The sequence below is a fragment of the Porites lutea genome, chromosome 9 (assembly GCF_958299795.1).
Source record: "Porites lutea chromosome 9, jaPorLute2.1, whole genome shotgun sequence".
NCBI classification, from domain to species: Eukaryota; Metazoa; Cnidaria; class Anthozoa; order Scleractinia; family Poritidae; genus Porites; species Porites lutea.
Window position 1 is genome coordinate 28,270,945 of NC_133209.1, and position 62,500 is coordinate 28,333,444.

Here is a 62,500-nt window from a genome sequence, read left to right on the forward strand (position 1 = left end):
TGCACAGATCGCCCAACACAAATTAGGGGTTGCGTTCTCGTACCTCGAACGCAATTAATGCATTATTTCACGACAAAGAGAGCTGAATGACCTGAATTTTAATGATGAAGGTATAACACAACACAATAGACAGAGAAATGATTTCTTGAAAAATTATATTGAAAAAAAAATCCATTAGTTAATCCTTAAAAGCAATTCGAGGAACACTTGCTAGATCGTGGATCCATTTACGCAAGTAAAAATCGGCTGAGCACGCTGCAAAATTCAACAAAAAATCACGTCATCCCCAATCGGGGAACATGTCGCACATGTTGTTCTTTAAAAACCTATACCAAAATAAATTAAACGTCTATGAAACATTTATAAATGCATAAATTTCGTTTTAAAAACGTTATTTCCTTGACCATAAAGTAAAAAATGTACCTCAAAATTCTCCAAAACGTCGCTGCCTTGCTTGTATTTCAAAACAGATAGGCCAAGCGCTCCGCCGTGAAGAAAATAAGGTTGAATTCCTCGAAGAATAATTAGAACTAAAGTATCCTTCTTTAGTTCTAACCGCCGAGGTGAAATACCCATCTCGCAAAATAGCGCTCAAAACGGCATGGGACGGCGAAAAAAACATGACACATGACTCAGTTAACATTTTCTTCAAACTTTTATTGAAAAATTTGCTTTAAATGCTGCATTTTGGACCAAATTATAGCCACCGTTTTGTTCATATTAATTTCTTCTATAAATAATAAAAGATCGTTGCTCAGATTTCAATCAACAACGCCCCCCCCCCCCCCCCCACTAACAGAGGGTGGTCTGCCTGTGGTTAAAAAAAGGCTACCCCAAAATTTCGGAAAATAAGCGGGGCTTATATTTTTCAAAGGCCCTTTTTGAGTGGTTTATTTTTGGAGGGGCTTATCTACGGGGGGAAATTTGCGTTTCAAAATCGATTGGGCTAGCCTTATAGTTGGAATAGAATTTACCGTTTTTGCTTTGCTTTACTTTGTATTTGAGGACAATTTCCAGGTACAAGCCCCCGGGGAGGCTTATATTTGGAGGGGCGATTTAACGGAGGGTTTTTTACGTTACGAGTTTGGGGGGCTTATATTTGGAGGGGCTTATTTTCGGAATTTTACGGTATCTTTAAAGTATGGAACGGAGAATCGAGGAATGGGAATGGGGAACGGGGAATCTTTAAAAGCGGGAATCTTTAAATATTTAGAACAAAAGGACGCTGTTTGTTATTAAAGTTGGACAAATGTCAACTTTTTTAATCATTCGAAGCGAAATATTCCAGCCATTCACTTTTAGCGCGTTTTCTTGAATTCGAGAAAACCCATTTTATGAAGGATTTTTACCCCGGGGAATTTTAAAACCACGACAACATGAAGATAAGTGAATTACAAATTTGAAACGACGACGACATAACTATAATTTCAAATATCATCTATGGCATGTAGAAAATAATATAATAATGACGTACCGTAAGATATGTTTCGGATGACCTTCAATAACAGCAACGGTAACGGTAACAACAGCAATATATGTTTTCTTTTTTCTACATATTTTACATATAATTGTCCCAAAGATGAATCCAGTTTTAGGTTTTTAACCACTACTATCGAAAACCATATTAACACACATTGTGCTAACGGTCATCCAGAACAAGAACAAGAGGAACGCAACTGTAAAACAAAAAATGACTCTAAACTATGTACTTTGCGTGTGTTCCTGTCTAGGTTAATGTAAATATCCTTTCTTTGCTTATTCAACGAAATCTAAATAGTAAGAGATCGATTGGTGTACAGTTATTTTCAAGGAGTTATAATAACTCCTCTAGTGGGGTTAATTTAACTCCTTACAGTGGAGTTATTTTTGGTGGAGTTAATTTAACTTCAAAAAGGAGTTTAAAGAACTCTTTTTCAGGAGTAAAAATCACCCCAGGTATTGAGGAGTTAAAATAATCCCAAAAAAGGAGTTATCCTGTACCTAAAATTTGTACTCCACTTTCAGAGTTAAAGTAACTCCAAAAGAGTAAAAACAATCCATGTAAGGAGTAAAATTGACCCCATTTTCGGAGTTAAGAGAACTCTTTTTCAGGAGTAAAAATTACCCGAAATTTGGAGTTAAAATAGGAGTTGAAGTAACTCCATAAAAGGGGTTATCCTGTATCTAAAATTTTTACTCCATGCATTTTTGGAGTTATAACAACTCCCTAAAAGTTGCTGTGTGCTGACTACCTTCGATGACTAACAAAAGTCCTCTTTGTTTTCCTTTGCTATAATCGCGCATTATGTACTTAATCTTCTAGATTTATGATATGCTATATTTTGAAACAGGGGAAATAAAGTTTCTATGAATGAACCTTGGTTGCTGACATGCGTACCCAGTGTTGTAGCTTACAGTTCCCACATGGCTTGGTATACCACTGCTTTGATGTGAAAATGGGGACAGGTACTGACTCGGACCTGGTAGAAACCCATTGTCTTGCAAACCGGCGGCTGGACTCAAAACATTGTTCAAACCAATGACATGCTGGCTTGGTAATGCACTGTCTGGGGAACCGGAAGGCCTACACCAAATTTTGGCCTACACCAAATTTTGGTGTAGGCCTTGCTGATTAAGGCACTGATTATTATGATTATTATTATCAGACCTTCAGTGATTATTACTGGCCGGGATGTCAAGTGCTTTTTTAAAAAAATAATTGCATTTTAATTTGTATAGGTAATAATATACACGAAAAACATGACTACAACAACAAATTTTGACAACGCGCGCGTTTTTAGTTCGTTCAACTGATTGGCCGAAACAGACTACTACCTTTATCAAAGTCAAACTTTTTCAAGACCAACGCTCTTAAAATCATTCAGCTAAGAACTTGGAAATGTGCAAGGATTGATTTCGCTCTAACCTGTTAAAGATAATTCGGTTTACAGTAATCAGCAAAAGTAAGGGTTTTTAGAATCATCCTAGATTATGAAAGCGTTTACAAACTGATGATTCCCGCTTTTAAAGATTCGCCATTTTAAAGGTTCCCCGTTTTAAAGATTCCCCATTTTAAAGATTCCCGCTTTTTAATATTCCCCGTTTTAAAGATTCCCCGTTCCCTGTTCCCATTCCCCGATTCTTCGTTCCTGTACATTGGTCGAACTTGGTATTCAAATCGCAAGAGTGCAAATAAAGCACGACTATATCTTCCCCAAAGAAGGGAGGTTGATGGAGTTGTTTACTCAATGCATTCATCTTTAAAGGGGCTGTGTTACTGCAGTCCAGTTCATTTTGTTTAATTTTGCCAATTACTCGCCCTCAATCGCTATGGAACTTAAAGTAAGCAAAGAAATTACATGTAAATGACAAAATCAGAGATCCGTGACAAACAAATATGTCTCCTGATCATTATTTTTGAAGTTGCAAGCAGCAGGGATCAACTTTGAAAACTGTTAGGCTGAACCGAGTTTTCAAAAACCCTAACTTCAATCCGTTTCAATCTTCTTCAGTTTTGCCCATCCGTGGCATCTGTTGTTTCTGTTATGTTATTTCAACCTTCCTTTAAAGTTTTAAGCGGTTATTTTTAGGTTTCTCTTAATTTAACGGGCATTTTGTAATTTCCTAATTTGGCTGAATTTCGCCGTGACACAGCTCCTTTAAAGAGGCCCTGCCAGTGGGGGAAGGGAATTTTAAAACGTCTCGTGTCGGTGTTTATAAATGCTTCACGTCGCTGTCGGAAATTGAACGAAAGTTCTTTGTCTTTGTCGGAATTTTAGAAAAGGGGGATAGCGTTGTAAAGGAACCATAACAGTTGTGCAATTTCTCAGTTAACATTTCGCGTATCTCACACCTATACATCGCCTTTCACAGTTAAGGGTGTGTTCCGTTCGGTGAATCCAAAAACAGATTTTAGATCTTAAAACGGATTTCGCGTTCCTTTCGGCAAATCCAAATTTGGACTTTTAATCTGGTGAATCCTTCTTGAAAAAGGATTCATTGGATTTTAAATCCGAAGAATCCGAATCCAGATTAACGGATTAGTGATCTACGCTGTTTCATTCACAGTGGATTCGAAATTATGTCAGATGATGTCACAGAGGTATTTCCAGTTGAAGTATTCCCGAAGTATTCCTGGTTGCTGACATTTGCCGTAGAACATCTGAAAACACTGGAAGATTGTTCCTGATACAGTAAAATATCTATGTGCTGACCATTTGTCGCTAAAGATTGCTTAAAAACACAAATAGGTATATAAAAGGGACAAATAACTGCTATCTTTCTACAAACTCGCTTGTAGACGCGATAGGCACTCGATCGTGTTACATAAAAAAAAGAGCTACGAAACTGGATCAAACTGAGCCGACAACCTTTAGATAATTTTCAACTGGAACACGCTTCTTTCTTGATCTGTTTATGTTGCATCGTCGTTATTCGAAATGCCGACCACAAAATTTTGCACGGTATAATCGCAGAATTTGTCAAACAGTAGAAAACATGCCATTTCTTGAGAGGTTGTCATGCATATTGCATGCGTTTGCGAAAGGTTACCAAAGTCACAAATCCAATTTCGGATTTCACGTTTCTTTTGACCGCGAAATCCGGTAAACTCGGATCACAAATCCGTTTTTGGATTCGCTTAAAGGAACACTATCAACACACCCTAAGTGATCCACGTTCAACATTTTAAGACTAACTGACCTGATTATTCGTGAAGGCCGGTTAACGGGGGTCTACTCTGCGAGAGCGGTTGGAAGGTCGGTGGTTACGTTACCTAGTCCCTGGTCTCTCCTCCGTCGTCACCGTCCGACAGAGGTCGACAAGGATGTCAGAAGTTCAGGAACAAGCAAAGTATTCACCATTTTCACGTAGACCATAATGCACCTTGTTTACCCCCCCCCCCCCCCCCCTCCCTCCTCAAAAAAACTTTGCATAACCATTGTTTTCGATTTCTCTTGAGACGACTGTAATGCCCTGGAGAATTTGGAAGCATTGGTTATGCAAAATTGCGAGGGGGAAAACAAGGTGCATTATGGTCTATGTGAAAGTAGTGATTACAAGAGATGTAAAGCGTGCGTAAAATTAAGCTATCTGACGGACAACCTTGTTCCCATGTCTTCCAAGAGTTGTGCGGGGTTGCGTAAATAGGCTGATTTAACAACAAAACGGGAACGTTAGTTGACGACGGCGCGCGCAAATCAAACAACTGGCTTCACCAATAGCAGAGTGGCAAATTGGGCACCGGAAGTCGAGTTTAGTCCTTTCCGCGCGCTTTCCCGTCATCAAATGACGTTCCCATCAGCCTATGAAGACTACGTGACGGGTCAACGCAAGGCGCGCTCAGGAGGGTCCACTGAAACTCCGCGTTACCATTGAAAGCGACACGGCCTGAGACTCAAATTACTCACACTCGGGGTGGGAGACAGTCTCTTGCTCCCGTTGACATCAATAGGAACCCCTAGTGTGAGTAATTTGAGTCTCAGGCCGTGTCGCTATCTTTCAACGGTAACGCGGATTTCAAGCCGAGCCTCAGTCGATGGCTTCAGAAGGGAACGGTTGCAGAGATTTGCGACCTTTGATTTGCTCTCGGTGCAAAGGAGTCTTGAAGAAAGAATAACTATCGTGTGTTACCTAGGCGGAATTTGGAGGTGATTGAAGCAGTTGGAGCGAATTTCCGGCCGTTTCCTTCGGTGGATCAGTCGGCCCGCTTCGCTGGAGTGCCCAACCTTGGTAAACCTTTATATGGAGAGAAAACCGTTTACATAAAAACCCATAAAACTGACATGAAACGGCCATAAATCGGCCCGTGGACCACACTGGAGAGGTGTAACACACATTTTAAGTTTGTTGAGCTGTTTTTTGTTGAAATCCTTTCATTTTCGTAGGTTACAGAAAAGATAGGTTTTTTTCCCATACAAACCTTTTGAATGTTACGCAACAATGCCGTATAAGTATTCTCCGACAGTCCTCGGACGAGTTGGCCTTGATCATGAATGCGAGGCTCATGCGGGGACCTTCTCGCCAAGAGGACAAACAAATTAAATATGAGAGCACTGCGGCTGAGTTTGCTGAATTTAAGGAAAATTTTTAACATTGTTAATTTCCGAAGGGCTTACATACTTGAGAGGTCATTATTTCAAACAAGAAAAGGAAGATGTGCTCATTATTACTAAGAAAAACAGCGATCCTAACCATAATTATATTGATGAGACGAGTGCTTGGTGAGCGAGTTTATAATTTAATTTAGGATATTACACGGTGGCGAGAAGATATGCTCTTGCCACGAGAACATAAAATTCATATCTTCGAGCCAACGTGTAATGTTCTTTTTATTATATGGAGAAACCAATTCAACAAAAGCAAAAGGCGGGAATCGTGACGTCATTGAACGATACGACACTCCCAAAGGTGACATAAGCCACTCGGGTCCCGGATGAAGTGGCGTATGGAATCTACGAGTGGTTTAGTTCCCAGTAAAACACTATCAATGTAAACCCCGTGGGGGGGGGGGGGGGGGAGTGCGGGCAAGGGGTGGGGATTTGACAAACTTTAAAATTTTTTGATCAAATTCCCTAAGGTGGGAAACGAAGAGTCAATCAAAAGTGTCAAAAAAGCCCCCATCCCAGGGGAAAAAATCTGAACAAACAATACTATACTACACTAGCATCTTATGTGCATTTTAAAGAAGTTAAACCAGTTTGTACAAAGATGACTAGGTAAAGTTTATTTTTCAATTTTAGTACATTATCTGCGATAACAACCGTGCAAGAGTACAAAAACGTGCACACAGCGTTTGGTACAGACGATAATACTGAGCAGTTTAAACTCCACACTACAGATACACACGAGAGAAAAAGAATAATAATAAGAAGAAAATTATATAAAAAGGATTCGAGTATTGACATTTTGACGACCATTTTCTTGTTACTGGGCTGCCTGTGCGCCCAGTCATAAAATGGGCTTTCGGTCGTCTGCGGCGAAAAACGGCCTCCCGGGGGAGGGAAGACACGAGGGTCTGGTACCGAGAAACGATGTTCTCACAAATGGTTTCATATGAGTTTCTCTTGCACGGAGCCTTGCACGGATACTTTTTGTACCTCGTCTGCGCTCCCCCTGAAAAACCCACAAAGCGTTGCGAACCTGAAGAAGGCTATTTGCCATGTTCGAAGCGATTCGATCATGGAAGTCACTCTATAATTTTTTTATTGTTCGAGTTTAAGTCAGTTAGATGATGTTGGCGCTGGAAAACTAAGAGAAATGCTCGCGTTGCATTCAAACCGACACGCTGTTCACGGTAGGTTCACACTAAAAGATGACTGTGAGCGTCAGGTTTGGAACGCCGTGGCCGCTTCGTGAACTCAAAGAGAGAATTATCGATCGATGTAGTACATGAGCAATTAAGAAGCACAATTTATGAGCAAGGTATTTCACCAGTTGACGACACTATGGCTGAAGACTTGATTGTAAGCCTTCGTAGTCAGTGAAGCGAACAACTTAGTTGCCGATGAATGGCACTACGCACGTCCATGAGCGAGGGACGTGACAACTTTGCCATGTCAGAAGACTGCTTTTCCTTTAAATATTTCCTTCTATTTAATGCAACACACGCCACTTTGGACGTCTAAATTTCGGGTACTGAGGATAAAGAAGACACGGACAAAAATAGGGACTCTAAGAATTTCGCACACAAGTTTAAAGCTTCACCGGGACATCCCATCCGGGAGCTTCACAGAGAGCGACTTGAAGAAAATAGGAGCTATTACTGACAAGGTTTGGTGACTGAGTGGAGCATACAAGTGTAGCCCACGTCGAGCTTTCAGGGGGTTTGCTTTTGTTTGTATTTGTATCTTGCTAAGCTTTTATCATTAAATTTGTACATGATCTTGTGATCACAATTCTGTGTTTTCGCCCATTCAGCAAGCACGCTATATTGTCAGCATTAGCGAGTTTCAGAAACATGCCTTTGAAAGTTTTCAGCTCTCGTGATGTTTCTTGACATTTCTTTTACCATTTTATGAAGATGTTAACTGAAGTCACCGCAAAATGGAAACTTAAAAAAGCGTATAATCCATTTATCTCGAAACATAACACACATGACTGATACGACCTTTATTTTCGTAAAGGTGTTTTGAATACGAACGAACACAGTCAATGTGAGGGGCAAAAACAGCATTAACATAAATGAACCATAGGGTTTTAACTAATATAAGGGTCAATTATTGTGCATTGAGATGAATCGCTCGAAAAGAGAGACTTCGCTTGAAGATGTGATCAGAAGTAAACAAAGGCATAATAGTGCGTCGCGTTCAGTCTTTTTAATATCCAAAGAGTCACTGTGAATAGTGTTTCCATATTGTTTAGCTGGCACAAAAACTTCGGACGAGTTATAAAGCGGCATAGTTATCTTCCATGAAGAAAAGTTCGTCTTGGGTGAGACAAACAGAACTGGAGCGAATTTTTAACTCGCATCGGTATCAGGCCAGGTAAAAAATATGTTATCGATCGTTTCATCAATTTACATTGTTTGAAGTGCGTGCTGGTGAACGCAACATGCGGGCGAGAAATCTTTAAACTTTTTTAGGTCTCAAAATGCAAAGGATTTTATTCCTTTAAGTTAGAGAAAAATACCGTGAGGAAAATCTTAAAACTGAATAGTTTTCTTCTTGTGGAAAAAATAGTGCGTTTTCTTGTAGACTGTGGACCGCAAATTAGGATGGCACTTTTCACAAACATGCGAATTCTGAAGTTCAGAAGCCAACCGACGATTGCGTTTTCGCTGCTGTCAATCATCGTAACGGACCTCTTAGGAAACAAAACTTTACTTCACGGGTTCAAAAGGTCATGGTTTGTGATTTGTGGATTTCGATCCGTTTTGTGTGTTTCTCTGTTTCAAGGTTCGTTGCTTGTGATCGTAAATATGATTGACGGCAGCGATAAACACAGTTGTGAAGGTGGCTTTTGAACTTTAGAGTTCGCATGTTTGTGAAAAGCGCAGTAAAGTCTCCGTGCAGTCAGTGAGGCTCCTGGATCAGGCGGGATCAACGGGCAGTTAACTGTCTGTTTTAGTATACTTCTGGTTTTCATACAATACAATATTTCTGTCTAGTGTAAATCAGCTCATTATACTCGTAGAACGACAACCATTTTTGGAATTTCTAGTTACGTCAAATTAGTTCACGTTATACTGTCACGCTATATTTTGGGGCACAGAGGGATTAGGGGAGGGGTACGTGGAAATAATGCAAATTGTTTCCTGCTTAGAATTAATGGCTAACTTGTCTATTTTTATTCATAATGGTGGAATTTAAAAGTTATTATACAGCCCCCACTTAAAAATGGTACTCTTTTTTTTTGGTTACGAAAGTCTTTCAGAAGGGTACAATGTTCTGAATGAGTTTATGTTTCAGTTTCACATGAGGTTCTGTCGCATGCAATGGTTGGCGACAAGGTTTTATGGTAGCCTGAATGTGTATAGCCGCCCCCTTCCCTCAGAAAAAATAGCCCCTTGGCAGCCCAGTTAAAAATCGCCTTTCGGCGATTCTTGTTTACTTCTTGTTTCTTCTTTTGGCTTTGTGGCTTTTTAACTTTTACTGTTAGTACGACCAGCTCTTCCCACAGTTTTGTTTTTTGAAACTGATATCCTTTTAGCTTACCCGAAAGGTTTCAGCTTCTAAATCTTGCAGTTTTTTGCTGATTTCTATCTTTTTGCAGCGATTCAGCCGCGACTCAGTAACCAATGTTTGTTTGTGTTTTTGCCAAAAAGTTCCTCGCTTTAGCCTCGCAATCATGCTGTGAAGTCTCTCGTCCCAGGGCCGTCGGGGACGTCCGATATAAATGTAATGTATAACGGCGCAATGCATCATGGGAAGATTGCAGAGCCTCATGTCTGAATCACCCTTTGTTACTACCGTCGGGAATCTTTACAGAACGCAATGGCTACAGCGATCGGACAAAGGCAAACGCACGTGATCATCTTTAGTAGAAAATGTCTATTTCTTGACAATCCAATAGCTCAAGGGATCTTGAATCTAGAAGTTGCTACACTTGCATCAAATCCAGATTTTGAAACGTACTTCACATCACATCTGTGGCCAACACCACCAATGATAGCAGCAATTCCAGATGCGTAAGTACTTATGACTGTTAAAAGACATTCCGTTCAAATTAGTAATTTTTAGGACTTTTGTTAGATCATCTTATAAATTTGCCTATCGGGGGTTATCAGGGTCAAAATTCAGTTTTGCTGCCAACTTTTCGCATGCCTTTTATTTTCGCTGTGGCTATATGTGACCTTTCACGCGAAAATGTGCTATAACGGCTTTCCGTTTTCGAACGGAATTCCGTTTAGAACCCGTTTGAAATTTGCATTCGTTCGAACGACCTGGGTCATCCGTTCAAAAAAATTTGCATCCGTTCGAACGGCTTGATCACCCGTTCGATAGAAACGTCCAGCCGTTCGAATGACTTGCTCACCCGTTTGGTAAAAGCATCCATCCGTTCGAACGACTTGCTCACCCGTTCGATAAAAACGTCCAACCTTTCGAACGACTTACTCACCCGTTTGTTAAAAACATCCAACCGTTTAAACGACTTGCTCACCCGTTCCCTGGAACATCCATCCGTTTAAACGACTTAAGTATCAGACAGTCATACGAGCAGTTGCCTTTTCCTGTTCGCGTTCTCGCGTGTTCTTGATGATGTCACTTACGGAAAAAAAGCCCTCCGATCACTTGAACAGTCTGAACCGCTGCGTGAGTAAACTACAAATGAAAACTAGAAGTTCTCATTGAGAAGGGAAGTGCTACCGTGAGTTGCGATGCGAATAGGACAAAGACAGTATGTAGAACAGTTAAACATATGAATTTTTTTCTTAAAGTCAATAACATAGAATTATGATGCACTCAGAGTAAAAATAATACAAAAAATGAACCGATCACAATGACAAATATGTTTACATTCAGATACTGACTCGCCAGAGTTTCAACATGATTTTGTAATTCATTTTAACAACAGCAGTGCTGATAGACTGTTTCTTCATCGAACAATCATCGTGTACATGATGAGAAGAGTTGCGAACAAATAACGTGAAGACTAAAGGCCAAAACTTGTTTATTCACAGGTCAGGTAGACGTACAGTACACGCCGATCACAACTTCAGTGTTCAGTCACAGTCTCAACAGTTGCGGAATGTCTCTAAGACAGTTGTGCAAGCAGACAAGTAAATGTGTTTCAAAAGCACTGTTTCTTTTCCCTGAAGAATGAAAATGTATCGGGAACTGTTAGAAACAAAAAGTTGGGTATTTCTGTTTTGTAAGAAAGCTAGGAAAAACATCACCGCAAATACTTAGCAAGTTTGCATTCGCCGTTGATTTTCTTTCGAGTTCCGCTTCAGCAAACTCAGTTACGAATGTTCTCTGTGTTTCAAGTTTACTTTCTTTGGCTTTCAGTGGTGAAATAAACAGGAGCAGTTTCAACGATTGAAAGCCATCCATTCGAAATTAGTTTTAAGTGAGATGTGTAGTGGCACGGCACCATTCAAAATAAACAAAACAAATTACAATCATCAAGTTTGTAAGCCGTTCGTGACTGCTTGTTCGAAGATTTCATGAGCCATTCGAACGTTTAGATCGCCTGTTCGAAATTCTTTTCTGAGCTGTTCGAACGGTTTAGATATCCATTCGGAATTTTTTTATGAGCCGTTCGAACGGTTTGGTTACCCATTCGGAATGTTCTACGACCCTTTCGAACGGTTAGGCTACCCGTTCGCAATTTTCCCCGAGCCTTTCAAACGGCTAAGCTACCGGCTTGTTCGGAATAATTAATTGCCCGTTCGAACACTCATTGAAACCCGTTTAAAACGGCTTGGTGACCCGTTTGTAACCCGTTCGATGGCCGTTCGTTTCACCTGTGTAACGGAAAGTCTTTATAGCACGTTTTCGCGTGAAAGGTCACATATGGCCGGTAACCGGTCAAGGTTTTCAAAACACTAAATGACCGGCAGTCCTATATTCTCAATAAATTTGACAAATCGAAAAAATCCATATAATCTAAGCTATCCTATGTCGATTAAGAAAAGTCAAGCGATCCTGAAACACTTTATAGATCTCAAGTTTAGCGTTTGGTTTACGCTGTGCTCAGAAAACGAAACCATGTTTCGTGACACTTGGAACTTTTTTCAGCTTCCTCTTCCCCTTTTCCATTCAGCATTTCAGGATCGCTTGACTTTTCTTAATCGACATATGATAGTTTGGATAGGTTGGGATTCTTAGCCGATAAGTCAAATTTATTGAAAATACCGGACTGCCGGTCATTTAGTGTTTTGAAAACCGTGACCGGTTAATTACCGGCCATATAGCCACAGCGTTTTACTTTCACGTGTGCCCCACTATCTATCTGAGAACCTTGAATATTTACATTTACATTTACACGTATTAGGTCGGTAAAAACCGTTAGGTTATCACACCAACTGTAAAATAAAAAAAAAACAAATAAATAAATGAATAAAAATAAGTAAATGAATAAAACACAGATACCGTAAAATTCCGAAAATAAGCCCCTCCATGTATAAGCTCCCCAAACCAGTAACGCAAAAAACCCTCCGTTAAATCGCCCCTCCAAATATAAGCCCCCCGGGGGCTTGTACTTGGAAAATTGCCCTCAAGTACAAAGTAAAACAAAACAAAAACAGTAAATTTACTTCCAGCTATAAGGCTAGCTCAGTCGATTTTGAAACGCAAATTTCCCTCCGTAGATAAGCCCATCGAAATATAAGCCCCTCCGAAAATAAGCCTCTCAAAAAGGGCCTTTGAAAAATATAAGCCCTGGGGCTTATTTTTGGAATTTTACGTTATAGAGCGGTTTTCACTTGACTGTCGAAAGTAATTGAGGAATTGGTTTGGTTTTGGTTTTACTACGCCCTTTGGTTGGCTAGTGTATTTACTTTGGTTTTGGTTTGACGACAGTCAAGTGAAAACCGCTCTATCAATATATAAAATAATGATATAAAAGTTAAATAAAGAAAACTATGTAATCTATATACAACTATTATTTAAGAAAAGCTGTTAACCTATATTTAAAAGTTTCTAAGGAGGATGATGAAACAATGGCCTCAGGGAGGCAGTTCCAGTCTGCTATATATAGTTTTTGGAAAAAATGAGAATTTAAACGTCTTTATTTGCATATGGCACGCGAAATTTAAATTGATGTCTTCCCCTCGTGCGACTCTAGGAGTGTTAAATTAAATATTTTCGGGTATCTATATCAATAAGACTATGAGTTAGTTTATACATAAGCGTTAATCTAGACTTCCTTCTTCTTGTTTCCAGCATGGCCCACCCTAAGTCTTTAATCATGTCTGTAACACTAGCATATCTATCATAATTCTGTGAGCAGAACCGTGCTGCTTTACGTTGAACCCTTTCCAGAGTACTGATATCTTTCTTTAAAAACGGGTCCCAAGCCGCACTTGCATATTCCAGCTTCGGTCGTACTAGGGATGCATATGCAATTTCTTTTACGTTCTTTGGACAATTCCAAAGGTTGCGTTGTATTGTACCCAGCAACCTGTTTGCTTTAGCTGCTGTCATGGAAACATGGACTGACCACTTGAGCTTGTTACTGATGGTAACCCCAAGGTATGGGAAGCTATCAACCTGCAGTTCAATGTACGTTTACATGGTTGTGACGTCCAGATTTTTTGCTGTGCGTGAAAAAGGTTTTGTGTTGAAAACTCGACAAGTTCGGGGCTGTCATTAATTAAGGGCCGGACCAGACGGCCAAAACTGCCGGCTACATAGCCAACCTTAGCCAGCTACTTTCATCTCCTTCTACCATAACTGCTAACAAAAAATAAGCACCTTTGAATGAAATAGTGAAGCATCCGTTTCCCAGCTTCGAATGACATTGTACGCATATTTAAACAGGTTTAGATCTGTGAAACGTTTAAGCCGTATGATGTCGTGGATACTCCTGGGATATTTTGATGGCATTGTTGCCAGTCTTGCACGTATTCTGACGAAATAACATGGTGTCCGTGGTGGAAAATACCTCTTGAAAACGTAGAGAACGTTCGAGAAAGTCGCGCAATGCATGAAAGCAATTTTACTACATAACACTCAACAAATCAAGACAAATAAAGAAGGGCTCACTCATGAAATGTTTTTCAACACTCAAAGAAAAATTTCGTGTGTCTGTATGCACAGCCATGTAGTATCGTCTATTTATTCCTTGAGTAAAGTAAAGACTAAACTTGAAGTGATCTCAAGATATCACGAAGTAGTCCGGTCTCATTTTGTGAAATAGCCGAAACAAGCTGAAAAGTCACGAACTTGCACGCCCAATCTTGTCCCAAAAGTAGTGCATCATTTCATAACTATTTTTCATATCTTGAACTACCTTGGGTCACAGTAGTGTAATCGGCTAATCCCTCAACTTAGAGTCTCCTCTGATCTGACGGGTCACATAGGTGAGTCGGTTCAAATCCTGGGAAAGCCAAAATAATAATTCTTTCTTCCTCGAAAAAGTTAAAGAATAAATCAAAGAAATCAAAGTGATCTCGAGATATCTCGAAATAATTAGGCTCTCACTTCGTCAAATAGCCAAATAAAACCAAAAACCTACAGACTTTGGGTGCCCAATCTTGTCCAAAAAAGTTCAACTTGATACATTCCCGAGCATCGCAAATCCTTTACTTCGCGCTCTGCCGAAGTAATAATTATTACATTCCAATGAAGGAAGAGAATTGGGCAAGTGAGAAATTGGCCTGGGAAAGTAAAACTGAAGAATTGTTTGCCCTTCACAGCAATCTGGAATTTTGTCTTCTTTTCTAGCTAATGGACGCATGCAGATGCAGTCATGCCATTGGGCTTTTGGAGGCACTTGAATCTCATTAATTTATTCATCTAAGTCAACTAAACGCTTTACTCTTACCTCCCTTAATAACTTAGTATTGCTTTTGTTCCAAGTGCCTTTTACGCATATGTTTGGCATATTCTAGAGGGTACTAGTAAGGTGTACATTTTTTCCCGACACAAAAGAGTAGCCAGCCGAATGTGGGTTTTGTATAAATGGAAATATTCTAAAGAACACTGACAATATCATCTGCAAGAAGTGGACTTGGAATTGTTAAAAGGATGTTGAAATAATTGAGCTAGGTTGGATCATTGTTGTATATTTGGGTGAATTGTGCACATTTGTTCCTGATATTACTTGATATGGAAAAGATGCGATCGACGGGAGTGTGAAAGAGCTATCGAAGCCTGACAATGGGATTTCGTTCAGCAAAAAGCGAATAAGTAAAAGAACCTTAGCTGAAAAAAACGGTCCTCGAATAATTCGAGGACCGTTTTGAACGTTAACATTCACACAGGAAAGCAAATTATTTGGATCATGTTTACTGTAGGTAGTGTCGACCGATCTGTTGGTTGATATAGTGGTTGATAGTCGCTTGATACTCGGTCGATATAGCGGTTGACAGTCGGTCAATAGTCAGTCGATAGTCAGTCAAGACTCGGTCGATAGTCAGTCGAGCGTTGGATTGACTATTATTGGCTGAGTACCGGTCAATATTTCGGTGACGCACTTCGACCGACTGTTGGTCATATGTCGGTGATATATCAGTCAATTGTTGGTGGTATATCGGTCAACTGTCGCTGGTATATCGATCGGTCAACTGTCGGTCGAATATCAGTTGTGTGTTAATTTATTTAGCAGGTGAGTCCAATGGCTTTCTTTTTGAGCAATGACATCATTAATTACTGTTATCATGCGATGAGGGAACATGTTGCAGAGCGAGGCGCGATTACTCTATGAAGCGAACCAAAGAGCACTGGGAACTCATAACTGACCGAAAAATGTCTAAAAATGCGAATTTTTCAAGAATTTCCATGTGTCAGTGGGTTAAATAACTGAGACAGCTAAAATCGGTTCATATTTCAGTAATTTTACTCCAATTTCTTCTTATCCAGGGCTATCGGTAACGACTAAAAACTATACAGACGGAGAAAAATCTTGACCGATATATCGATCGACTATCAGCCGACTCTTGACCGACCTATTGAACGGCTATCTTCTGACTATCGACCAAGTGTTGACCAATTACTGACCGATACATCAGTCAAGTATCGACCAACTATCAGCAAAGTGTTGGCGAAAAGTTGGTGAAGTGTCAGTGAAGTATGGGTGAACAAAAAGCTATATCAGCCGAGATACATCTGGAACGACCGAGTGTCAACTGACTATTGTCCGAGTCTAGACGGACTATCAACCAACTATTGACCGCTATATTGACCAAGTGTTGACCGATTATTGACCGATAGATCAGTCGCACTACCTACAGTAAACATGATCCCGCTGATAACAAGTTTCTAGAATATTCAGGTGCACATGCAATCGGATACTTTGACTGTATTGGGTTTGAATTCCTAAGGTCAGAACACGTACAGCTTCGGGCAAGGATGTAGCTCCCTTAAAAGTGTGAGTGCTATAGAGATGCCAAAATGTTACTATAGAAATGCTGATGAAATGCTTTTTAAAACCAAAACTGTATGCCAAAAGCAGATGCCAAAAACCAAATGCTAAATACCGTATGCCAAGAAACACATGCCAGAAATCAAATGCTAAAGAAATGTAAACATGATCTATCAAGTAACCATCACAGAAAGTCATGAAATATAAAAAAAAAACAAGGAGAAAACTGCTCGTATGGGTGAATATGTTACAGTGCCCAAGCAGTTTAAAATAAATGAATTTCAAAGTGGAATGTTTCTGAAGCCATGCAATTCTAGTTTACTATAAATACAGAGGTGATAATCTTCAACATTTAGTTGTCCATAATAAGGAAACTCAATGAAACATTCAAGAGCAGTGGCACTTAGCACCCATGCTTGTTTACGATTCAATTCATCCATGAGCTGACTCCTATGCGCCTTTGATTCATTTTCCCAGCTGTGCCACTGCACAAAGAACACCTTTAACCATCCAATTATTGTTATAAATTATTATATAAGGAATAATAATAATTTATTGTTCGAGCACCCGATCATATCTTTATTGTTGAATTTCTGAAAGACTGAATGCATGTACAGGTGGTTGAATCATATCTGTTTCATATTTGACATAGAAAACTGTAAAGAACAATAGTTTAAAGATACATAAAAACTTTGCAACTAGAATACAGGATGGTGAAGATCGAAGCAAGGTATATGTTGATGTCAGTGTTACATTTTATCCCTTAAATGTGGGGTACCTAGGCCTCAGGGAACAATTCTTGGTCCCCTTTTATTTCTTATTTACATCAATGATTTACCAAATTGCCTAACTCCATGCCAGCCTAGGATGTATATATGCTGATGACACACACATCACTTATGCAGATGTTGATGTGAATTCAATACAGTTAAATTTGAATAAGGATCTAGGTAACCTAAACAAATGGCTTATTTCCAACAAATTAAACTTACTTTAAACACTGCTAAAACTGAATTTATGCTAATTAGATCAAGGCAATGAGTACTTTGTTGAGCAAACCCCAAGCTCTCAATTGATAATGTGCCAATAGAAAAAGTTACCTCAGTAAAATTGCTTGGAATATTTATTGATGAAAATCTATGGTTGCAAACGCACATTAATAAATTATCTATTTGTTCAGCAGGGTGAGTGTTGGGTCAAATTAAAATTGTTCAAACCATGCACTCCACAATTAAACTGAGCTGATGGATTACTTTTTAAATTTCCCCAAACTTGCCCAGAACATCAACCCACAGGATGAAATACGATCTTTCTAATTTTTTATTAAGCTACTAAGTAGTTAATTTAATTTGATGATGGATAATAAATTATTACATTTGTGTTAATATTTTTTGCAGAATTAAATGTAACTACATAGCCCGAGGTAATCTTAGGCAGTTCATTCTTCAAAAGTGGTCTGAAAGAAAGACGGTGATTATTTGTGGTGCTGTGGATCAAGACCTCTATGTGGCAGCATCAACAAAGTCATTTTTGATTGCTGCTGGTTGGGTTGCTCCTGAGGAGAACGTGAGGAATTATGGCATACCTGCACCTACACCAAGAAAGATGAGAGCAATCATTGAGATATTTGCTAATCAGACCAGTTGGTATTATTCCTGCACATTTAATTCACCTGTACCCACAAAAGTGGTTTCCCTGTGTTTATCAAACACGTATACCACCACGGGAGATGAGAAATTCATGGCTGCAGCGTTTCAGGGTATCTTGAAGGATGGGAACAACAATCCAGTCATTAAACAAGCACTAATTTGCTACCTCATGGCAGGTGAGAAGGTTTATTTGCAGGGAGTTAAATTGTCACTATGTGAGAGTTAGTCTGCATATGTGCTTGGACACTTCATATTTGCAAGGCCAGCTTTGAGGATGCACATATGAGTTTCACGAAACTTCTTTTGCATATAAAAATTTGTTAGCAGTTTAACTCATTCGCTCCTGGAGATTTTGCCAAAAAACGTGTTTTGAAGGTAGTCGAGTGGTTTTCTGGTCACTGTCGTGCTGTAAAGAGCTAAAACTTACCACAAACCGGTTTACAGGTCGTACACTTCACGGCCTTCTGATCCAGATGCAAAATATCAGCTTGCAAAGTTCGGGCATGTGCAGAAAGCAAAATTGACTTTTACTTTTCGCTTTCTGTCCTCCCCTCTTTTTTCCCTTTTCTTGCCTCATTTTTTTTGCTCTTGCTGGGAATTTAGAAGGCTTCATTTTAAATTTGGTGGGAATAGTTTTCAGGAAAGCTTTTAGGATCTTAGGATTAGGTGAAAGGAAAGGTAGGTGAGCAATTTTGGAACAAGATTTTCAGAGAGATTTTCAGGTCAATTTTCCATGGTTTTTTGCTTCTTTCTATGGTGTCCTTGACGGAATTGTACTTACTCTGGTATGGTTTGAAAGATCTCTTCACTCTGCACAAGTTAGCGAACAAAGTTGTCCTTGACAGTTAAATCTGATGACGTCACAAAGGGTAGAAAGGACATGGATCTGCACGGGCGGTTATGGGCGGTTCAGGGGTGAATGGGTTAATTAATAATAATATTTACAAATGAAAAATTCAGCTTGAAGTTCTATGTCTGAAAATAGCTAATGATTATTACTTTCTCCACCAGAAATAAGAGTTTTATGTTGCAAAAGAAATATGAAGTTTTGGAAATTATAGTTTATAAGCAAGTTCTGGTCAAGAATTTTTGCATACCATTTATGTTGAAGCTTTGCTTCCAAGCTTGCAATAATTGCAATAATTGCAAGCTTGATTGGGTATGATTAGAAGTTGCTTGTAATAACACCCGTATCTCTGCTCTTGCTGATGGGTAAGATCATTACCATAGTCTGCCTTTAGAGCTTTCCAAATATTAACCAGCTCAAATGACTCTAGACAAGGGAAACCTCTTGCAATTAATCCCAGACAATGGTTGATGCCTCTCTTGGTTTGTCTGTATTGACTCTGGACCTCATTTAGGCTTCCACTAGGAAATACAACTGTCCTACGGGGTTCGAATCTGTAGCTATTTTCTGAAGGTGAATCTGTGTCATAAATACCATCGTCAATGCCTTGACAACTTCATCTCTTAGCCCTTCGAATGGTCTGCGAGTCAGCGTCAAAGAGGTTCTGCAGTTGTTGCAGAAATTTGGAATTGGAATGAATCATGAGCAAAAACTGAGGTCAGTCCCAATGAGCTTCAGTGGGAGCTTCAGTTTCTCAGAGAGTACTAACCCTCTGTTCAGTCGGCCTCAAACCATGTTTGTTTACAAGTAGCCTGCTCATGAATACATTCTGGCCATAAATTCCAAGCTTGTTGTGGGTGAAGTTTCTCTTTTGCCCTCCTATGTCTTGCCATGTGCAATGACATCAACGGCAATATTAGTAGCTCCAGGGATGCTCAACAATAATTTTATGGCCTATCAAATATTGGTAAAATCCAACTTGTCCAGTCAATTATCAATGCTGCATTTTCATTTGGTTGAGCAACTACTAGGCTATATGTTATAGCCCATGCCACTAGAAGTGAAAAGCGTCGGCTTTGAAAACCAAAACAATGGCGGCTGTATTGCGTTTTGCTAGCTAAAGTTGTTTTGTCTCGATATTTTTGACCAACCCGTTGGATTTTACTAAAAAAATTCCTCTCGCCCTTGTGGCCTATGAGTCAATAGCCCATCCAGGCTTGAGCAACAATTGTTAACTAATATTCGGGTACTGTTCTGGGCCACTTTTGATGCCAAAACACAGTCTCATATAACCAAATGGTGGGTCACGTGATGAAAATGCTGTGATGTCCCTGTCTGCCTTGTCTAGTGCTATTTGATGGAAGAACATATCCATGCCAAGTTTGAAAACACTGTACTCCCAGTCAGCTCCTATGGCACTTCATCCATAGTAACTGGTAGCTACTCCCTTGGTATTGCCTCACTTGCGCGTCTTATGGTCCACACATACTTTCAAGACCTCTTTGCTCAGCTTGGGGGCAATATGTCTGGGCTGAGCTATGTTGAAGGGCCTGTTCCCCTCTCAATGATATCCGTTCAAGGAGCTTGTTAATCTTCTTAGGAATTTTACCTTTCAGAGGTAAAGTTGCCAAGAAGACAAAATGTGATACAAATGGTTTCTACTCTATTCAATTGGTGTAGATATTCACTCACAGCTAGTAAATAACTGTCCCCATACACAAGCAGGTTCCTTTGTTCAAGCTGCAACTTCACACTAATGCCACTCCTCACAAGATCTTAAAAACTGTTCGTCACCAAGCACAGTGGACTGGGCAGTCCTGAATTTACTAGCATATCTGTGGTTGTTCATTGAACTTTGTCCTTCACAACGTTGTCACCACAAGCTCTTTCTCCAATAAAAATTATGGGAAATGCAGAATGCTCATCTAGTCGTTATCATATTCTTATCTACTTGATTAACATGCTAATAAATTACTCTCCAACCGAGGTTTTCATTTTGCCCTCCTGTCACAGTTCCACGGGTGTTTAGCCACAATAACTCTCATAGTTTGACCGTGAGACTTAAGGTTTGGGCTGTCAACTTATGGTCTCTACACTGTTTAGCATCCATAACTCACATTTGAAACTGTCGACCAGTTTCAGTAATTATAGTTTGTACTCTTTTCTGTATATGACACTCCATAGTCGCCCCAAATTTTCCCACAATTGGCTAACAACCATTCCATACACAAACAGGCTCCTTTGTAATAATATCAAAAATGTTGAAACTCCCAAACAGTTTCGGTAATAGTAGTTGCTCCTTTTTTCTGTATATGACATTCAATGGTCGCCTCAAATTTGCCAACAACTGGCAAACAACCATCCCCATACACAAACAGGCTCCATTGTTTATTTAAAAAAAAATCAGTGTTCATAATGGCCGAATTGTGTCAAATTCTTTTCTTTGAGTGAAACCTGCGTACAGTTCCAGCCTCACTGCCGTGATAAACATAGTTGCACTAGTGCTAAAGCCAGTGGGAAAGCTTAATTTGTGGACGGCAAACGCGATATGTCTATTTGTTGGTGTCACCTCTCCAAAAAGCAGCAAAAGAATGGACATAGAGAACCAACAAGGTAGAGAATACCTTGGGACGAATAATTTGCCTTGTTGGTACTTGGATTCCTGCATTGTGGCCAGACCGTAATCTTTTTGCCACTTTATGCCATAGCACCTCAACAGAGAACACTGATAAATTTCTTTCTTAAGAGTGCTTCAATCTGAAGCTTAAAATGTCTCGTATTTTTTTTGTGGCTTTTGAAATTGTAGTGATCCGTTTTATTCAGCAGTTTCCCCAGTTCATTTAAGTAGTGGCACAAATCTTTCACTCTGGCGTGAGAATTTCTAGAATAAGCACCGAATGAAAAATAAAATATAAAAGAGTCAACAAAAAGTTTAGTAACCATTTAAGTTTAAGGATAACATCTCAAGCTATATACTTTGACTTATTACTGTCAAAGGTCTAATACACACCTTTAAGTGGAGAGCACTACTTAACACCCGATTTGGCACAAACCTTTTTGAACTGGTATATAAACTTTGTATTTACATGTTATGTGAAACATCAGCCTTTTGATTAATTTTTGTTTCCAGGCTCTTGTAAGTGGATACTGCAGAGGAACATGTATTGATGTTCTTTTAACTGAAATTTTTGTTTTCTCTTCATCTATATTACAATGCATTCATGTGTTTTTCTATATCACAAAGGACAATTGAAACAATGATTTAGTGTGCTGGTATTTTTCCCCATTAGCATTTCTAGCCAGTGTCTGGTGTAAGCAGTGCAAGCTCCCTAAGTCTCTACAGTCCACCCACCATTTTTACTGCTCGTGGCTGCTTAGAAGGATCATTTTACCCATAAGCAGCCAGCTCCATAATTAAGGACACTAAGCAAAGGAAAATAAAAAAATATTTTTCATCACCCCGTCTTTTGCAACAAAATTATTTAATTACTTTTTTTGTTAACAGCTATTGCGCATGATCCGGACTTCAGGGAAGTGCAAGACTGGGCAGTGGCACCTTCATCATCGACCGAGCCAAATGAGGTGATGGAAGGTCTAAAAGAATATGTTCGTTGCATGATGAATGGAAGAAAGCCTCAGCCGATATTCATCCGGCATACAGCAACAACAAAATCACGATTTGATGGGCCAGTAAGGCAACAAATGAACTATTGCCAAAAACATTTTCAAACAATATGTGTAAATGACGATATGACATACAAGGGCAAGCTTAGGGGGAGGGTGGTATGTGTACTTGATGACTTCCTTACAAATGGCAACACGTTTGAGGCTTTGAGAAATTTATTGGTTGCCTGTGGAGTGGGGAAAATTATATTTCTTTCTATTGGTAAGTTTCAGAGTTCTGGTGAAAACTGTTATACCCAAAAATTATTCAATATCCAAGGTGATGTGCACACCACAAACTACACTGCAACTTATGCAGGAGCCTTACAACATCCTGTGTTTTTTAATGACAATGCTAGAAGGGAACTAATAGATCTCATGGGACTGGCCAATTGTTTGCAATAGACTCGGTTAGGTGAATTTACCAATTTATCGCTAGTTTTCACTGTCATGCTATCAAAAAAGTAAATCAAGTCATTCAAACAAAAGTCAAAACTCTAAGAGATAAAAGTTTCGTCCAAATATTCTTGCCAAGATTCTGGTCAGCTTGAATTTTCATGCATGAGATATTTACAGAAATGTTTTTCCCAAATTCATAGAGCTTTGGTATCCAGAAACTAATAGAAACAGTTGTCATTGAATTTGGCTCTGAAAGCCATGAATTATTCTAATATAATGGCATTTCAAATACAAAAATCTCAAAAGGCAATTATTCTAGATAGATTTCTCGGCCGCAATTTTCAATGTTGCATGTCCCAAAAAGTTGAAATTCAAAGGCGATCTGGAAGAACCGTTTCATCTTAAAAATTTGTGTTCAGCTGTGCTAATATTTCATGATATTAAAACTTCAAATTAGGATTGATTATTTTCTTTATTTTGAATTTTTTATTACATCATTTACAAGCTAGATTAAGATCTTCAAGGTTGCTTTTTGTAGTTAAAAGGTTGACATAAATTTATTGTCAACTATGTTAATTTTAATAATTTGTAATGGTAACAGGACTGAGTGGAGTCCAGTTCGGTCTGTAATCATATGAGTGATTAACAAAATCGGATGACCGCGTAGCGGCAGTCCGATTTGTTTTATCACGAGTATGATTACAGACCGAATTGGACGACACGAAGTTCTGTTACCAATTAATCATAACTTTAACAAAATTTGTGATATATAAGGCTCTTTTTTAAAATCAAAAAAGAAGAAATTCCAATTTGTTTTTGCTAACACCGAAAAAAACTGAGCCATTTAAGCGCGCGCGTGATGGCGCGTACTGTCCAATTACTATGGCATGACGCGTACTTTCCTATTTTAAAAACTGTACTATTAATAATGGTAATTGAACTGAGTGGAGTGCAATTTGGTCTGAAATCATACGAGTGATTTCAAAATGCGCGCGAGTTCGATTTGAAATCACAAGTATGATTTCAGACCAAAATTGCACGACACGAAGTTCAATTACCACTTTATTACATCCATTTTGAAATCGCAGAATTTAGTCAGTACTAATATTTTATTGATCGAGTAGCCGGTTAAAAAGCCGAAACAAAAGGGCTTTTACATCTCATTTTGTATTTGAAACAGAAATGATGCGATATAGAACAAAAATGGTGCGATTTAAAATAGAAATGATGCGATTTAGAACATGAATGACGCGATTTGGAACAGATGCGATTTAGAGCAAAAAATGGTGCGATTTAGGAAAAAATCACACTGCTGAGAGCCAATCAGATTGCACGGATAGCCAGTGATTTCAAAGTGGATGTAATAAAGGCTGAAATCAGGGCAGTTGATAGCCAATAAGATTTGACAATTTTGTTATAGTTATGATTATAAAGAAAATAGGAAGTCTAGAAAAATTACTCTATCAACTCCTAAATTTTTAGTACAAAACTACCATTTGAAGGTTCTATAAACGGCGGATCTCAGACTGCTGTTTTAACAATTTTTACCCAAACTGTCCTGCTAACCTTTGTCTGCTTATTTCTAGATATCTAAGTTTGTCTTTTCCTTATTGATACTATTACATTTAACTACCGGTAATTAATGTTTTTTATATGCATTTTTATCATCGATAGTTCTAAAGACTAGGAAACCACTGATGTAGTTTACTGATATTCTAGGGCGACTAACTAAAGAACTGTTATTGATGTTAGGTATCATAAGTAGCTGTAATAGTTCACGTAAAGTTTCCGCTGCCTTGTTGGATATTGAAAGAAAGACATGTAATGGGAGTTGTATGGACTGTTACTGACCAGTTCGATCAGTAATTTTTTATAGGTAGGTTGTAAAAGTAATCTTGTTTATTAAACACCTGTGGGATACTTCACAATTAGTTGATATTAAAGAGGTAGAAGTCCTGAAGTCCTAATTTGATGGCTCCGTTATTAAAAATGGCGCATTTAACCTTTGACGAACTGCATGTCAACTTTTTCGGCTTTCAGGCGATGGCTGCGAAACTTTAAGAAAAACTACGGCTATCATTCAACAATAATATGAAATGATTCGATTTGATTGGTGGTAAACATTGTTCACGAAATTAGCGTTAAGTGGACCTTACTTTTCAAAGAAGATCGCGTGTAGTGAAAAATTTGCGGACATTTTGGGCTGAAATTGCTGGTATTAGCTTTTGTAGTTATAATACGTATACCAAGAGAGAAAAGAAGCTTAAAAACAATAAAAAAAATTCTAAGATAACATTCGAGTGCAGGGTTTTCCTTTTTTTTTTCGATGCTCGTGTCGCGGTACAGTAAAAACCCGCAACTAAGAACGTAAAAATTAAGAACCTGTTAGCCTAAAATTAGTCATTTATACCCCCTATAAACAAGAACCTATTTAGCCTAAGAAATTTAAAACAGGTTCTTATTTTCTAAAATCATACTAGTACATTACAGCTGCATTGCAAGAATCATATTTGAAGCAAAAAAAGCAGATTGCCATTGTTGTAAAAATGTTTTTTAAAGAAAAATGAGTGCAACATATGTTTTTTGGAGGGTGAGGTGGGGCTGAAGAAAAATTATAAAAGTATAAGCTAATGACCAACTTGTTAGCAGCTGTGTTTTAATTGTTTTTTTCTCCAGGATTAAGAACCCATTTTAAGAACCTAAATAGCCTAAAATTCTGTTAACTACCATTTATATAAGAACCTGTTTAGGCTAACTCCTAAAAATGTAGGTTCTTAGTTGCGGGTTTTTACTGTATCATAGAATTTTATCTATGATAGAGATATTTAAGCTTCTTCGCCAATTCCCTTCCCAACACAAGTTGAAGGCGCCAACGTTGTTAAGTGGAAATTCCTCGGAGAACTGCCACCGTCTTGCTCATTCTGCAATCATATAAACAAAGGTGCTTGACATTTCTATCTGCCTGAAAGCCAAACAAGTGATTTCTAGAGTTTATTCCATTTCTTCTCATTCCGCAGTCCGGTCAATCGAACTAACACCCATAACAAGGATCGAGTTCTTAAAAAAACGATCAACTTTTATTATTGTAAGTATTGTTTAACGGCGGTACATAAATATTATTTGATATTTACCGCACTACAGTTGAACGCGGAAGACGATTTGACTGATGGTCGTTTGAGAGTCCCCATGAGCAAATTTTCCCTGCACGTATCCTTAACGCTTAAGCCAATACAATCCTGCTTTGCCCCTGTCGTGAAAGACTAGTTGTGTTAGTTGAAAAATTGGCCATATAATATATATTTTTTGAATCTGGCTGTACTTCTTTGCAGTACTTGCTGATATACACGTTTGTGTTATTGACCAAGCGTGAGGTCACGATATGGCTGAATATTGGTGAACATCGTTTTCAGATGTTCTTGCAGACCTTGACTTCGTCTTGGTCCATAAAAACGCAAAAAAAGGAATCCAACATTCAGCCATCTCGACTTAACAGGCTTGGCAGAATGATTAATAACGTAGCCAAAAAATGTCATTTTTTTTCAGGACGTATTACCGGCAGTTCTTGAACATATCTTTTTTTCGCTGAGGCGCCGTTTGAACGTTTAGATCAGAAACTACCCATCTACCCCTCCCTTAAACCAACATTTTGCCTCAAGTGAGAAGTTTGTGTTATAAGCACAGGGTTAAGGGAGGCGTAAGTGAGCAGTTTTCTCCAATATACGATTGTGGACTTTTATTTACGTTTTACATAGTATATCGTCGTCGTATTTTTCGTTTGAGATACTTGTCGTTGATCTCATATTGCGTATAAACTGTTGTAATCGGCGGGTGGCTCTTATTATTCTTTGCTGCCGTGGAACATTCCTTTTCCAGTTCTTGAAACCGATTAAACTTGTTGAAAATGATTGGCAGAAAAGGTGTAATTAGCAAGACCCCTGAGACCGAACACATGCCTCCTGTAATCTTGCCTCCTGAAAAACAACAACAAGAAAACAACAACTAACTAAAGGCTTTGTCTACACTGTAACGGAAGCTCATGCGCCGGCGCGAAAGCCACATCGGATAGGGGGCAAGTACTTCATGGCTGAATGCCATATACACGACAAGCCCACAATGCCTTGTTCACAGATAAGAACGGTGATTTCGGAACGATCTTGACAGTAGATCGTCACTTATCAGATAGTTTTCCATGCGGCTGTGCCCAAGTACCCTAAGCACCCTTCTGCTCGAAGGCGATAAACCCTCATTCGGATTGAGAGGTGGCGGGTGGAGGAGCGGAGAGGGCTGAGAACCGGACAAGGAATGTCATGGGTTTGCGCTTTTTCCGTCGTAGCCTCCATAAGGAGAGGTTGGGGCTGACCGGAAAGAAAGACCAGCCCTGGGAATTGGAATAGTTCCAAGGCCAGCTCCCTCTCAGGATGTTCTCAAACAGGAAATAGCTAGCTAGACGATCAAAGGACGATTTAGGTGAAATCGAGGGAAAATTACCATAGCGGGTAAATGCTGACTAGTATAAGGCTAGGCCAATGATATTACTAACAAGGGCGGCGGACTTCGAACAATTTAGGGGGCAGTTACACTTACAAACGAGCTCGAAAGTTGCGTTTTTGACTACTTACCGAGTGTTGTTGGCACTAGATCACCGTAACCGAGGGTTGTTATAGTGATTAAAGCCCACCAGCAGGCTGTAGGAATACTGTTAAAACTGGTGTCCGCGTCCCACTGCTCGCAGTAATAAGTTGTACTACCAAATAAAACAGTGCCAATTAAGATTAAAAAGCCCATTGTCCATAAATCTTTAACACTCGCCTTGACAGTTAATCCAAGCACTTTCATTACTGAAACGTACCGAGAGATTTTTAAAACACTAAAAACCCTTGAAAGTCGTAGGATCCGCATGATGTACAGCTGGGCAGCAGACATACGCATGTCAATAATCAAAGAGATGTAAAACGGAACGATAGCTATCAGATCGATGAGGTTTAGAGCTTGGAGAAAAAATTTCATTTTTTCTGGTGATACAAAGAATCTCGTAAGAAGTTCCAAAGTAAACCATGCAATGCAAAATGACTCCATGGCTGATATGATCTGCGGTAACTGTTCGTAGTTTGGATTTGTGGCAGAGGTACTCGCATTGCTAGAATTTTTGGTTGGCGTCGGTGAGTTGAATGTCGAAGATTCTGATCTTCGCGCGTCTGGTAGAGTGTCAATGAAAAGAATGATGGCTGAAAATATGATAACAAGTAAAGAAAACAAGTTTATCAGACGGGCGAGGACACTCGAGTCAGGATTTTCGCTGATTTTCCAAACTTCTCTTTGACACCTTCTTTTGGGGGCGATTTGTCTCTTTTTCAACGCGCTCGGAGTGATTAAGCTTTTTTTGTCATTATCACTTACGTATTCGTATAGTCCAAAAAAGTAGAACTCATCCATTAAAAGCTGTTCCGGGAAGCTTTCATCCGGAACCACGAGGGTTCCCCGAGAAACATAAAAATTGAAAATACTTTCGAAAGCTGTTCGGTTCCGGTCAAAAAAGTATTCGTCCCGTATGCAGTCGTAAAAATATTTCCGTTTGTGTTTATGACCCAGAAGACTCTGTGGATATTTGGCTAGTAATCTGGTGGTGAAAAAGAACTTTTTCCCGCTGACGTTTGCTGTAATTCCGTTTGTACGATCGCTTCGCCGTCGGCTGCGACCAGATTGAACATACGGTGTTCTAGTTCTTGAATAGTCTCCGTAGCGGTAGTACAAGCAGTTAGGGTCAGTAAGACGCCTTTGTCTTCTCTCTGGCCTCAATCGTTGTCCGTGCAACTGAAGCATGTCTTTTCCTCAGGGAAAGCAACCTAGAAAAGAACATCCTTTAGGAAGGGTTAAAGAGATTCTGCTCCCCACAAGTTGCATCTTAAACTTAGCTTTCTCGATTATTCCTCCTCGGCAATTGATAATTAGTCACACGCCATCGCCTGTAGTCCTTTTTTTAAATATAAATATAGCCTAATTTTATTATGTTGTAAGTACATATCAACGATCAAGTTGTTTTACTGATTCATAGATAACGATAAAAACCGCTTTCGCTTCCGTTCGGCGTTTCATTTCGTCCGTCTTTTTAGAAACACAGCAAAAGAAAGGACAATATACATGAATAAGTCGTATTTCCGAAAACATATTCACGAGTTATGTTTCGCTGTGTGTGTGTTTTTAGCACTGCCACACTTATGTTGCTATTATTTTCATTATATAATTTATTGTTATTCTAATTATTATTAGCATCCAAAACAAAGCATGTTGAAAACATGGGTTTGCTAAAAAGACATCGAATGCCATGTCTTAGCAGAGAGTTGCATTAAAATAAGTTAAGATAATTGCTCTCAAGTTAAGGAAAGTAAATCTTACAAGAATTTTCGCGAGATTAAGACCAGAAGTTTCACTTTAAGGCTGAATGGGAACTTGTTTTCAATTCAACAAACCCAAAGTGAACTTTGATATAAAAGGTTATCAATCATCCGCTTGCAGTGAAGGGAACGACTTTTATCGCAGTCCTAAATCTGTCGCCAGGTAAAACACAAATCTGACGAAAATAAGTCTTTTTATTTTTCTCTTGGTGACATATTTCGCTTAGTTAATGTGATCAGCTGCGAATTAACCAACTATTCGAGAAATCTACTGAGTTTCAAAAGTAGCATCAGACGGGCAAAAGATAGATAAACTATTATTTAATAAAAGCTAGATGTCTTGGGGCGATAAAGATGCGGTAATTAACCTCACAGTGGTTTGACTGAATACTTCCTTAATCTATCAACTCAAATGACGAACATTTATTACTTTTCTAAACAAAGAAAAAGGAAAAGCGCTTTCCTCACCGTTGTGTTTTGAAACCCTTGGCTATATATATATGACACTAAGTTAGTGGCTCAGTTAAAAAACTGCGGAGACTCTGGGAAGTCTGAGTTTGCGGTCATTCCTGCTTGCCTTGTAATGTTCAATGAGAACGAGAAGTACTTTTCAACGGTACGATGTAATGTTCACTCTAGCTGTTTCTTTACATCAACCAAAGAATATAAAGTTCTACAGATCGATAGTCTCTTTTCATCAGGGAAACCGCGTTTCATGATCATGATGGCCAGAGTTTGTACTGACACATCATGGATTTCATTTTGTAACTGTTTTAAGTTCTATCTGTTTGGTGTCCAGCATTTCAGGTTGCGTCTCGCTATACGAGGTCGGACTTCAGAGTAAGGCTAGTATTTAACTAACAGCTGCGAACAACATATAGGGCCCAAGTGCCGGATTTGCCTTATTTAAAGGCGAGGATTCGGGATTTTAAAGCCATAGAAGCGAGGTCCGGGATTGAACGTATGCACAGGATGCTGTATACCTAATCGGGATTACGGGATTGAGCGAAAATTTGGGCAGGGATTATGGGATTAAAAAACTCTCAGCCCTCTCGGATGTGCCTTGATGAAATCACTCAGTGACATCGTCCGACGACGCGCGTACGTTTTTCTGTAACCTTTGTTTTTAACACTGAAACGAAAATTGCAGAGTACGTTTCAAGAACAGTTACATATCTGCACTGGGTACCAGAATTTTCTTGCGGCTGCTGGTTGCTTCAAGGCTAGCCAGAGGTCAACACCGTCTTTGGCTAAACAAAGAAGAAGCGAGCGGTCATAGAAATGGAACTCATGATATTTCCTAACTACCCCGATTGGGAATAACTCCGCTTTGGGACTTGAGCTGGAAGTCCCTTTTTATATACGTCAATAAATTATTCATCTCATAATTAATTTTGTATAATTCAGACTCCTCCAAGATGTTTTTATAAGAAATTGCTCACAAATTATTTATTCGGGTTTTGTTCTTGTCCGGAAAAGTTAAAAGGATCTAAAACGGCCTGAGACGAAATTCTAAACAACGATAAAAAGAGCTACATTCTCAAGCATTTTTTCTAGTCTAAATATTCTGAATCTGTCTAGAGCAAATTGAACTACGGGAAAACATAACCCACGTTCTGATTGGTTCCTTGAACATATGGATTATAAGGCGTTCTCTTACTGGTTCGCTATTTTAGACTGACTCGGCTTACCATCATTGCAATGATATCTTTTAGCTCGAGATCAAAGTTTGATATTCTTGAAATTGTTCTAAGTATCTAAAATCTGCAATTTTTATTATGTTTATTTGTTGGTTTGCAGTAGATAAACAATTTAGACATGACTGAAAATAGTCATATCTAACCGATGCTAATTTTTGCTCTTGCTTAGGATTGATAACGTTTTCTTTCCTAAAAATTGCCTCAATATACCACCTGTTAAGACGTCACAAATTAAAGTAAATACAAACAGTTCTTTTAAGAAACTAAAAGGCTTTTAGTGGACCTTCCGTGAGGTTAACAACATTTTAGCCACTGAGTGAAGCATTCAACATGCACATAAATCTATTTTGTCTCGGTGGTATTATTTTTGCAGTATTGCTGGCAGTATCTGGAGATCAAGGTCAGTGTTTTAAAGTATCGGTGAGCCGGGGTTAGGCATGAAATATCTGGAGCCCATACAGACCTAACTTTCCCAGGTGCTACTGATTCATACTCGCTTTTTCCGCGTCAACAAGGTTCGAGCAAACATCAAGAGATGATTCTTGATGTCCTATTATCATCTTTTGCCTGCGCGTATCTTATTATTCCTGAATCGACCAGTTTAAAAGCAATCATACTTTCAGGAAGTGAAAATGTCGAACTCCTTGTTAAAAATACCCGAAGCAAACGGTACCATATGAAATATTGCCTTAAGTGATGATAATTCAAAGTTGCTTTGTTTCTTTGAAACACAGCGTGTGGAGCTCGAAAATTAGAACCGAATTCGGTCTTTAGCACAAGAAACAGAATGAAACCGCAGGAACCGCTGTTCAACAATGATTGTTAACATGATCATTCGAATTGCTATATGGTTTTCACACACCTACACAGATATGAAAACCATCGAGTACACTGAGAGCAATAAAAATAAAACCACCATGAGAGTAACAGTAGCCCTGAGCACTGAGCAACCTCTCACCAGAATTAATATTAAACTCATCCTGATCTCACACACTTACTGAACTTTAGAGTCGTGTAATCTAGAATTAGGGACTAAAAAGAAAGTTCCTAACTGCATGAGTGGAATTAAATTCTGGTGCATTTTTAGAGGTATTTCCTTCGTTCACGATAGATTAAAAGAATCTTTTTTTCTTTCTCGCCCCGCTAAAAACACCTGCCGGAGTTGTTGTATCCTGTTTTTTAGCAGGCCGTTCCTTCGAAGAAGAAAAATCTATAGTTTGTTAGAATACTTGGTTAAGAATGCCAGCGTTCAAGTTACAGACGAACACATTGTGTCCTTGCACATATCTTGGTTTTGTGCGACCGCCCAGTAAAGATACAGGTGACGTTAATTTTTGCAGCTTAAAAGCTGTAACGCTGGTATATAACTTAAAGATAACATGAGCAAATGAAGTTATGTTATGGTTGAATAATAAGCTACGATGGGGAAAAAAAGTGGGAAAGGTTTATTTTACGGAATAGTATCATACTGCGACCCTAACTTACAGCAAAAGAAAGGGCGGAAAACCAAGACGGTCAGGTAATTACGGGAAGGTGCGAGGGTCGGGAGGGTGGGGCCAAAATACGACCTTCAAGGGTGTCTTGGGTCATGTGAACGATGATAAAAGAACAATGACAATAGTGACTTGAATTTTCTAAGGGTCACCTTATGGTGCATAATTATCATCAAGCTTGCTGCACTGAAATTTCTCGTGATGTGATAAGAGGTTCAGTTTATAAGTGTGCATGAATCGGCACAGTAAATAGTCTATAAGGTCATTCGATGACCAAATGTTTTGTCAAAACGGAAGCAAAATGCTCAGTGGCAGGTGGTTTAAGGGATAATTTTCTATCGTTCTCTAGAAATGAACGGATCTGACGAATGGAAACTGATGCAAAAGCTTTTCTCAAGCTACAACAAGGATCTGCGGCCTTCAACACCAGTAAAGATTTCTCTTGACATAGCCTTTGTTAATCTTGTTAGTGTGGTGAGTGAATATTATCCACAATTCAACATAATCCTTCAGATCCAACAATCAAATATATTGATCACTCCATTCCCGCTCACTCAGAATAAACACCTTCGAGAAATGTCTGTGTTATATTTTTTTAAAGAAGAAATTTGGGCTTTGAAGATTTGTGCGAGCCGCATGCTAAACCATGCTAAGTCGCCTTATTTCATGTTTCCATGAACTACATTTTTGTTTCCTTTTTTCAATGAAAGAATTCGCGGTTATTTTTCATAAACAATATGATGATACAGTGCTCAGTGCGACTTCCGCAGTGAACAAACACCACTGTTGACTCGCCGTCAAGTGGAATTTCGAAAGACTTGTGGTGAGTGAAGGAGTGAAGCACGAAAGATCAGGGCAAAACGCGTAAATGTAAAAGAATGCAGGGACCATCAGCGACTTTAGGAAAGTGTGTCAGAAGAGGATGAGTGCATCATATCTCTTGCTACCTGAATTCGAGATCCTTACTGTAAGTTACGATCCTCGTTTTTTTCAAGCAGGACTGGGGAGACGACCATCCACCTCTTCCCCTCTCCCCCTGCTATGAGTTTGCACGCAGGTTATTAGATGGCGCTTAAAGATACAGCATAGACCTAAAACTAGCTTAGTAATAGAGCGGTTTTCATTTGAGTGTCGAAAAGTAATTGGTTTTGCACTTTCTACACGATGCGATTGGCTTAAAAGATTCGCGCCACCTTTTCATCCAATCAGAAGTAAAACCAAAGCCAATTGTGACGCGCTCGCATGCATTTTCCCGCGCTTTGCGTCAGCCACATGAAATTACTTCGAGTTTTGATTGGTTCAGTGTATTGTCTGTGTCCTATGTGATTGGCCAGAGTAATTACTTTGGTTTTGGTTTTACGACACTCAAACGAAAACCACTCTATTTGTGATATCTTTGAGGTTAATCGGATGTTCCCGATATGAAACTTTAAAATTTAGCGGGCCTTAGAATACGGCCTTTAGAACTGTTCAATCACAACTTGCATATATACTAACTGAGAGGTAATATAAATGTTGTATTGTTTGAATGCAGGATCCAAAGAAGGAAAAAATCGGCTTAAACATCTGGTTTCGAATGGTAAGTAAGGTAAAGTAAGGTATTGAGTTTTAATAAATGATCATAGAAGTTCAAATAAATGGTCAAAACGTCAGTGGTGTGTACTCCTCAAAGGATCTTAGCTGGGCAGTGCGCGCACATTACTGTGATTGTCATCAAAGGATGTGTGCCTTGAGGCAGAGCTGAGGAGATGTGAATTGCTTTTGTTGATGTACAGTGTAGTAGCTATCCCTCACTCCCCCACGGCTAGAGCTGCTAAGGGCTTGCTCTCATCGGATCATTTTCGCTCTAGGGGAAAGAAGAAAAGTAGTTTTTTTAAATAATTTATTTATTACACATCATTTAACATAACATTACAATAAACTTTACAACTAGGAGTAATCGGAGCTTAGGAGAGTGGGCTCGATATGTTTGCTAGACGTACAGGTAGCAGTTGAGGGGAAAGGTGGATGGTTTTTGCGATAGATTACTATGATTATACAGGGCGGCAAATAAATAGGAGGCAAAACAATAAAAAACAAACAAACAAACAAACAGACAAGCAGAAAAAGCAAAATACGAAAGTTCAACAGATTAACAACAACTAGAAGAACAAATAGCATTTTCGCGCTAGTGGAACGAATACAAAATAAGAAATAAACTGGAAAATAGTTTGCTCTTTCTTTTAAAACTAAAACTAACTTAGACTGCTTGCCGTCCACCTTTTCACTTAAAATCGTTCAAGTTTTCACCGTGTAATCCTAGCGTGCACGTTCGTAAAACAATCAAAAAGGGAGAAATACTTACGTCCCTGTTTCTTGCGGCTCGCGGATTTGCAGCTGGCCCGCGCGCTCGCCGCTCGTGTGTTTTTGCTACCAGGGCTCCCCCTGTAACGTTGGAAAGAAAAATAAGAGATTGCTCACAGTCCAAGACTAAATAGCGTCATGATTACTTTGCAATAAGGTCTGGATAGACGACAGACTGCAATGGAACTTGTCCCAGTACAGCGTAACGTCATTGACGGTGAAGTTTAAGAATATATGGACTCCAGATATGGTACTTTATTCCTCGTAAGTGCATTTAATTTGTAGCCTTTCAAATGTTTTACTGGCCTGTACAGGCGTTCAGATAATGTGAATGACGTAAAGAGAAGTACTCAGGAAAAACGTAAACAGCAAGGAGGTCTAAACGCCCGGAACCGAGGCTAATGTTTTACCTTCTTAACAATTAAGAGGTGGGACGTAAACCAGAACAGGAGTTTTCAAGAGGTACCCATACTGAGTTTTTCTGATCAACACTGCCCTTTCGCCCAAGTCTTTCTCAAGGGGGTGACTTGGTTGAATTTTTTATAAATGTGGTGAGTAAATCTTCTCCCTTGGTCTTAGGACCATGTACTTCAGGTAGTAGTTGAGACTTAACAGTCAGGGGTAAATACAGGTGGAAACACCCTCCGTTGTTTGAAGAAAATTGAAGGTACATTCGGCAGTTCCAGCGTTTTCTCAGCTATCCTTAGCTTTTTTTAATTATGTTTTTGTTTTTAATTGTCTTTCACATTTTCCAGGTACGCCGGTACGTATTGGCGCACAGGTAGCCACGCCCCTGCCTAAACACATTTCAGGCCATTTTCAATGTTTGAGTGGCTGCGAGCTGCGAAACAACAAACTAATTAATGGTGCCAGGGCTCCTGGTGGTGCGGATCTCTTATAAATCTGAATCAGTTTTAGGTTGAAATAAAAGTCAAGTCGACGACAAACTGATTCCAAATGTAAAGGGTTTTCTTGCAAACCGCCGAAATATCGGACAAATACACCATACTGTACCGTACCATATCATACCACCCCACACTGTACAAAATCATTTTATACAGCATTATACGTTGTGTCATTGGTACGATACTCACAGCTTTAAAAGGCTTTGGCAATCCATCTGTTCAAGCAGAACCTATTAACTAGTAAGATGTAAATGAAAAAACTTTGAAACTGCCTTTGAACAATGAGTTTTAGTGTCACTTTTCCTCAATGTTCATTATATAAAACAAATAGATTGCAGTCGCAAACGGCTCTTTTGCCACTTCTTTGTTTTTACCACGTCTTGATAACACAGGGTACAATTTTTTTTCCTTAGAGTGGGTACCTTAAGAGACTTTGGAGTTTCTTCTCCAGATGATTTAGAGTTGGGCGTCGTTGTTAACAACAATGGGAGTATCTTCTTCTCTCAACCCGTTCGTATCGACAGCGCATGCGCAATGAATATCGCTGACTTTCCTTTCGATGACCAGGAATGCAAAATAACCTTTGGCTCGTGGGCTATGGACAATACTTTGATGCAACTTAATCTGACCAAGGGCGACGGCATCGACTTGTCACCATTAACCAAGAACAACATGTGGGATGTTCTTCACATCTATGGAGAGGTTTTAGATCAGAGTTATTCTTGGCGAGATAATCCTTTTTCCACTGCAGTCTACAGCATCAAAGTGCGGCGGAAATCGCTGTTCTATGTTGTGAACTATATTTTGCCGCCGGTCGCCATCACTTTACTGTCCTTGCTTCTTTTTCTTATTCCTCCAGAAGTAGGAAAGCGAATGGGTAGGTTGGCCTACAGTAGGGAGCTTAAGCAACAATGACGGCGACAGGCTACGAAAACGTCACGTATTTAGTGACTTCGCGTCGTCTCAAATCTTATCGCGCTTATTCCATCTTGTTTAATTCATCAAATGTTGGCAAATTTTTTTGTGGTTGAATTCTCAAAGACTGTATCAAAGCGCAAGAAAAGAAAAAGAAAGTTCTTCTCTTGTGTTCACATCCTCGACAAAACGTGAAATTAGGCACTTTAAAGTTGTAGTCGTGCAGCGACGGCAAAGAAATTTACAAAAAAAAAGGATGATTCACGCGCAAAGTTGTTTTGCCAATCTAAACCTATTGCTTTTTCCCCGGCCTTGTTGCCGTCGCCGTCGTCGTTGCTTGAGCTCCCTAATCTTGGCCGTCAAGTACCTGTTATTGTAGTATGGTGGGTAGATTTTATAAAAGTCCTTTATTTTTTTCCTGCATAGTTATGCCATTTTTAAGGACTTTTTATATCTGTTTGGCGCGAAATTCACAAGTCGAAAATTCCACTGGTGGAATCATAACAAGTAACCAATAGAGCGATTCAGACCCTGTTTACATGGAGTGGGGGACCCCGGTCTAGTGGGGTAGGTTTCTTTTGTTTTGTTTCCCCCAGAGCGTGAAAACAAAAGAAACCAACCCCACCAGACCGGGGTCCCCCACTCTATGTAAACAGGCCCTCACTCACGTGGCCAGCATCTTTGCAAATATATGGGAACAAAAGAATTTTTTTACATAAGAAAAGAGTCCAACTCGCACAGGATTTGTTTGGAACACAAACATGGCCGCCGTTTCATTGTTTTGGCACACTAATATGGCCGCCGTGACGTCATGTGAATACGCTTTATGGGAGAGTAAGTGATATTTCGGCATATGTCAAACATTTTTCCCCCGCTTGAAGTTACGCTATGATTCAAATCCATTTAGGCGAAACAAGTCGTCCGCGCGACTTCGTCGCTCGCTTCGCTCGCGTTTAAAAACTTACAAGGGTTCGACTAGTAGCAAGTTTGATTACATAAGCATGCAATCACGGAAAATTATCAGATATCATACGGTCGAATCACAGGCATCCCAAACTCACTTTGTAAGCACTTAGCCATCTAGGCATCTAGTATAAAATGCGCAGCGTCTCAACGATTTATAGAGTTTCCTTGGGGAAGTTGAGCCTTATCCCAGCATGTTGTGGAGAAAAGAAATATCTATTAAAATGCAGAGAAGATCATCACAGTTAAAGACGCACCTTATGCAGTTGCGGAAAGAGAGCCTGAAAAGATTCAAGGCCTGTTTACATGGAGGTGGGGGACCCCAGGTAGGTGAGGTAACCCGCTTAGGTGGCTTAACCCACTTGTCCATATAATCTCTCATTTTAATTTGATAATGTTTACATGATAGGTGGGTGAACTTACCTGGGGTCCCCCAACTCCATGTGAACGGGCCCTCAGGCTTGCCTGGATTCGAACCCTGATAATATCTGCGATACCGGTGCAGCACTCTAACAAATTGAGCTAGGAAGCCAGCTGGGACCTGGTCATTCAATTAGTTGGTAATATGCCCGCGAAAGATGACGATGAAATGATGAAAATATAAATTTCATATATTTGAACTTCGTAATTAAGAAATATTATGAACTTACTTTTAGTACACTGTGGTGGGAGAATGAGTTTATTTGGCCGAAAGACGCAATCCCTCTTACTAGCAAAAGGTGCTAATACGCTGTGGTGTTTACTTTTCGTTTTGGTTTTTTTCCCCAGAGGCTGGCATTAACTTACTTCTCTGCCTTTCTGTTTATTTGCTGCTCGTGAATTCTAAAATGCCAAGCACCTCAACAGCGTTTCCCCTTTTGACAAAGTTCTACGCCTGCGCGATAATCATTCTTGTACTGGCCATGTGCTGCACTTGTCTGGTGTACGCACTGTACTTTATGAACTCATCAGGACTGGAAATACATGACGCGGCCATAGCAATAAGGCTTAAGGTAAGCACAGGGAGACCACACAAAGGTGTGTAGCCGTTCGTATGTTTAAATTTAGAGAGATTGTATGGGAATTTCGTAAAATGTTGCTCATAGGTTCCTCTAAGCCCTCACAGTTATAGGCCCATAAACAAAAAATATAGGCGATGATAAGCCTCCCGGATTTTAGCTCCCTTCTTTCTTTTTCTTTCTTGAATTCGACTTATTATGACGTTTCCAAGCTTAATCAAACACAAAATGCATAACGTATTTTGTTCAGCGCTGCCTCAGCTTGTTTCGAAGCGCATTTTCTATTCCATCTATAAGCCTCCTCGGATGTAGCTTCCTACGTTCATAAGACGTCTTAAAACCCCAGGGCTTATAAACAGCTGTTTACAGTACCGCTGGGCAGGATATACGTCCACCCTGGTAAACAGATCATCATCCGTAAGGATCAGAGGTTACCTTCATCAACTCTCATAGCGGAAAATACACGTGAATTAAAGTGAGCAAGTTTCCTTAAAGTAGCAAAGATCAACTACTTAAAATATCTTTTGATTTTGTATTTGCAGAATTTTATTCTTCGCTGGTTAAAGCCACTGCTCTGTTGTACTCCTTGTAGACGGTCAAGCCTGAATCTACGAAAAACTCCATCAAAAGTTAATCCCACAGAAACAGGTGCATACTATCATTAGTGAATCATAAATAACTAGTCTACTTTCAGCAGCAGCCAATGTTGCTTTGTAGGAATACATTCTAATCTCCTTTAATTTCGGTCTATTCATTAATGACCCTGGCTATTAAGGGTAGCTTCCCAAGGAAGCTTTTATTTTCCCGAAGGACAAAAATTGAAATTTGAAAAGTAACATGAGATACGTGGCTTGCATGCGTCACTTGCACAGTCATGATTTGCAATTTCTAATTATTAAGTCTGTTAGACTGTGTGGAAGACTTTGAATCTGATAAAATGACTACTACGCAGGGAAGTTGGTTTTGTATGCCACCAACATGAGAGAACCAGGCAAAACAGAATCGCAGCCGTGTAAAGCATTTTTCTAGCCCCAGTCGTGGGCGCTTTCTTTCTTTTCTCTGTCCAGTCCCATGTGGCATAAAATGGCCTCTGTGGGAGAGACAGCGTCCAAGGCACAAGGACGTGGTATCTTAGGGCGCTTTTCATTTGTCAGAACTGACCGGCCAGATCATTCCCGTTGTAATGAGAATTTCACTTTTAATCAAAACTATCCAGCCAGTTTAGTCAAATCCTAAATAGTATGCATGAAGGACATGGTTTTTCAGCAAAAACTCTTAGTAAAAGCTAATTGCATGGTTAAAATGACTGGTCCGGTCATAGGCTATTTCTGACCTTTGGAAAGCAGCCATAGATTAGGGCTCATCAGCATTTCGTATTCAGAGGTAGTTGGCTGCTGATCAGGCTCGTACAAAGCACTAATTTAAGCGCCAGCCAAACAACACATGTGGAAGCTGTGATCTGGGAACCGCACGACAGTTCTCCCACGGCGTTCGCGGGGAAGGCGAATCAGGACTTCTGCCGATCTGTGTGTCAAGTGCAGTGTGTTGGTCTGGAACGCTCGTATAAAAGTATCATAAGCCTGTCATAGGAATACGAGTTGCTCCCGGTCCAAAAGGTAATCCTGCTATTAAGATAGTTATGGGAATGGTTACGGGATGGGAACAGACCAGTGCGGTCTCTTCCTGGTCAGGTAAAGCTTACGAAATTATAATTTAAGGGTCCATTATGTGCTCTTTCTCAAAGGCTTCCATCTAAATGAAATTGAAGATCAGGAACAAGAAAAAATAACCGAAACGAAACAAGAAGAAGACAAACGAGATGCCACTTCAGGTAGAGATCCAGCTGTGACTATAACCAGTAATTCCTCGAGTAATATCCTCCCTCAGACATCTGGAGCAAGCGCTAAAGACCTGGAAGGGAAACTCACATTGGCTGAAAAGAGGTCGGTTCTAGAATATGGCAGTAGCATATCCAGCATTGACATGAATGACGAGGACAATAACATTTTGACCACTGTCTATTTTTCTCTCCCGGATGAGCATGAAAATAACGCTAATGTGAATGGAGACGAAGAACCCAGAAAAGTGGCTTTTACTACTCAGAAAGAGGGAAAGATAAATTTAAAGCGACGATTGAATTCTAGAAAATGCAGCAACACAGAGCATGCGCAGGACCAGACGGATGAAACCTTGGTGTGTTCTGCCGGATCGTCATGGTTTTCTTACTCGCCTTGCGAGGACTTGCAAGAAACTGGGTTCGGACAAAGTGCTAACACAATGCGCAACGACGTTTCAGGTTGCTTAGTTGAGGAAATAAAACCGTCCAAGGGGCTGGTCGTTGCCTCGAATGAAAAGGAATCAAATACAGGTATTAAATGTTTTTGCTCCGACCCTGTGAGTCTGTGAGTCCTTCCATCGATCAATCGACCCATCCATCCACCGAACCAGCCAGCCAACGATCCATCCATCCATCCATCCACCCATCCACCCACTTACCCAACTATCCAATTATCCATCCATCCATCCATCCATCCATCCACCCAACTATCCATCCATTCATTTCCATCCATCCATTTATCGCCCCATCAATCTATCTATGGATCGATCCATCCATCGATACATTTAGCCATCCATCCATCCACCCACCCATCTTGCCAACTAGCCATCCATCCATTCATCCACCCAACCATCCATCCATCCATCTATTCGTCCACCCACCCATCCATCCATCCATCCATCCATCCAATTATCGGTGCATCAATCTATCCATGGATCTATTCGTCTACCCATCCATCCATCCATCCATCCATCCATCCATCCATCCATCCATCCGTCCGTTCATTTATTCATTCATCCTTCCATCCATCCATCCATCCATCCATCCATCAATCCATAAACCCACCCACCCACGCAACCAACCATCCACCCATCCATCCATCCATCCATCCATCCATCCATCCATCCATCCATCCATCCATCCATCCATCCATCCATCCATTCATCCAGGTAGCAAGCCATCCAGCCATCTATCCACCAGTTTGCCGTCCTTCTACAAGTCGTTTATTCCTCCATCGTTTATTCCTCCCACCTCCCCTCCCCATCCATTCTTCGTTCGTCCAGTCTTCCATTTATCCGTTCCTTCATTTATTCATTTAAAATCCCTTGTTTTTGTCAATTTCGTTGTTTTGCAGATGGCCGTGCCTTGGGCCTTCTTGACCATCTGGCACTCTCTGTTGAGGCTGAAAAGACCAAGAATGCAAACACTCAGCAGTGGCAAAAGGCTGCCATGGTGTTAGATAGAATGTTTATTATTGTGCTTTTCACCAGTATCACGGTATCATTCATTGCCTCGTTATTACTCGCGCCTCGAGTCAGAGACGTCTTTATTTTTTCTTAAATCGAAGTTATTATATGGCCGCGAGGAGATACGAAATGTCTCTTCTCGTGTTGAAATATTTTATAACACGAAAAGAGAAATTCTTTATCTCCAAGCGGCCATCTAATGTTCTATTTACTAAATCAACACCAATGTAATAACAAACCATTTCACTTTATTTTTTCTTTGCTGCAGAAGGCGCGATTTATTATGTACCGTAACAACATACGGAGATCTTTGCACTTGTGAAGATGTGAGTTAAGGTACCATGTCGTCGCGCAAAAGCCCACTTGGAATTTCATTGGTGTTTATATAATAAAATATTATGATGTAACCAGCTTTAAGTTAGTTTTTCTTTGGCACCAGACAAAACTGTTTAATTTCCCCATTTACTTAAAACTCCATTTAAAGTTTAATTGACATTATTGGATTCCTGGCGAAAAAAAAAATGACTGTACCAAAACAATGTAAATGTGTAAAGTTTGTTCACAAATGATGATGAAAGTATCAAGTCCCACAAAAATATGTATAAGGACAATTTTGTTGAATTTCCTGATAAGAACTTATAAGAACTAATAACGATTTCTGATCAGTAGACTAATCGTTAAGCTGGACTGGCTCCGAGTATCGGGACCGACCTACTATTCAATCTTGTGTTAATATAGCTGTTAGCGCTCTAACACACACATCCGGATATTTTTGAATCCGCAACTTTTTCTTTTAAGACTCAAAAATTTCCGCGTCCACACGTATCAGTATGCAAATCGAATTTGCCCGTCCACACGTATCCGACACTTATCCGGATTCACTCTAGTACCCATGACTCCTCTGGGAATATTGGCAACAGAGCATGCGTCGTAAAGACAGGTAAGAGAGGGAACCTGGGAACAAGGTTGCCATCTTGAATGCAATGTTCACGGTAAAGAACTGGGCTCGATCTTGTTAAGTCACCGGATAAAAAAATATCCGGATTCAGCGTCCACACGATTCCTGATTCATAGCGTATTCAAAAATTTCCAACTTGGAGAGCGGATTCAGAAAGTTGCGGATTCGTCCGGCTGCCGGATTCATGGGTACGAGTGGACGGAAGCCGTATCCAGAGAAAAAAAGTTGTGGATTCAAAAATATCCGGATACGTATGGACGAGGCCTAGAAAATAAAGTATCTTTACGTCTTCATTTCACAAGGCTGTGTACCATTACTATTTTTGGTAATTAGGGGAAGTGTTTGTAAGTAGAGGGTCTCAATGGGGTTAACCGATAGGCGTAAAACGGCCAAAAATTTAGTCGATAGCCGTAAAAATTGAAAAATTTTGACCGTTAGCCGTAAATAGGGTAAAATAGAGTTAACCGTGAAAGAAATTGTTCCCTAGATTTGCTACTTTTAAGGAAGGTACTAAACACACTTATCGTTGCGTTTTTTATTTCGCGGCTAGTGTGGCTCCGTACGCACGTTAGGTAAAGCGCCTTTTAGGTGAAGACCAAGAGCCATTTCCATTTCCGCCGCTCTCTCGGGGAACTAATTTTTTTTTTTCCATAGCGAAAGTGTGGCTTCTTGCTGGGGATTAATATCTGTGATTTTCAGGAGGTCGTGCCCTCGAAACACTAGTGAAACAACACGAAGAGATCTCACTGTTTGTAAAACAAGTTGCCGATAAACAACATTCCCCTGTCTTTCTCTGACGCTACGGTAGACATTGCCATGCCTAGTCCCTGTACGGCATCTTCCCACGCAATTTCGGTCAAGGCATTCGGTGGCGAACTCGCTCGGAGCACGTGACCCGAAACGCATTAGCCACGCGAAATAATGAGGCCCACGGACAAGGCAAAACGGCTGACCGTGGTTCCGTACAGTCCTTCGCTACCATTAAAAACACTGGACACGGGAATTTTGTTATTGCCCGTTTTCACACTAGAGTTAGAAACGGAATGTCCATCTGAGACTAGCCTGTGTACAGTCGCCCCCTTCCCGACAGACACCTCCTCTCCGATTTTTTATCGTAGGGGAAGGGGCGGCTGTACACAGGCTATCTGGAACGGATAATCCCTTCTTCAAACTGTCCGTCGAAGTTGAAGGATAAAGTCAGGCGGATTGTTCATGCAAAATTAAAACTATTCCACTTTCAAATTAAGACGCATTACCTATCTGACGCGAATCATCAAACGGATAACCCGTCTCACACAAATAATCCGTCTCTAGTGTGAAAACTGCCATTTCTGTTGTAATGAGTGTCGCGCCCCGTCCTTGAGTTAGGCGTTCGCGTGTGTACTTTACTTTTTCACAAAGATTATTTTTAAATTGACTATTGACATTTTTATGTGTAAAACAATATTAGAAGTGGAATACTTTATAAAAAGTATGATCTATCAAATGTTAAAATTGATCAAAAGAATAGCTTATTTCATATCCCGAGATGATCTTAAGACCTTTATTTTGCAAAAAATACAGGTTAATTAATATTTAACTTTTTGAAACAAAAGAAGTTAATTTTTAACTTTTTTGTTAACCGTAACTGAAAAAAATTAGCCGATAGCCGTAAAAGAGCCAAAATTTTAGCCGATAACCGTAAATGCCACCACCCCATTGAGACCCTCTAAGTAGTGTTTGTCTCTACGTTTGGAAAAGGGCTCTCGCCAACAGGTTAGCTCGATCGTTCCCAGAGTCCAGGGCCAGAGAAAGAGAAGAGAAGAGACCCTAAAATCTGATGATTCGCACTTACGAAGGGCTAGATTAGCTGGAACTTCAACCTTTCATCTTTTTTACATTAGTAAACCGACTGTACTATCAGACGATAAGTAATGATATTAAATTATATAGCGCTATTCAGCTTCTGTAGCGCTTTACAATCATTATGGTTAGGTAAAAGTTCTAAAAGCTAGAAATACCGAGATAAATCTACAGAGCTTAAGAATACCTGAAAATACGAAGATAATGCTGAGAAGCAAGTTATTCCTTATAGCCTTGGCTCAGCAGAGCTGAACGCCCGGTCTCCATAAGTATCAAGTTTAGCTAGTGGCAGAGTGAGCAGTTCTTGGCCACTGGAACGTAACTACCGAGAGAACACTCGATGACGATTCAGCCGACTAGAAACGTAATATCCTGTGAACGGGCTCGCTGTTTGGTGAAAGGGTGAAAAAATCGCGAGGAGAGGTATTGAGTGCTTTATAGACTTATAACAGTAGGTGAAATTTTTCGTTATTACATCTAACCTGGTCGCCTGATCGTACTGAGTTTTTGGCGGAACACTCGGAGTGAGCCATTTCAAACAACATATCGACTGGTCGTCAGCTGTGGTCGTTGCTTTTCGTGAACAGACGTCGTGATTATTCTGAGCCTGCAGTGTCACGTCAAGAAAGGACTGGACCTAGTACCCAGTCTTGCTTTTCTCGCCCGGTTTATGGCGTCACTGGGTGGAATTTCAATATCACAGGAGTCTTAAAGTGATGTTGCACCAGACGATTCGCAACGGCGATTTTTAGCTTAATAAAGCGTTGCAACATTGTTGCGGCTTTGTTTCGAATAGTTACAACATTGTTCCAACACTAAGCAACGTTGTGTTGCACTAAATCGATATCGTAGTTGCGAATCGTCCCTTGTAACATCCCCTTTACCTTGTTCCTTAAATTCTACTCGGGCATTAGGGAGAAAGGGAGACCGATGATTCCTTGAGCTGCGTTGTGGCCAGCCTATTCTTACATAATCTGTATTCGCAGCAAACTTTTCAAGTGTACGTAAATCGTTTAAAAATTGTTAAAAAGTTTTATACTTTAAAATTTATATGAACACTCTAACCTCGTAGAAAAAAAAGAAGATTCAGGAAAGCAAAAATCTCACCTATCGATCCAAAAGTAAAATGTTTTCCGAAATTGTTGATCTACTGATCTAGACACAAAAAAACCTTAATTAATTAGTTAATTACTTTTCTTCGGTGCTTGGCAACTGGTAATGTTATTAGCACAACAAAAGGTGATTTTCCCATAATTACTGTCCTTTTAATATAAAACAAAATCTTGTTTTTATACTGTTGATAGTTTTGTGTTGCATTAACCTTTAAACAGCAAAAGGAACATAATACACCTCAATTCAAAATAAGGTGAGTCAAATTGCCATTCTGCTGAAATTGATGCCACAGTTTTGAAGTTTAATTGCTCCTAAAAACTTGATGTTCGCTTTTGTTGAAAGCTCATTCCCTCTTGCATGAGCTTAAATGCTTTCAAGCTTTGGCAACCGACTGGCATCAATATGCCAGGGTCCGGTGAAATCCTCTCCGGATGAACACGGCTTACTCCATAGAAATTTATGATACCCAACTGTTAAGTTCATGAAGCGTGGAGAACGAAATGCTAGCCGTTGTGGTCACAGTGTGTAAGGGTAAGGTTTGGTATCGTTTGGAAAAAGGATACATGCCCCTAACCTAGATTGACCTAATTTGGAAGTTATTTAGACGACCCAATGCAACAGCTAACTTAAATGAACTGGCTGCAACTTGGATGAGGCAGCCGGAGAACTGAAAAGAAATTACTCTCTTGATAAAAGTACACGATGAGTGCTTTAAGTTTGTTCAAAATAAGTTGGTTTATCCAGATCCTCGAGGAAAGACACCGTTGTGCATTTGACACTATTTTTTCCATAGTTAGTCAGTGCCTGCATTAAACACACCCATGTGTATTAGCTCAATGGATAGAGCATTGCGTTCGGTCATCGCATAGGTTAGGGGTCGATTCTCGGTCAAGCCTGAAAATTTTCAGGTGTTTTTCAACCGCGTAGGCTTTTCATTCTAAACGCTAGTAAGTAGGATTTTCTTTAGGTACCGTTTATTTTAATTTTCTCATGTTTGGAACTAAAACAGCAATATGTGCTCCAAAAAGCTTCATTTTTTTGGTTCGAACTTGGAGTATTTCGATCGCTTCTCAAAAAATCCACATTTGCTCCGCGGTAATGTGAAGTAAGTTAATGGCTTTGTTTAAGGTAAGGCACAATGGCACTGGATCCAAAGACTTGGGGTACTTACAATTTACATGGGAAAACCGGAAATTCTGATAAGAAAATCAACCGGTTCGGGCCATCTCGTTTGGGAAGCGTCATAAAATATGGGCTGTAATTTGATGCGATGCAATTCTTCTACTCTTTTATATGTTCAGTTGATTTGGTTATACTTTGTAGCGGGTAATTGTCCCACCACGCCAAATTCTAAAGAATTATGTTCATGCACAAGATTTCCACCCGGGTTATTTGTGTATGGTAAGCAGCCCTGGATTACCATGCATGGGGCGTTAGAGGAACATGATAACTTTTTGCGAACTTTTTCTCAGTTTGAAAATTGACGAATTGATGCATTTTTATTGATGTCAACGAACGGAAAATCTGCGTCCTCAGTTCTTATTCTGAAAACAAATAACAAAATATTGTTATATTGTTTTAAAAAACATGTGTATATTGAAAAGGCTTTTTAACGCATACTAATTAGCGTTTGTTACCGTATGCTTGTTGAGGTAATTCTTTCTAATCAGTTAAAAAAGCGCGGTAATTAAGGTAATTTAAAACAATTTGTACATATACAGCAAAAATGACAAATTAATCACCGGACCGGTAAGGTGGTAAACATTCTGCACCAATGGAAAATTTTTTGTAAAGACCGATTTACACGGCAAAAATTTGTCACGTGCAAGGTGCTTACCGTAGATGTACAACCCAAATCGTACCTTGTAAATCAAACTTACGATAGCCGCGGGGAAGTCATTTGTAAGTGAGATGTACACGATAAACCTCCCGTTGTAGGATTGTCGCAAGCACATCAAATCCGTCAAAATTGAGCCGTGTAAATCGTTTTTTAAGTCCTTTGCATGCGCGTAAAAAGTTGCTCCCGATTTACTCTTTCAGTGTAATACATTCTCCTCTGATTTTCTGTTCTTTGCTTTTTCAGAGCTTCTGTTTTACATTCAACTGAGGAAATTACAGTATACCAGTGATGTTTGTGGTACCCAGTACTGTTCAGCTTGTAGTCGCCATTACACTAGCGCTACTAGGCGTGTGCGGGAATCTTGTCATACCGTTTGTTTCCTACCGTACAAACCTAAGATGTCCTCACATCATATTGTTGGCTGCGCTGGACTTTACAGCTACATTACTTGGACCCGGGATCATGCTCGTGATTCATGTTATAGGTCCATCGTGGTTGGAAAATAGCAAGTCAGTATGTCACGCCTTAACGTTTCTAAGCACCTGGCAGCTGATCACGTGTTTTCTGGTTCTTTTCGTGCTAGCTGTTTTTTGCCAAAAAGTGAGGCATTATGTCCAGTCTGTTGAAAAACGTCGTGCCAGGAGAAGACAAATCGCTGTTCTCGCCGTTTGCTTTTTGATGGCAGTGGTATTAAGTGTAGTGCCTCTTCTGGGATGGAGTTCTTACGATGGCCTTTATTTCATACACTCTTGTGCTTTACCTCGCCCTACGCAAATCTCGCACTATTCTATCTGCTATCTCGCCCTTTCTTTCGCTCTTCTCCTAACCAGTACCTTTCTTGCTGCTAAGGCGTTAAAGAAGCGCTGCTTTTACCCATTGCAGCTCTACTGGGAGCGACATGTATTAGAAACAAAAATGAACGACCCGGAGATGACAACCGCGGCTTCATCGTCAACTTCGGTAAGATCTGGTCGTTTTTCCTCTGGCTCCTTCGCAACCAGACGATCTGTTTTACCATCGGCATGTAACAGTCCCATGGTCGGAAGAAAGGTTTCCCAGAAATCTTTGCCACTAGAAGGAGCCTTGAATACTCTGTTGGAGATCATTGCGCGCCAAAATGAAAGGGCGCATGCTCAGCAAACTGAACCCGGAAGTAGCCAAGAAGCACAACTGCAAGGGTCTCAGTCTGCTTCTGTTGTTTTACGTAGCCCTCAACATGGCACCCCTAAAGGCCCGTTCGTTATATCTTACCGAGTTCCTGACATAAATTATAAGCGAAAGAAGATCTTCGAAAGCCCAAGATGGCTCCCTCTATCTAAATCTCCCAAGGAACAACGCTCGCTGTCACGATTACTTATGCTGAGGTGTTGCGTTACTCTGATTTGCTGCCTACCTCTTTACGTTACAGCTGCACTTCAAATGGCAGCTGTTCAGTATCCACAAGAGCTGAACGTGTTAATCCAGTGGTTGGTTTTTATTCAGTCGTCAGTCTCTCCAATGCTCCTTTTATGTGACGTGAGCTACAGGCAAATTTGGTCCCGGATAGCGTTGTCTATTTTCAAGATATGCATCCAATCAAATGAAACCCATGGAGATCTGGAAAAGTCACGTGATGTGGATTGTCGAATGGAGGAGACACAACAGGTTCGACTGAAGGAAATGTTCCCTCTTGACGCGTCGCGACTTTGAAGGAACGCGGAAATATATTATGAAATAAAGACATAACGAAAATATAAACCAACAATGACATTGACACAGTAACAACGAAAAACAACATTATCCAGAGCTAGGAATTACAATCATAAAGACTGGCTATCCAGCCTCGCCGACCTCGGGCGGAGTGAGCATGTATTGTGACTAATAAACCAAACATTATCAGATTTAAGTTTGATTTTACAGTTTACGTTTACATAAGAAACATTACCTTTCCGGAGGTGGCATCAATTAAATAAGAACAGACTGCAAATATAACTCGTCTTTCAATTTCGATTGTTTAGGTCCTTTAAAATCAAGATGAGCGGATGCCTTTCTGAGCTTTAACATTGATTTTAGAATAATTTCACTTTACCCAGTTTCTAACCTCAATAAGGATACAGCGATAGTTAGCGCCCTATATAGTAGCCATGTCTAGAAGCCATATGTATTAAGCTTGATTTGAACACCAAAATATGTGCGAAATTGAATTCAATTAAGACTACTAGCAAGCTCCTTATTTGGGAAGGGCGGGACGGGAATTATGTGCGAAGTCACGTGCAAGTAGCCCTCAAAATGGAGACCACAGAGATCTCATTTTGGAAACTTTTACTAATCCTAACAGCAAGCAAGTAACATCTGGGAGGGGGTGGGGGGGGTGGGGGGAAATGAGTTGCCAATTTTATCATTAACCTACTACTATTTGGTAACAGTCCTTTGCCGATTAAGTTAGTCCCTTTATGAAAAGTTAGTAGCAGGCGCTTGGAAGTAATAATAGGGACCTTACGAAACTAAGATGGCGACGGCAACAGAAACGTCTGAAACACAATAGGTTCCAGTGAGCAAAACAACAATCTGCACGCTTTTTTGTACATTTCTCCGCCGTCCTTGATCAACTACGACGTAAAATGGTCAAATTTTTGAGTTAACTTGAGAAGGGAACGACAAGGCGATAAATTTTTTATCTCTCTCTGAACTCGGACACGGTTCCCTCTCTTCAGTTCCAACTTAACTTCCATACTTCAAGTCACTGGGCGACTTGGTATGAGGGCGAAAAGGTTTCAAATTTTTCAGCGTGGTTTTCAATTGCGTTGCTGTTGTCGGATCATAAGGTCCCTAATGGGCGCGGAACTGGGCGCGCTCGAGGGAGACACGGGTGTCCCGTTCTTTCTCGCATTTCTCGTTCTGCAACGTAGGCAGGAGACTCCACCACCGCGGTCAAACGTCTAAATCGTTATTTTTGTTTTTTATTGCTGGGATTTCATTTACCAGTTAGAGAAAAATGGGCAAAGATGTATAAATCAGTTAGTCAACATAGCTATCTTTCCATTTTTCTCAAAATTTTGAGCTTTTTTCGCTGAAAACGCTTCGCGCTAATAGAGAATCATGTTTGAAAATGGCGTCGATAATAACGTCAGCATCGGTTTTCAATCACTTAGAACTTTTTTAGTAAACTTTTAAAAAGTTTAGTAATGGTAACAGGACTGAGTGGAGTCCAATTCGGTCTGTAATCATACGAGTGATTAACAAAATCGGACGACCGCGTAGCGGGAGTCTGATTTGTTTAATCACGAGTATGATTACAGACCGAATTGGACGACACGAAGTTCTGTTACCAATTAATCATGATAACTTTAACAAAATTTGTGGTATATAGGGCTCTTTTTAAATCAAAACACAAGAAATTCCAAGATTTTTTCGCTAGCAATAAAAAAAAAAAGCCATTTAAGCGCGCGCGTGATGGCGCGTACTGTCCAATTACTTAGGCATGACGCGTACTGTCCTATTAAACTGTCCAATTAAGGCTGAAATCAGGGCAGTTGAGAAGCAATCAGATTTGAGAATTTTGTTATAGTTATGATTAGTAAACTAACAGGATGTTGGTAATACCCTAAACTTTCGATAGTGAAAGTAGCAACCTTAACTTTGAAGTATTTCGCTTGACTTTTGCAAATTTCACTCGTTTGACCGCTGTGAAGGAGACTCCTGACGCAGGCTATTAGTTAGCCAAAATTCCATGAGAATTGGGCAACAAAGCTAGGTATTAAAAAGAAAGACAAAGGGAAAGATGGATTTAGGAAATCTGCGCGAGAAACAAAGCCGCCACATGAAAAACGAGCAGACCCTGGGAACGAGGTCAAGGATAGTCGAATTGGGTCAGCGGAATTCCTATGTCACAATTGGTACTTCATAATGTTTCTTATCCAATCGCCAAGATTCCAAGATGGCGGATGAACTTCTTCGCGAACTGGCTTGTTTTGCAAAGAGGCTTGGTCAATCTGAAACGTCTTGGATAGAAATTAGAGCAGTTTTGGAAAAGCTCAAATCTTGGGCCTTAGAAAAAAGCAATAGGTAAGGTTTTTGTGAGGATTATACATTTTCAACAGCTGTTTAGAAGCGAATGGAATCACATGTGTTCATTCACAAATAGTTGTGTTTCATTCTTTGTAGATGCTGTTTATCGGATATTCACGTAATACAGACTAAAGATATCATCGTGGCTTGCAAGAATATGTTGTATTCTCACACGAATGTAGAAGAACATGAACAACTTAGTCTTCACCTGAAAACTTTGACAGAGGCGTTCAGATTTCTAAGAAACTGTTGCGCTGAAACACCTAAGAATCAGAACATTATATTGTAAGTACTGAAATACTTGTAGTATTACAGTGTAAGAGAAACCATAATAGTAGCATACCTAGCAACATCAGAGAATTTAATTTCTTGAATTCATTGTTCATAGCTAAAAGATGCATCCAGAAATGTCCAGTTTTGCCCCTTTTTTGTTATATATTTGCTGTAGAAAATACGGCATTGTTTTTTTCGTCGTATTAAACTCGTCATTTTGCTACCAAAATGTAGTTCTCTTACAATGTACTTGTTTTCCTCTATAGAGTTAGGGTGTGCTAAAAGTAACGATAGCCTTTATTTTGGGAGTAACATCTGTTCTCACATTAAACCAGTATTCGACCCTGCTTGGTTCACAATTCCCTTTGTTTCTGCCCCTAAACTTATTCATACAAGAGAGTAGAAATTCTTGTTTAAACTAAACAAGGGCAAACACCAAATGATACCTAACAGAAGATTGAAAATACATTACACAATATCTGCACCACAAAACAAAAGCAAATCGGCAATAGCTTCTGTAACACCAAGAAACAATCCAAAATGTTCATGCATGATCGAGTCACTTAGTGAATGTGTGATGGATTTGTGTGCATTATCTACAAGATTCTGATAATTTTATGCTTTACACAAGTAGTAAGTCTTCAGAGTAAGTCCTTTTTGTATTAATTTCTTGATCAAAATTTCCATTTGTTAAAATGCTTTTGTGTTGTGTTGAGTGGCGATGCTAATGTTAGTTGTGATATTCGGTTTGCATAGCTTTGAAGTTTTGTTACACGGTAAAGTTTAGCAACGATACAGCTGTACTTACAGTTTTATAACCTTTTAGCACTGTGAGAATCACACAGCAAGTGACCCTTACATGTAATAATCTCTCATGAGACATGAATCCCATTGTACACTATCTGATTCAAGTCATGTGCTATTCCATTTCTTGTTTTGTGAGAGCTGAGTGGTAACTTACTTTTGAGCATAACTGTAATAAAAAAACTCCCCATGTTCCAGCTAAATGTTTTATAGGTTTGTTGCATTTGAAGTGCTGTTCCTGTCCTGTTCCTTGTTAACTTGGGGAAATGTGATGATGATGTTATTACAGTGTTAATAAAGCATGATAACATTATTATTGTCATGTCTAATTTCAGATCTTCCAGTGTGGCAGACCAGGCAATGGACGTAATTATAACTTTGTTGAAACCAAAGTACCAGGAAATTGAAAGAGGTAGTAGAGGGCTTGCTTTAAGGTCAATCACTTTCTCCTGTTTGGTAAAAAGATTGTGCTGAGAGTTAGCCAACATGTTATATTAACTGATTTTCTTTCTATGCATGTAGGGGTGGATGCTGTTAATGATGTTTTAAGAAGTAGCCTTCAGCTCCTTGGTAATGCAGTGGTAAAAAATGAGACTACTCAGGGACTTGTGTGGAAGAAATGCTTCCCACAATTTTTCTTGTGAGTTTTGTTATCCTGTGGGAAACATTAAATTGAACTTTTCTCAATGAAATAATGATGTTGTGTTAGTATGTGTAATCAAATGGTGACGAGTGAAATTAGGGAATAATTTCATGTGCAATTTGTCCAAATCGGCAATCCTCATAATTTTCCAAGCCTTTAATCATGGGTGACGAATTATGTTAGCATTCTTGGATTTTTGACATGTTTTATATGATTCCTGGATTGCATCGATTGAGAACTTCCTTCTCTTGAACGTTTAGAGCTTAAATTTGGCTTAAGTTCAGAATTTTTTGACAAAATACCTGTTAGAATCCTTCTTGATGTGCTCTTTTGTGTGTTTAGGTTTTCTAAAGCGTCTTTTTATGCTCTGGCATCTTCAGTCATTCATGACATATTAAAACTTTTGTTGCCATCTTGACACTGAGACGTGCGGAAGGTTGCCATGGCAATTTTGTAATTTCACATGTGAAATAACAAATTATCGCTCAAATTTTGTGTCAAAATTATGGAGTAATTCGTCACCTATGATATTAAGTGAATAAGCAATTAGTTATTCTTTCTTTCCCTCCTCATCTAGTCTCCCATGCAGCTGTTCATTTTGTGGGTCACCCCTCACTTTGTGATAACACAGAGAACAGCTGCATGGAGACTGCATGTACTCTTCATCCTGCCCTGAAAAAAAAAATGATGCTATTGAACTGGTTTGGTTGAACCTATGAATTCCCAATTTATCAATCAAATTAAGGAAAATCATGTTATTCTGCTGTTTTGTTTTAAACTGTACACTTTTTTTAATCTAGTGGGGGGAATTTTTTTGTTGATAACTATCTTTCTGGCCCACTGGCATTCTGTTACATCTATGCAAGTCCTTCCTGTGCTTGGTATTAATTTTATGCAAAGTTAATGGTTTTTTTGCTAATTTTTAATTTTCTTACAGAGATGTGTTTTCATCAACAAATCACACAATCCAAGACTGTTTATGCATGATAATTTACAACTGTTTAAATGAACAGAACAGGTACTTGTGCAAGTTTTTGTGTTCTTGGTATACATGTATATCTCAGGGCTATCTGTAGTTACTCAGGATTACAGAAGTTTTTCCACTATTTTAATATTTGTATTTTTCCAGGATACAGCTTGTAAGAGACCACTATGGACTGAAGATCATTTCTCACATTGTTCATTTGTGTGCAGAGAAGACTCAACTTGAGTGGGGGTGGGTATAAATAGTCAGATCCAAAGAGGGAGGGGGTGGCACTCGAGAAGTTTGAGGGGAGGACTGTGCCTTCAAGGTCTTCAAACCCTGACCCTGTTCAGACAAAAATCATTCATGTTTAAGACAAGAAACCAGATTTCATGACCCTGCTTCCTTTTGTTTCGCACACAGAATCAGGTAATTTTTAAAACTAATGTCATGCAATTATACACATATTTTTTTGAAAAAGATAAAAATTTTTGGTACCACACATGTAGACCACTTATCACCAGCCTTCACACTTCAAAAAGGCACCCTGTTCAAGACGGTCACCCTAAATAGTGAAATTGTAAGATTCAAGACCTTGAGAACCACACCCTGTTGAGTGGCACATACCCATCTGGCCAAATAAGGGAGTGTCCCCCCCCATTAATCAGATCATGTATCTGTCTTTAGTGTTGGCTTAACCATGTTAAGCTTTTGTGCTCAATACAGTTTTTTCTAAGTTTATTTTTTTTTAAGATATTTTGTTTTAGATTACTTGATCTGTAATGGTTTATTCCCTGAGATGTTTCAAGGAATTGAATTTGATCCACTCGCAAGGTAAAGAAGGTATAAAGTAAAACATATTTTAGGCAATAGACCTTGTTTCTGCTAAAATAGACAGCTTGTGTTTATTTTGTGTTGTAAAATATTTAAAAATGTAATAGTATAATGTAGAATGCCTTCAAAAAGGTTTCTTGTAAATGGGATCATTGTAGGACCTGTCCACAGGATCGAATTAAAGTTATTTTCACCTCATTATGTCTTTTATCATGGCTTTTCTCATGACGTAGCTCCTCTGTTTTATACACTAAAATATCGGATTCTACCTTTAACCCTCAGTCAATAGACTTAACCTTGTCTCAAAACAGATTATTAATGCCAATTAAGTCTTACTGGTATACTCAGAAATGGCTGAGGTTTGAGTTCTTTAAAGCTATAATCTGTTCATGCATGCATCATCCCATTTTGCCTTTAAAATTATGTATTCTTTCCTGCACTCACAAGGAATCTTATACACTACTCCATATTGTTTTCATGGATCAATAGCATCATCACACTAAGTGTGATGTAAGTGACGTGTTGTGTCAGTTTAAAACAGGTTGTGTGCCTTGCTGTTGCAGGCAAATATAAAGAGGTTCAGATGTTGGCTCTTTTATAATGTATGGTTTTTGGAACATGTTTTTCAATAGAGTGAAAGCCTTCCCCGATGTTTCAAGCTTTAGGCCCCCTGTTAAGAATGTTGTTTCTTCTTTGATCTGAGCCACATGTCCTAGTCATAGAGAAGTTGGACCTTTCCTGTAATTTATGCCAAAATTGCTGCAGCTGTGGCAGATCCAGGGGAGGTGCCTGGGTGGGGGCACCCCCCCGCCTTATTAATTTTTTAGACCAAAATGAGGCCCGAAGGGCTGAAAAAAGTATTTTTGAGACCGCCCCCCCTCCTTATCTCAGAGTCTGGATGGCCAGGCCCCCCCCCCACCCCCCCTTATCTGAAGGTCTGGATCTGCCACTGTGCAGTACTGATTCTCTTTAGATGAGACTCTTGTCTCTAGAGACGAGATGCTCATCTCTGTGATTAGACACTTGTCTTTCGAGAAATGAGATGAGATTGGTACATGTAAGATTCTTTTGAGCAGTACTGTAGAACTGCATTTACAGTTTCAAGTACAATGAAGGGATAGGATTCACTAGGAACAGAAAACTGTAAAATATCTGTCAAAATAGTATTATCTTATGCAAATGTTGCATTTTTCACAGTATAACAAAATAACATTGTTATTGGTTTATTCTTAGAGTGTGCATTATTGTTGCACATTTAGTGAGCACTGTTGTGTTTAAGTATTGTAATTTTGTCTTGTTACTGGTTAATAGGATTATTCTGTTGGACTTATTCCAGGTGAAAACAACAGGTAAGTTTAATATTTATTTACCTATCATTATCGATAAAGGTAAATTTAAAGTTATTTCGTTTGTTACAGGGTTGTCATCAAGGTCTGAGGGCCGGAGATTTCCCAGGGTTTTTTCTATATGAACATGACCTACTCACTTCTCGCTACTTTCATAGGAATTAACAAAGAGGATCATAGAATGAAAAGGACTTCCTAGCTGTCAAAACTGCACCTACACCTTAATTACTTATATGTGGCAACTTGAAACCTTACTGACAGCCCTAGAGAGTAGCTAATAGGATGAATACTAGACCATGTAGTGTAAAAAGGTGTTATTTTACTGGCTTGGTCAAGCCCAAGGCCTAACTCCATTTAGACTTGTTTTAACAGGTACATTATTTTGAATGTTTTGACCTTGATGTAGAGTAATTACTGGTAGTCTTTTGCTGGTTAAATAAGCCAAGATCCAACTCCATTTGTAACTTTAATAATTATTTGTAACTTTGATATTCAATGCTGCAGCCTTTTTGGCCATCTACAGAAGTTTCACCGTTGCTGGTATGCAAATGATGATTGAATTTTTTCGTTGAATGTTTTAGATGCCTTAGATGAACCAAGTGACAGATCACAAGGGCAGTCAGTGGAAGAGCAGTTTTATGCATCGTCATTAAGTTATGTAGCTGATCAGTTTGAAAATCATGCTGTAAATATCACTGAGAGACTTCAAGAAATGGATACCTCATCTGATGACTTTGTAAGTGTCTTGCATAATTTTTCTGCCTAACCGATTGACCCATAAACCACCTGTAACTCTGCCCATGTGGATCCACATCCCTTCTGTTTTAACAGTCAAGGACAACATCTTCATCATCTAACTTGTGCAGAAGGAAGAGATCTTTCAAACCAGATCAGAAACAGCACTATTCAGAGAAGAAGGCAGGGGAAACGCAAAAAACCTTACAATGTTGACCTGAAAATTCAACTGCCCACCTACCTTTCCATCCATCCAATCCCAAGATCCTTAAGGCATTCCCAGAATGTTTCCTAACGTTACCCTCTGAAATGAAGCCTACTAGATGCCCAGTAACAAAAAAAAACCAAACAAATCAAATCAAAAGAGAACAACAATGACAACAACGACAACAACAAGGGAAGAAAAGCTGATATTTTGCATCTGGAATGGGTCACAAAGTACTTGATTTAAAAACAGAATGTTGGACAGTTTTGGCTCACTATAGCAAGACAGTGAAAAAACAGCTCGATTGGCTTCAGAAGGTGATTTTTGGCAAAATTCCCAGGAGCAAATGGGTTAATGTCTACATTTTACTCTTGCTTTGACTCCTCACACTTGTGCTGTCTGTACTGGTCACTGTACATGTGTTTAAAAAGAACCAAAAACAGCCCAAAACATTGATTGCAAGTTGAGTTCTACCAGGCTTATGTTTCTGATTTTACATTACAAGTTTAGGCATGCATATTGTGTGGTTCAGTTTTATCCTTGGTTTAAATTTTATTTTCCTTTGTTGGGGGTATGGTAATGTATGATAATGAGTTTGGAACCAAGGAAAATAAAATCCAAACCAAGGAAAAAAATTGAACCACAACACATACATGTAGAAGGCAAAATTTTTAGAAGTGGCATTACAGCCATCTATTCCTCTTCACCAACTTCTCACTCTTTTCTTCCCAATGCTTTTCTTTTTTGGACATTTTTTAGGCTTCATTTTTATCAATAAAATGTTTCCACAATGACCTCAGCGGTAAAAAGTTGCATATTTTCATTTTGAACATGGAATTACTAGTTTCCTCCTTTGCAGCTGTTCAGGCTGAAGTCAAGCAGTGCTCCCCGCCCCTACACCTGAGCAGGAATGTGTGACTCAGCCCGAGTGCCTGGCAAGGAGACTATAAAATTACAGGCCTAAAATAGCATTTTTTATCAGTTTCAGGTGCTGATTGTGACAAGGCTTTTAAGTTTACTCTCCATAAGTACTGGACTACCATCAAATATCACTGGTTTGCATGACAGAACAGCATTACTGGAGACTTGTCTAGGTTAGTCAAGAATGTGGAAAGGAATGGAAATTTCTTTCATGATTCATTTACAAAATTAGTTATGTCTGAGAAAACCTACATATAGTTATTCCTTCAACTGGTGAAACAACATCCTATTGATTTCAAACAAAATGTCCCCATTAATGCATTTCAAAAACCTCTGTGTCCTCACTACATTGCCCATAGCTTCTGGCTGTTCGCACTTAGTCATTTAAAATATATAGCTTTTGCATTAATATTATTAGTTTGTTTCTGAGCTAATATCACTTTGTTGCTGGGTCGTTCATGAGTAGCAATGTGTCCAGAGTTTAAAACCCCCAAAGGTGATGTCATATCTTGGGGGAATTTGCTGTTGCGTCTTTTTCTTGCACTGTGTTTTTCATTCTTTAATATTTAGTTTATGTCTGACAGCACAATATCCTCACAGTACTGGTACTTTGCACCTGCCATGCAGGCTAGGTAAAATAGTGATTTCAACTTTAATTAAGATCTCTGTTGTATAAAGAAGTACCGAAGGTCCAGCCAAAATTAACACAGGTCTTTAGACAAGCTTACGTCACATCAGTCTCTAAATGAATGATGAAGGTAAATTTTCTGTCACATTTTTTTTTAATTTCCTTTTTTAAGTTGTCTTTGCTCAGAGCGTAGCTTTCTGGCAGCAAATATACAAAATTTGACATGTTTCAAATTCACTTTAATAGTTTTTACTAACAATATGTACAATTCAATTCTGCAGGTTTACTAAAGGAGACAGCTCATCCTGGCATCAAAGAAACATTTAGCAATGTCAGCTCTGTTCCACAAGGTGTAGACTCGGGGAAACTGAACCCTAGTCATGGCTTTCAGAGAGACCTGGTGCGAGTTATTGGAAACATGTGCTACCAACACACAGCCAATCAAAACAAGGCAAGATGCATGCCTGTGTAGCAGGCGCCTGTAATTTTGGGCAAAGGGAGAAATTTCAAGGATGCGCACACGTGAGGGGTGAAAAAGGAGAAGAGGCCTATTCCACCCTTCACGTTTTCTCCTTGGATGCTCCATGAAAAAACTAACTGGCACCTGCCAAGTAGACTAATACTGTGTTTTGATCGAGGTGGAATCCATCTTCAGAAACTCCCGTGTACAAAACCATTTTGGTTTTTAAAGACTACTGTCTTATGGCTCAAATGTGAAATGAACCTTCTTTGTGTTTTCATCGAAAACCTTGCTTATACAAACACTTATCAGACTGTGGTGGTCAAAAATGTTTAACCCCCTTAGAGTGACCAACATTCAATTTCTCCTTAAAGTTGCATTAATCAATCAATCTTAAAGGTCAGGAGAAAAAAGGAGATGGTCAGCAAATGAAAAGGTCTTAATTGCTAAACAAAATCTCCTCATCATTATCGTAGGAAATGTACAAAAAACAGTGCAGAGAATATACCTGCTGATATAAGTGCTTATTTACTGTTAATCAGTAAAAACGCGCAAGTAAGAACGTGCGTTTTCCCAAGTTAGCCCAAACAGGTTCTTGAATAAATGGTGATTAGCACAAATTTTAGTAACTAAGGTTATTAAATAGATTCTTATTTTCTGAAGAAAAAAACACGTTGTAGCTAAGAGTATTCAGTGGTATTCCGCTTATTCCTTATGTAAAATCTGCATACCATTGCATTGCAGTTGGAATGATCAGGCACCAAAGAGGATACTGAATGTTGACTTATCTTATTTACCCAAGTGTTTAGAATTTTTTTAGACATTTTAGAGAATAAAAACCTGTTTAAGATTTTCGGCTAAACAGCTTCCTCTACGAAGGGGCCCTAAATGGGTAATTTTAACTTAACAGGTTCATAAAAACCAGGTTCTTAGTCGCGGGTTTTTACAGTAATTGGTTTATTGGTTTTATTAATGTTCATATAGGTGCGTGAACTTGAAGGAATTCCTCTACTCCTGGATCATTGCAATGTGGATGATCATAACCCGTGTATCCTTTTATGCTTTTTGTTACATTTGCTTATACTCTGAGAGTAGTTGTTTCTCCGGCCTGCAGAAACCACTGCTCGCAGGGTAATTTGGTTATCGTTAATGGGTTTGGAGGTAAGGCAGACAATTACGTTAAAGCCGAATTGAGGAAACCGTTTCTGAACTTAAATATATGCAGTAAAATATTGCCTTGCATTCACGTTCTCTAGAGACTTTTTTTTTCAGTAGCCCAGTAAAGTTTTATCCACGCAAGTCTGTGAACCATAAAAGTATATAAACCATACCAACTTATGTGTTCATGACTATTGACGATTCCTTCTTTAATACTTTGTTTGTTCACTCCCAAATTTTGCGTATTTAGTTATTTTTGCTCAAATACATATTTATGAGCATTTGAAAACGAAAGTTCATGCCAAAAAAGGGGCAAACGGAGTCTATTAGAAACGAAATGTCGTTACTGGGAATGCGTCGGTCAGCTATTGGCCAATTTATTTTCCTTTTCCTACTAATAGTCCCAGAAGTCTTTGCGAAAGTTATCTCAGCCCAGTTTACTTCTCTTTTCTAAAGTAGCGAATTGTAGCTGGCGACTGGGTCTGTGTTGTGTCGAATTGCACCATGGGACTGTTCTGGGTTTTTGGCTCTAACGAAGTTGCGCAGAAAACTAGGTCACTATTAGTTTGCTTAAAAAAGTACCAAAGGGCAATTAAACAATCTCAAGCGAAATCTCAAAATAAAAGTGATGTAGACTTATCGCACGTAAAATTCCCACGTGTCTCCATCTGATCCGTCCTTTGTCAAATCATCGCAGAAGTAATCCGAATGGCCCATTGCTACAGCATGTTTTTCACTTTTCCATAGAACAAGCCTTTTGTACATTTTAATATTTTCTGGAGTTGTAGCGTTTTCTCCCCACGCGTTTTTTCCCCACGCGTTTTTTCCCCACGTGTTCTTTGTTGGGTGCCCCCATTTCATGCACTCACCAGATAACGTAGAGTTATCGTCTGGCAGTGCGGTGAAAGAGTCGCATGCCTGGGGAGGGACGCTGGTGTTCCCAGTAAAGTATTGCACTACGGCTTCCCCTAGTGAGGTGGCTTTTGTCGTAATATGAAACACTCTGCCTGGCGTGGCCTTGCGGCAGTAGAATCTGAATTGCTGAAAGCCTATGTCGCTCCTAAGGTTCTTTAGACCTTCGGTGACAAGAAGGTGTAGGTTGGAACTGTAGTTTGAAAGCTGAATTCTGTAGTCGGTGGTTTGAATCTCTTCTCCATTTGTTGGTTGGAAACCGCCTGAAAAGATCACCCTTTTGACTAGCGTCCAGCCTCCTGCATGGGAAGAACAGAGAACTTTGGATTTGAGGACATGGACGACTACGAGGAGGAGGGGGTGGGGGAGATTTGACTTAAAGTTTTTTTGCGAATTCTCAAAAGAAAGACACTCCGGAAAGCTTCATTTAACTTTTCTTCACCAAAAAAGTGAAAAACGCCTGTTCGCACATACCGATGATAGTAAGCTAGTGTGTCTTTTATAAGTTGAAGATGTCCAAAATTGTGCTGTTGTCGCTAAAGCCGGTCTACGTTTTTACACGGTACCTGTTCATTTGAGACTGGAGATGGTGTGAAAGTTAGACCTGTTGTTGTTGTTTTTGTTTATTTAAGGTTAAACGGTTGGTCCTGATTTACGTAAATACTGAAGTGGTCGAGAAAATCGACAAGCTGGCATGCTATAAGTGCTAAATTGAACGGTGTCATAAGATTCTATTAAAAAAAGCAAATTATTTTCCGTTGGTTCAATACAGTGAAAGCTCCGTTTAACATGGGAGATTGC

The 62,500-nt window shown here is 39.5% G+C and overlaps 4 protein-coding genes across 5 annotated transcripts in view; 3 read left to right on the forward strand and 1 right to left on the reverse strand.

Annotated features, from left to right (window-relative positions):
• The first annotated feature begins 9,881 nt into the window (after positions 1-9,881).
• Positions 9,882-24,964, forward strand: LOC140947891 (uncharacterized). The gene is made up of 3 exons (XM_073397104.1): positions 9,882-10,105; positions 17,844-18,271; positions 22,448-24,964. Exons 1-3 carry the CDS (start codon positions 9,912-9,914, stop codon positions 23,008-23,010), a joined length of 1,185 nt encoding a protein of 394 aa, XP_073253205.1. The 5' UTR covers positions 9,882-9,911; the 3' UTR covers positions 23,011-24,964.
• Positions 24,965-26,744: 1,780 nt separating this feature from the next.
• Positions 26,745-28,926, reverse strand: LOC140948783 (shaker-related potassium channel tsha2-like). 2 transcript variants are annotated; one of them, XM_073398047.1, is made up of 3 exons: positions 27,854-28,926; positions 27,624-27,748; positions 26,745-26,975 (listed from the first exon to the last, which is right to left on the reverse strand). In XM_073398047.1, the coding sequence occupies exons 1-3, from the start codon at positions 28,822-28,824 to the stop codon at positions 26,749-26,751; spliced, it is 1,323 nt and encodes a 440-aa protein (XP_073254148.1). In that variant the 5' UTR covers positions 28,825-28,926; the 3' UTR covers positions 26,745-26,748. The 2 variants fall into 2 exon arrangements, with proteins under 2 accessions (XP_073254148.1, XP_073254147.1); XM_073398046.1 differs by having other exon boundaries at positions 27,624-28,926.
• Positions 28,927-32,939: 4,013 nt separating this feature from the next.
• LOC140947861 (neuronal acetylcholine receptor subunit alpha-6-like) lies at positions 32,940-43,275 on the forward strand. Its single transcript, XM_073397071.1, has 8 exons — positions 32,940-33,063; positions 34,124-34,168; positions 35,090-35,196; positions 36,251-36,714; positions 38,484-38,707; positions 39,256-39,361; positions 40,458-41,081; positions 41,905-43,275. The coding sequence occupies exons 1-8, from the start codon at positions 32,941-32,943 to the stop codon at positions 42,108-42,110; spliced, it is 1,899 nt and encodes a 632-aa protein (XP_073253172.1). The 5' UTR covers position 32,940; the 3' UTR covers positions 42,111-43,275.
• Positions 43,276-51,654: 8,379 nt separating this feature from the next.
• LOC140947776 (ataxin-10-like) overlaps positions 51,655-62,500 on the forward strand; it is a 15,061-nt gene continuing 4,215 nt past the window's right edge. The window contains exons 1-12 of the mRNA XM_073396967.1: positions 51,655-51,813; positions 51,913-52,101; positions 53,229-53,305; positions 53,416-53,533; positions 54,474-54,554; positions 54,666-54,752; positions 55,254-55,334; positions 56,646-56,683; positions 57,262-57,416; positions 58,603-58,714; positions 59,451-59,620; positions 60,614-60,677. Coding sequence (XP_073253068.1) covers positions 51,686-51,813; positions 51,913-52,101; positions 53,229-53,305; positions 53,416-53,533; positions 54,474-54,554; positions 54,666-54,752; positions 55,254-55,334; positions 56,646-56,683; positions 57,262-57,416; positions 58,603-58,714; positions 59,451-59,620; positions 60,614-60,677 — 1,300 coding nt within the window. The 5' untranslated portion in view covers positions 51,655-51,685. The remainder of the gene's footprint in view (positions 51,814-51,912; positions 52,102-53,228; positions 53,306-53,415; positions 53,534-54,473; positions 54,555-54,665; positions 54,753-55,253; positions 55,335-56,645; positions 56,684-57,261; positions 57,417-58,602; positions 58,715-59,450; positions 59,621-60,613; positions 60,678-62,500) is intronic.

Excerpts from the sequence above, each read along its gene's own strand:
- LOC140947891 (XM_073397104.1), top strand. The coding sequence starts at position 9,912 with ATGGCTACAGCGATCGGACAAAGGCAAACGCACGTGATCATCTTTAGT. Across the intron at positions 10,106-17,843 it reads ATAGCAGCAATTCCAGATGC|AATTAAATGTAACTACATAG; the intron begins GTAAGTACTTAT and ends TATTTTTTGCAG. Across the intron at positions 18,272-22,447 it reads AATTTGCTACCTCATGGCAG|CTATTGCGCATGATCCGGAC; the intron begins GTGAGAAGGTTT and ends TTTTGTTAACAG.
- LOC140947861 (XM_073397071.1), top strand. The coding sequence starts at position 32,941 with ATGAACGGATCTGACGAATGGAAACTGATGCAAAAGCTTTTCTCAAGC. Across the intron at positions 33,064-34,123 it reads TTGTTAATCTTGTTAGTGTG|GATCCAAAGAAGGAAAAAAT; the intron begins GTGAGTGAATAT and ends GTTTGAATGCAG. Across the intron at positions 35,197-36,250 it reads GATATGGTACTTTATTCCTC|AGTGGGTACCTTAAGAGACT; the intron begins GTAAGTGCATTT and ends TTTTTTCCTTAG.
- LOC140948783 (XM_073398046.1), bottom strand. The coding sequence starts at position 28,824 with ATGCTTCAGTTGCACGGACAACGATTGAGGCCAGAGAGAAGACAAAGG. Across the intron at positions 26,976-27,623 it reads TCTAGTGCCAACAACACTCG|GAGGCAAGATTACAGGAGGC; the intron begins GTAAGTAGTCAA and ends GTTGTTTTTCAG.